Raw genomic sequence first — 71,752 nt, 5'->3', positions numbered from 1 at the left:
AATTACAGGAAGCGCACAAAAGCATTTCAGGTGGAAAAATCTCTATTGTTCATTTCCATTTATGTCACAGTTCTAACTGTTGGTTCCTTTAAAATCAGCATTGCATATGTAAAGATGTATGGTGAGTTTACAAAACAATTTTCTGCTTTTTATATAAATATAAGGATCGTGTGACAACTACTTAAAAATGAGGCTGTAGTAGTAGGAAAGTGCAGATTCATTTGCCAACTGTATTATAACATACAAGAAAGCATCCATCAACCCGTGATGAGAGGTGCATGGCTGTGACAATTTGGCTAAATACACTATTTCGCCAAAAGTATTCTCTAGTATACCATCACATACATACAGTGGGGAAAATAAGTATTTGATACACTGCTGATTTTGCAAGTTTTCCCACCTACAAAGAATGGAGAAATCTGTAATTTTTATTCTAGGTGCACTTCAACTGTGAGAGACAGAATCTAAAACAAACAAACAAACAAACAAAAATCCCCACATTGTATGATTTTTTTTTTTTTTTTCACATTGCAGGATTTTAATCCATGACAGAATAGTGTGTTACTAACGGTCATCTTTGAGACTGTGGTCCCAGCTCTCTTCAGGTCATTGATCAGGTACCCCCATGTAGTTCTGGGCTGATTCCTGACCTTAGAATCATCCTTACCCCACAAGGTGAGATCGTGCATGGTGCCCCAGACCGAGGAAGATTGACAGTCATCTTGTGTTTCTTCAATTTTCTAATAATTGTGCGAAAAGTTGTTGCCTTCTCACCAAGCTGCTTGCCTATTTTCCTGTAGTCCATCCCACCCTTGTGTAGATCTACAATTTTGTCCCTGGTGCCCTTCAAGAGCTCTTTGGTCTTGGGCATGGTGGAGAGGTTGTAGTGTGATTGATTGAGTGTGTGTGGACAGGTGTCTTTTATACAGGTAACAACAGGTGCAATTAATACAGGTAATTAGTTCAGAATAGGGGGGCTTCTTAAAGAAAAACAAACAGGTCTGTGAGAGCCAGAATTCTTGCTTGTTGGTAGGTGATCAAATACTTATTTCATGCAATAAAATGCAAATTGATTATTTAAAAATTATACAAGTGATTTCCTTTTTTTCTTTTAGATTTTGTCTCTTACACTTGAAATGTACCTACGATAAAAATTACAGACCTCTCCATTCTCTGTAAGTGGGAAAATTTGCAAAATCGGCAGTTTATCAAATACTTATTTTCCTGACTTTATGAACTTGAGTGACATCCCATTCTTAATCCATAGGGCAGGGATCCTCAAATCCAGGCCTCGAGGGCCGGTGTCCTGCAGGTTTTAGATGTGTGTTTTAGATGTTTTAGATGTGTGACTGCATACTGAGGAGGTAATTGAGCCATTTGAATCAGGTGTGTTGAATCAGGGACACATCTAAAAGTTGCAGGACACCGGCCCTCGAGGCCTGGATTCGAGGATCCCTGCCATAGGGTTTAATATGATGTCGGTCCATCCTTTGCAGCTATAACAGCTTCACCTCTTCTGGGAAGGCTTTCCACAAGGTTTAGGAGTGTTTATGGGAATTTTTGACCATTCTTCCAGAAGCTCATTTCTGAGGTCAGACACTGATGTTGAATGAGAAGACCTGGCTCACAGTCTCCACTCTAATTCCTCCCAAAGGTCTTCTGTTGGGTTGAGGTCAGGACTCTGCAGGCCAGTCAAGTTCTTCCACATCAAATTCACTCATCCATGTCTTTATGGACTTGCTTTGTGCACTGGTGTGTAGTCATGTTGGAACAGGAAGGGGCCATCCCCAAACTGTTCCCACAAAAGTTGGAAGCATGAAATTGCCCAAAATGTCTTGGTATGCTGAAACATTAAGAGTTCCTCTCAGTGGAACTAAGGGGCTAAGCCCAACTCCCGAAAAACAACCCTACATAATCCCCCCTCCACCAAACTTTACACTTGGCACAATATGGCCAGACAAGTACCGTTCTCCTGGCAACTGCCAAACCCAAACTTGTCCATTGAATTGCCAGATGGAGAAGCACGATTCACTCCAGAGAACATGTCTCCACTGCTCCAGAGTCCAGTGGTGGGGTGCTTTACACCACTGCATCTGACGCTTTGCATCACACTTGGTGATGTAAGGCTTCGATGCAGCTGCTGTGCCATGAAAACCCATTCCATGAAACTCTCTACACACTGTTCTTGAGCTAATTTACAGTCCACACGAGGTTTGGAGGTCTGCATCAAGTTGGTGACTGCTGCGCAGTATAAGGTGGGTAACTATTGCCAAGTAAATGGATAAATAATACAGGCCACAACAAAAAAGTCTGTTTCATTTTGTGAACTATCCCTTTAAGTGGTAGATATCTGCTAAGGAGTCACCTTGTTGTCTAAAATTACACAGATGTTTGGTGTGTCTGTTATCTACTCAGTAGTGTTGTGTTATATAGGCCTGATTGTGACTCATCACCTCGGTTGCATCATATCTCTTCTTCTGTTTTGCACACAATATTTCCTGCTTTACTGCATTCCTATATGATGTCTAATAAACAGGAGCGGTCACAGAGATCATCAGAATTATTGAGTATTAGTAATGTGTTGTTTAAGGCTTAGGTCAAGGCCTTATTTTGTCTGCTGCTTGAAATCCTCAGATACTGAATCTTTGTTTTGCTATTGGTAGTAAGTTAAACGTGTTTGATTAATCTAACCAGTTGTAACTATGCCACTGTTTCATCACACTCATAAGGGAATGCATTATCATTTATCTGGGGAGGCCGAGTGTTTCTCAGATAAGAGTTTCATGTTTTAGAAATGAGTGAGAAAGAGTGAAACCAAAAAGATTAGATGTAAGAATCATCTACACCCATTTTTCTGTGTCTGTCAGTGTGAAGTCAAAAGGTTAAATTGTTTAAACACACACATCCTGTTACGGCTCTATTCATCACAGGCTGGGAATTCTTTGGAAAAATATGATAGGTGAAATTCCCACGCTTTGGGCATCCTCTCCTTTTTGGCACGTTAAAGCTGTGGGCAGCTTTCCAGTGTGTTCCTGCTGGGCCACTGCAGTCCAGGTCTAAAGAGCTGAAGTCTCTGCGACTTCCAGTCATGACCCTTCGCACTTTGTTCGTACTATTGTTACGGGCAGGAAATTGCAAGGGGCCCTGCTCAGGTTTGGCATGGAACTTCAGAGCAGAATGTGCTAGTTCTTTAAAACAGTGAGTAACAGCAGCACCACCCTGAATGAAAGGAACCTTCCTTTTAAGCAAACTAATGAATAATGCTTTTAAAATTATATGCATTTTTAAATGACGTTTTACTGAATGATGTGAATGTGGGTCATAGTTGTGTACTGACCTGAGCACCCTTAGTTTGTCTTCTGATATGTGTTAACCTCCCTAAGGGCATTTTTCTGTACAACTGCAATTTATATGAACTGCTGGTGCTGTCTACTTTTTCCTCCGATTAGGAATTTTCTGCCTGGATTATACACTGCTGGCCATGTTAGTTAAAACTTGCTAGTACTGGGTTGAATCCCCTTTTCCTTCAGAACTACTTTATTTCTTCGTGGCAGATTCAACAAGGTGCTGGAAAGATTCCTTGGAGATTTTGGTGCATATTTACATGATAGCATCACACAACTGCTGCAGATTTCTCAGCTGCACATCAATGATAAGAATCTTCCATTCCACCACATCCCAAAAGTGCTCTGTTAGATTTAGATCTGTGACTGCGGAGGCCGTGAACTCATTTTCATGTTCAATAAAGTTTAATCTAATCTAATCTAAGAAACCTGTTTGATATGAAATGAACTTTGTGACATGGTGCATTATCCTACTGGAAGCAGCCATTAAGAAGATGGATACACTGTGGTTATAATGGGATGGACATGGTCAGCAGCAATAGTCAGATAGGCTGTGGCATTTTAATAATGCTCAGTTGGTACTAAGGAGCCCAACGTGTGCCAAGAAGATATCCCCCACACCATTACACCTCCAGCAGCCTGAACCACAGATACAAGGCAGGGATCCAAACTTAAGCCAAATTCAGATCCTACATCTAAATCTGAATGTCACAGGAGAATTCAAGACTCAGACCACACAACATTTTCACAAACTTCTGTTGTCCAATTTTGATGAGCCTCTCTGAATAGAATAGAATGCCTTTATTGTCATTATACAGGATGTACAATGAGATCGGAGGGGCACTCCTGTTCAGTGCCATGCAATAGAAAGTCAAACTTTCTAAAATAAAAATATAATAATCTAATATAATCTAAAAATATACAGAAATAAAACGGTATGTATAAAATATACAGAAAATAAACTGTAGCCTCAGTTTTCTGTTCTTACTTGACAGGAGTAGCACTCAGTATGGGCTTCTGCTGCTGTAGCCCATCTGCTTCAGTGTTTAATATGTTGCGCATTTAGAGATGCTCTTCTGTATACCCTGGTTGTGATGAGTGTTTATTTGAGTTACTGTTGCCTTCATATCAGCTTTAAGCAGTCTGACCACTCTTCTCTGACCTCTGACATTAACAAGGCATTTTCAATCAGAGAACTGCTGCTCACTGCATATTTTCTGTTTTTCAGATCATTCTCTGTAAGCCCTAGAGATGGCTCTGTGGGGAAAATCTCAGTAGATCAGCAGTTTCTGAAATACCCAGACCAGCCCATTTGGCACCAACAACCATGCCCCATTCAAAATCACTTAAATCACCCTTCTTCCTTATTCTGATGCTCAGTTTGAACTTCAGTGGGTTATCTTGACCTTGTCTGCATGCCTGAATGCACCGAGTTGCTGGCATGTGATTGCTGATTAGATATTTGCATTAACAAGCTGTTGAACAGGTGTACCTAGCAAAGTGGCTGGTGAGTGTAAACACACAGTAAATGGTGCTGGTGCTGTTTGTTGACATAAAATTTACCTCATGATAGTAGTGTGCAAACATATATAAACAAACTAAAGAGAGTCTTTTCTCGTGTTAAATTTAAAGTTGAGGCTCTACTTTTCACCACATATGAACTAATATAGACAGAAAAGAGTTCACTTTTTGACTGAAACATAATCCTTCACTCTTTACTGTGTTTTCCCCACAGTAAAAACCTTCTGATTTATGACTGCATAAAGCAGAAGATTTTAATAAAAGGTTAAATATGTATTAAAATGCACATGCACAACAGCTCAGTAGCTATAGGACTAGCTCTCAAGAGATGTGACAGTAATGGAGGGCGAAGTCCATTACATTTGTACTTGTGGTCAGGGGATGTTCAGTTTCTCTATTCATTATGTGGCACTCATTTGCAAAATAGCTGGGCTTTCGTGAGTGTGGATAATAATTTTTAGATGGTTGAACTTTGTCTAAAAGTGTTGCTGCACTTTATTTCAGCAAACGAATGAAACTGATAACACAAAGTACAGTAACAGAATCTGTATTTTTTACTTTTCTACAGACTCCACTTTCAAAATGTGGCACTTAACCACAAAGAAACAATGGCTGTTCACTGGTGGTTTCATTGGCCTCATGTTCAATTAGCCTGGTTCTGCAGGATGTTCTTTCTCCCTACTGTCACCAAACACTTCCTCACAGGGAATTGTTGGATCAGTGGGTTTCATTATATTAAATGTCTTGTGGCAATTGTTTCAGTACATATCATAAATACAGATTGTGACCACAGCCCTCTGTTACTGGTGTCCTGTGGTTGACTTGCTTTTGTTCCCATTCGGTTCTACTTTGTTATAATACCACTAAGACTTGACTGTGGAATATTCAGTAGCGAGGAAATTTCACCACTGGACTTATTGCACAGGTGGCATTCTGTCATGGTATCACACTGAAATGAAGCAGTCTGCATGCCTAATAATAATTCAATCATCTGGATGGGTGAGTGGATACTTTTGGCAATACAGTCTATAAGTTTTCTGTTACTTCAGTTGTTGTGTTAGATCTGGTGAGATTCCAACATTCCTGTGTTGCATAAGAGCGGTCCAAAGTCAAAAGTCTTATTTGTGTTCTGATTTTCACTGAGGTAGATCAGAACACACACACACACACACACAGCTGTGTCACATGCTTCTCCCAGTCTGCCAAGATACATTTGCCTTCTTCTCCCTCCTGACATGAAGTTTCCACTCTTAGTTAAATGTCATGGTCACTTTTCCTTCCTGCTTTGAGTGATGCTCGAGCTGTAATTCAATAGTGGTTTTAAGTCAGAAACAATGATCACTTTGCCCTTTTTTCTTCAGTGAAACAATATCATTTTTTTTTTAGCATACACTAAACAGCTAACATGCTGACCAACCGCACAACACAGCAGGATTAAAACTGACATGCTCCTCAGCGTCCAGCTGTTTTTCTCATTGTCTCGCTAATTTGAAGTGGTTTGCAGCAATTTATTAAAACTCGTGAAGCCAGTGTGTGTGGTTGAATCTTGTCTCTGTCTTTCTTGTTCTGTTTAGAGTAGTATGGTCAGCTCTGAAAACATCTAAACCCCTGGTTAGGTTGAAGAAAACTCCTCTAACTGTTGCTTTTCCTCTGCGTGTCCCCTAAGGAGGCCAGATAATGATACGCTGGGAGGGCAGATTGCAGGGTTTCCATCGGTCTGGAACTGTAAACACAGCAGAGAAGGCTCGTTAGGACATTCCAGAAAAGTCCTCAACTGGGGATTCTTGGAAGAGCGCTTCGGCTGTTTGCATTCTTGCTTTGGGACAGCAGTGCTAACAGAGTCTCCTGTGATCACAGCCTCCTCCTGAGTGAGAATTATATGGGGGAGAAAGAAGGGTAACAGATGCTGGGCATTCCTCTGCAAACTGTGAGCTGGCCATTGGTGACACGTGCTGCATCCAGTGAAAAATGCGGCACAGTTAATGTTTGTTCTTATTTGTTTGTCTAACTGTATACTGGATGGCATTTCATAAAAATAATATTTGTTCAACTCACTTAAAAATATACTGCTCATAAAAAATTAAAGGAACACTTTGAAAACACATCAGCTCTCAATGGGGAAAAAAATCATGCTAGCTATCTATGCTGATATGGACTGAATAATGTCTTAGGAATGAAAGGATACCACAACACAAAGCAATGTTTTCAGCCTTTTTTTTTCTTACCATCCAGTTTAATATCTATGTGGACAATGGATGCAACTTAATAATAAGTGGATAATTTTACCAATACAAAAGATGAATGGAGTCACTCATTGGTTAGTGAAGTCCCATTGGGAAGTCTCAAGCTGAGCATTTTTGCCATCTCAGTGTTTTGAATCTGAACATGACAAGTGAGGGATGTTATAGTTTCTGCGTCTCGGGGTACACTGGTGTCTGATTGGGTCTGAGTGTTGTGAATTTCATAATCACTGGACAGGTCCACGGATACACAATGTTGCAGTGCACTAATTCCTCTTTGGACCTACTTTAAGCAGAAAGCATAACAGGAGTGACTATTTGTGTTTAGTGCATACAGCGTCGTCCATGCTTTAGAAACTGAGGGCTGTCTACCAATTGGAAGGTCAGTAGTTCAAACCCTGACTCCTCCAGTTTAAGTCCTCAGTCCTGAGTTGCCCTCAATGTGTTCATCTGACCGTGTGTGTGTGTGAATGCTAAACAACGTGCTTAGGCATAGAACAAAAGAATTGTATGAATGTGTGTGTGACTCAGTTAATGAGATTTGTAGTAAAAAAAAAAAAAAATGCTTTGAGTGCTCAGAGTAGAAAAGCATTGTATAGAAACCAGTCTATTTTAGCAACTTGTCAATCACAAGGCAGGCTGGCCAGAAAGCATACACAGCTTATCATCCATTTTGACTCTAATGGGACCATAATGTATAATATTATGATGCATTCAGTATAATCTGAAATTAACAAGTGAAACCATGAACTCATTGGGAATTTATACAGTTTTACGCTTTTCTAAGATCAAGGGAATCAAAGAGTTGTTTTCTTATAGACTTCTATACAATCTGACTTTATTTTGAAACCAGAGTTGCCCCCTACTGGCCATTTAGAAAGGTTTTAGGCAAGTCTACATTAGCTTAACTTTTCTGACCTGGAAGCAACGTCTGTCTTTTATATACAGTCTGTAGGTTGACACTCCAAGTGATAACTTCAGGCTGCAGATCTGCAGTCCACAAACCAGTGGATGATGTCACAGTGTCTCCATCCATCTGCTATGCAGTCTCTGTCCACTTGATGAATGTATGTTAAATAATCAATCAGCACTTGAATGGGGATGTCTGGTGTTGAAGCTGTCTTCACCAAATAGTTTCTAATTGTAGCTTTTGGGAGTTTTAAAGCATTTCACATTATTTTATTTCACTTTCATATTTACTGATTGGGGATATGTTATTGAAAGCAAACAGGACTACAGTATGTAACATCTACAGAACTGTGACCATAAACGACATGAATTATACACTAAACGCTAAATCTCTATGCAACATTTAGCTAACATGTTAACCAATCAAGGCTGATGCAAAAGAGGAGAACAGTCAAAAAAGAGACTCGCAGGTGTCAGTTCAGCTCAAAGGTTAAGCAGTCGACTGTATGCAGTGACCTGGGTTTGACTGACCTGTGGCCCTTTGCTGAGTGTCTCTCCCTTTTCCTGTGCCCTCTTCACTGTACTACTTAAGAAAGGCAAAATTAAAAAAGAAAAGAAACTCCTGCAACTTGACCACTAACTACAAAATTAACATCAGTGAGCATGAGCTAATACTCATAGCAGGCTAAGTGTACAACTGTAGCAGCAACACTCATGAACAAAAGTGCAGAGACATAATAAGAAAAAGTGCTCCTCCTAAGTTCCTGCACAGGACTTTGATAACTCTGGAACAGTTAATGGCATGCTATTGCACTGATGCATGTGCCCAGTTAAAGTTCGAGACAGTCTGAACTGGATAGTGGCAGACATATCATCTTCTTTCGGCTGCTCCCTTTAGAGGTGGCCACAGCGAATCACCTGTCTCCATCTTACCCATGTTTCACCTTTCTCAATCACACCAACCTGCTGTATGTCCTTCTTCATCACATCCATATAGTACCTCCTCTGAGGTCTTCCTCTTTGCCTCCTGCCTGGCAGCTCCATAGCCAACATCCTTTGTTCAGTATATCCCAGTATATCCCTCCTTATGTCCACCTTGCCTCTCTAACTTTTGTTGGCCAACAGCATTGGAGGTAATGATTGTTCATCTGAGCCCCAACTGATTCAGTATGGAAATCTCATTCTTAATCATTTGTTTGATTTGGCAGAGATTTTATGCTGGATGCCCTTCCTGATGCAACCTTGGGTACTGGTGAGTACACTGGAGTACACAGCCAAGGGGGCCCACATGCCACCTTGACTGGATTAGTAGCTCAGTGGCAGGCATATCTACACAAAGCACACTCTCAACAAAAACACAACTTTAGTGTCATATGGTGCATTTGGAAAAATGGCAGGAGAAGTTAAAGGATTTGTTCCAAACGATTTCAAGCAAGTGCAACAGGATGGAGCAGCTGAGGATGTGTCACTATGTACATTATGTGGAGCATTTCAAGAAGCAGATATCTTTGAAGCTCATTCTCGAGTGTCATTCACAATTAGCTGTTATATAGTGCTAGTGATTCTTCCAGCTGAGTGATCACCAGGTTTAGTAACAAAAATCTGAAACAAGGGAACAACATTTCCTCCAGCAGAACAAGGCGTATGTACGCTGGGTTAAGATTAAAAAGTATATTTTTGTTCAAATGATTAAGAAAAATCTGTGCAGATCAGTGACAGAAATATGTTACTGATTCTGCCTGTTTTTCGAAGAATCTAAACTACACAGCACAAGCACAGCTGATGCTGACAGCTTTATCTATCTGGGTCAATGCACAGTATGACTTTTCATGAACTTAAAATAGATTCAAAATGTTTCCATTGCATATTTCTGACCATTTAAATTCATCACAGGGGGAGATATTTCCCCCTTCGCTTCTTCTTTCAGTCTTAAAAATAGACTTTCTGTGTGAAATAAGACAATGACCTTCTTTTAGTTAACACAATGCAGTCTCTGTGTGTCAGCAGACGCGTCCAGGCCTTGCGTTTCTACCATTAACATATCTGACAGCTGAATCATCGTCACTTACTGGTAGTAACTCTAAAGCTGAAAGTCATCTGGAAGATAATGGATGATGCTGTTAGGAATTCTTTGATTTGCAAACGGGCTTACAGGCAGCCAGGCAGAAAAACAAGCTGGGTGTTAACTGTTTGAAAAAAAATCTTTGCAATCTGTCTTAGGAGTGAAGTTGTGATAACTGTTTTCTTATCTCTTCAATAGAAGCTGAACATTCCTATCAGTTCCTAAAATCTTTAACTACTATGCCAAACAGTCTGTTTTACTGTCATCTAATTTTGGTTTTATGTGTTTATTTAAATAAACCAAATAAGATCCTATCCTGCTTCTCAAACAAACAAACCAAAAAAGAATAAACTGAAAAAGTGTTGTTTCTTTTTTTGTGTTTTTAAATATTATTTGAAAAACCTTTAAAAAAAACCCCTAAAGATCTCTTGTGCTCGAATACATGTTAGAATATATGCAATTCATATAGCCTCTATCAAAAAAAAGTTACTCTATGGTTTATTTTAGCAGCTACATAAAACTGTAAAAAACCTCAAAAATGTAATAATAAGTATAATAATCATGTAATACACTGAAAAAGGAAACTATTAAAAACACACTATGTCATGTTTTTAAATTAAAAACTAAAAAAGTATGCTAAAGGTATCCAGTGAGTGTACAAAGCTGGTAGTGTAATGTCTAATATTACCCAATACCCAATGCAGTGTTGCACAATATTGAATAAACTTCACATTTATTGCACAACATAGTTGTACCAGTTATGGGAATGTTAAGATAGTCATAATATAGAACCATGTCTACAGGTCATGATACACCTACAGACTGAAAAGAAAAACATTCAACTTCTGACACACCTGCCATGTCAATGTATACAGCATGTTATCCCGTTAAACCATACTCCATACATACCTCCATTTTACATCTACTCTCTTAATGGATTTTCCAATTCAGGATTGCAGGGGGGAGCTGTTATAGGGCGAGAGGTGAGGTACAACCTGGTTGTTAGTTGAGTACAGGGCTGGAAGACAGACAAGCATTGATGCTCACATTCACACCTAAGGCCAATTTAAAATCACCAGTTAATCTAACAAGCATGGACTCTGGGATGAAGCTGGAGTACCAGGAGAAAACACACACAGGGACATTGAGAACATGCAAACTCCGCACAGGAAGGCCCCAGCCAGATGGTGGATTCAAACTCATGATCGCTCTTGCTGGGATGCAACAGAATGAATCACTGCACCATCGTGCCACCACGTATAAATACTTGCTCAATAAAGCTTCAATCAATTCCTGTCTCTCCATCACACCCAATGCTTTTCAAGTCTATCATCTACCTGCTCACCCTCTTTTCACCCCTCACTGAACCCTCATACAGAGATGCCTCCATCACCCCCCACCCTCCCTCAGCATCCCAGCCTGCATTCCCCTCATTGCTCCTGGACCATGGAAAGCCCCTGGTACATTTTCAGAGCTGCTGAGCTCATATGCAGACACAGAGCCCTCTCTCTCTCTCTCGTTCTCTTTCCACAGTGCTGCTGGCCAAAGCCAGCCATCAGATCACATGTTATGTGCAGCCTCAGCAGCAGAGGAGCGCAGCTATTTGCTGGGGGCACACATGCTGAGGCTCGAAATGAATGACTGGCATTCTGGTGACCTCCCAGGATGGCAGTGGCCTGCTGGGGTGGAAGACTGTTTTAGGATGGGGTGTCATGGCTTGTTGCAGCGTCATTCGTCTGTGGTAGGCATGCTGTCTCCAGGGCAGAAGGCTGCAAAACATTTTCACATCTTAAAAGGGCAGCTTGGGCTCAGAGAATAACAATAATCAGTTTGATTCACTTTCACCCTGAAGATGGTGATGACTGAGCCTAAATGAATCTATTCTGAGGTCCCAGAGCACCTTTTTTTTTTTTTTTTTTTTTTTAGTTTGAGGCTAAAACCTGTAATAAAACTGAAACATCAGTCACTACAAACAACAAAACAAACTATGGCAGACTCTGTTGCACAACTATATGACCTGTTTTACATCTAAACACTTGACTTGTCAGGATTCAGTCAAATACCGAAAAATACAGTTAACGTAAGAGAAGCTGAAGCTTTGAGCTTTCAGTTGGCTCAAAGAGAAGTGAAAGAGTCAGGAGAAATAAGGGGATGGGAAATATGATTACAGCGAGTATGAGTAATGCGCCTGAGAGCAGAGGCCAAATATTCGGAGCTGTGAGACAAAAAAGAAAAGAAAGAAAAATAAACAGAAAAGTTGCCATGGTGCTGACAACATGTAAAGCCTGTGTGTTAAAGGTGCTACAATTAAATGATTTCCATCAAATCGAGGGCTGTTTTGAATACCTCAACTTTTGGTTCACCACACTGGGAAATATTTGTTCTTTGTTTTGGATCAAAATGTCATACTTGACAACTATTTGAAGAAGAAAACAAGTCCCAAGTGGCAATTTGCCTGTAGGAAAGCAGAACACAAGGCCGTATGTGGTATTAATGCATTCTGCAGCATCCGATGTCATTGGCTGGCATTTCTGATCAGCTTTCTTGCACCTGTGTGTTGTGCAACTGACTAGAAATTTCTGACCAGACCACAGCACTCTGCGTGTGTTCCTGTAGTGCTTGTGCTTCAAATTATTTGGACATGCAGTTGATCTTCTTATAATAGTGCTCCTTCATCTTTTGAATGCTAGCACTGGCATTCACATAACAAAGTGCAATTCACAAGAAGACCTCTCAGATATCAGTTGAAAAATGTGGATTTTCCAGTTTTGCGGACAGAGCTTGGGAAGTTAGGTGCATGTGCTGTTTTTGAAAAGGCATTCAAACATGGTTGGCAGTTGGGATCGGTTACAGCATTTAAAAAATACAGAGTCACTCTGGAGAAGAAAATAATGTAGTTTGCCAAGAAGGTGAAGGTAAGTAGATATAAAGGTAGCTCAAGTGAAACAGAATCAGCTTACCAGCATCACTAATCACTCCCCAGTTAGATGTTATATCTTGCTTGTATAGGATTTCTGCTCTGTAAACTGTTTGGAAAAATACAGGTACTTAAAATAATACTTGGCAGGTGATAGGATATGTGTGTATATCAGTATCACTAGACTACACACCGCTGAAAAGTCAAATTCTTTCCAAAGTCAATTAGAAGAGGGAAAACTTTACCACTGCAGAAAGCCTTCAGTGCCCTTCTTTGCTCTTCTGTTAATGAGCAAATACTCTCCAGTTTTGATCCAATGTCTATAAACAGATAGTTTTCTATATTTGTAGTCCACTAGTAAATTGAGTTCTATTAACCAGTCATGACTAAGCAGGTCTTGGTTGTATGCAGGTAAACAGTCCATGTGGAGACAAATGATAAATTTTATTTGCTGAGATGCAATCTAAAGCAATTGGCTATTGTCTGACAGCAATTTAAGTATTTATTAGGCTTTTATAACTTTACTGGACTGAAACAATGAACAACGGACAAGTCTTAGCCCAGATATCCGCTGGCTACACCAGAAGCCTCAAAACACAGGCCATTGTCTCCAGAGATTAAATCGGGATACTAGCTGATGGGGTAGATAGATATCAGAGTGTTATCTATCTTCTTCCTGGATTTTTCCTAAATTTGGAACTATTTATTTATGATTTCAACCCATCTAACTGATTACTTTTAGCAAACATTGTTCCAGCTATGGCGGCACTACACATCTGTTTTGATATCTTTTCATACTCCATCTCCTGTGACTCATGTCTGTAGTCTGTTTGCTATAAATGCCTGGAAATTCCCTTCAGTTCTATGCAACTTGCAGCAACATGCTGAGCTTCTTGACTCGTCCCTTTCAACAGATAAGCAGCCAGTTTTTATTATCTCTACTGTTAATCTAAACAAGTGCCAAAGAAAAATTGCATTAGATGTCGCTTGCCTGCTCACTTTGACATAATTTCATCAGTAAACTAAATTCCTAACACTGGAATTCAAGGCGTTGCGACACACAAATACTGGGAAATTTATCATCAGCACTTTCCTGGGAACAGGATGCCACTTGAATGCAGCGCACCTTGTTTTTGTCTATTGTGTAATGTGTGAAGGAGGAAGCCATGCAGTGGTGTGAGGGGCAAGGAAAGGAATCCATCCCACTCCTTCCAAAGCTATCACTTACATTCCCCACCAATCCTGACATATCAGGTGACCTTGTCAACTATTCCGCCTCATTCTTTCCCACCAGTCTAACAGTGCAGTTCCTGTCTTATCCAGTCTTTCAAACTCTCTGTCTGAAGACACAGCCATCAAAGACTTATATGATCTGAGTCTGAAGATATGAATATGCTTGATGGAACAAAAAGAAAGTGATAATGACAGAGAGACAGACAAAGAGTGAAGCATCTTGTTGCACAAGCTTCAAATAAACTTCCACACCAATCTCTCGGTCTCTCTTTATATGACCACTTTTCTAAACTATGACAACAGCAAATTCTTCAGCTCATATAATGTATTTTAAAATATGACCTCCAACTGCAGCTAAGAGTAAAGCACATAAAAAATAGGCTTTAATTACAGTGTGATGAAGACCATTACACACCTGTTAGCTGCAGCCATTTGGAGCATTACTTTGTCTACTTAGTATCTCAATGTGCTTAAAGAGTTGTGTAGGACTGCGGCCAGTGGTGATTTCCATTTTCAGTTAAGCAGCAGATTATATCTCGATTACATGATCAGCTCAGTATATGAATTGTCAAAGAAAAAAATAGTGCCACCGTTTGAGATCTCCTGTTGTTGAGACACTGGAGAAAGTGGAGTTTTCATTTGGAGGTGAGAACTGAAATGAGTCACAACAAATGAGAAGTTTTAATCCTTTAAATATATTTTGAAATGCAGAATATAGTTGACAGGTCTCAGAACAATCCCATCAATTATCGCACAAATTGTTGAGTAGGTGGATTTTTTTTATTCTTCCAGACAGTTTGAACCATTTGCTACAACTCAAATTACCTACTTCCATATTTACACTTTCTATTTTGAGGGCATGCTATAAATGTGTTCAGACTGACAAGTGCAGCTACTTATAGTGTACTACAAGTATCCCTGTAGTGTAGTCACAACAAGCAAGCAATTGTGTGCGAAACACGGTACACTTCTCACCCTCATCTTGGCTAAATAGAAACAAGCTAGCGCAAGGAGTTATGATGCTATTATCTGCCGCTATTAGCAATGCTTAGCTGGCTAATAGTGGCAGATTTTAGGTGTTGATATTATTTTCACGTTTTTAAGTTCCTGAAAAACTGAATTTACCATTTTAGTGCATATGAAATTAAAAAATAAAAATCCAAATCACCGTAATTCATAGAATGGAATGTATCTTATATTTGGGATTTAGTATATATTTATCCTGTCACTTATAAATACTACTCCTGTGCAAAAATCTTGAGCCACACCTTGTTCCCATTTCCTTAGTTGGATTTATGAAAAATACCAAAGATAAGAGTTTGATAGGCATAAAATAGGATTTTTGCGCTAACAAGGTGATTCCCAAAGAGCAATTAGCCAAAAACCTGGCATATCTCAGTATGGTGTGCAGGATATCCTTTAAAATTTTTGAGGAAACTGGACAAGTGCAGGACAAATGAAGAAGTGGCAGGCCTAAATCTAAAGCAGATGAACAGCATCTGAAAGTCCCATCCTTAATAAATCTGAAAAACATCCAGCAAAGGCTTGATGCAGGATCTGACCCTTCAGTTCCAGTCAGCAAAGTGAAACATGTTTGCATTTCCCCTTCAAATTCATCAACTGTTTGCTGAAGCCTCATCAAAAATGGTTTCAATGGAAGGATAGCTGTCAAAAAAAAAAAAAAATCTTAAGAAAGGGAAACTGGGAGAAAAGGCAGAGGTATGCCAAATTCTACAAAAACTGGACTGAAAATCAGTGGCAACAGGACTTCATTCATCCAAATTTCAAATTTTTGGTTCAAATCATCATTGATATGCACAGAGGAGGCGGTCAGGAGAAAGGTGCAGCAGTGAGCGTCTAAAGCCATCTGTAAAACATGGTGGAGGCTCTGTTACGGTTAGGGGCTGCATTTCAGCCAGTGGTGTTGCAGATCTTCTCAAAATTGATGAAATTAAGAATGCAAAAAAGTACCATCAGATTTTGATCCACCATGCAGTACCATCTAGAAATGGCTTCATTTTTCAGCATGATCCCAAACACACAAAAAAAACCATAAAATGGAACACTATATATATATATATATATATATATATATATATATATATATATATATATATATATATATATATATATATATATATATATTTGTGCTTGCGTGTGTATAAACCTTGCTGTTGTTTTTTTAATCATTTTGTAATTTCAAAGTACAGTTAGCTTCTCAAAAGACTGTCAGTTTCGAAGCTGTGTTGTATGTAATGAATTTGTCACTCATGTAGACTTGCATAACCTGCTTTTTCTGTTTCCTCTTTCTTATCAGGCATGTCCGTAACTTCCTAAACAGCAGTAAGCACATCCTGCTCTGATGTGCAACCCAGAAACAGATTTTAAAATAGCTTAATTAAGATTGTTTATTGCTTTATATACAGTGTTGTGCAAAAGTCTTGAACTCCCCTAATTTTTTTTATGTGTTGCCAAGAAAATGGGAAATAGGTGCAGCAGTTCATTGAAACATGCACAAACATAAATGGAAATACAGGATATATAGCAAAAACAGAGTTTGTAAAAAAGGTCAACTAGATTAACTAGATTATCATGCAAAAATAGAGGTCTGTACCTTTAAGGACTCCCCCACAGAGGTTTGCCTTCCTGCTGCTCTCCTTTGCACAAAGACATTTTTATACTAACTTTAACACATGGCTAAAATGAGTAAATTTAGACTCAGACTTTTTCAGTTGTGCAACTGGTAGTTTGACTACTCTTACTGTTGCCTCATTTGTGCTCATGTTTCCACAAAAACCACAAGAGAAATATGAGTTGACTGTATATAGCAACAACACAATTGTGTTTTATTTTACTGGGTGTTCTCGGATAGTCCTCAGTGCCACTCTTCTTTTCACAAACAAGGAGCAACTCATGAAATATAAGTTTTGTCTGGTTCGGGGTTTCAGCGCCTACAGACAGACAGACACTGAGGAATTTTTGTGGCAGGCCACTTTAGATGTTCATCTTCTGTAATGAGTTTTTGAAAACATCCATAATTGTCAAAGGGTCAGCCTCACATTCCTCTGCAAGTTCACAGGAAGTGTGCTACAATAGGAGACAAAATGACCAGAGGCGTTGTCCACCAACACAGACACACACATGCTGACACCCACGGAGGGAGCAGAGGAAGTAGTGAGGTGGTGTTAAATGACCTGAGCAGGCTTTTTAAAAAGGTGGAGACTGTGCTGCTTCACAGTGTGGATCTGAAGGGGGAAATGCTAACATGTTCCACTTTGCTGACCAGTTGCCTCCATGTGAGTGCCGCCCACAGAGACACAATGTCTGCATGTTCTTTTTCTTCTTTTTTTTTTTTTTTTTAGAAAGAGTCTTTAACAATATGTGGCATCCAGAGCATGAGGGAATGTATGTGTTTAATTAAAGAGGTAGGATAGAGAGCATCAATATAAACTCATCCAGCCAATAGATTTTTAGGTCTAATGAGATAATTAGCCTGAGGTCAATGCACACATACTGGTCAAAAATCAATGACTGATGTCTGTTGCACTATGACTGCACCATTTTTTAAAATTTATTTTATCAATTCACTTGCTGGTTGCGACTGTTTTTTGTTTGTTTGTTTTTTTTTTGTTTGTTTGTTTCTGGTGGGGATTTCTGTTGGGAAAATATGGAGACGCCGGATAGCATCTGTTACCCTTTGTGTCTGCTGCTCGGAGATATAAATCGTGTGTTATGACTAAAACCTCTGCTATTTAAAGGCCCCATAATAAAAGTCAGAGCCATGTCTAAAGTCCTCAATATAGCAGCCGTTAGGCCCTGGCAGGTAATAAATAGTAGCTCGGGGTTGTCTTTTGGCTCTGACAGAAATAAAACCTTCCATAAAGATTTGCTTTCTCCCTAGAGGCAGAAAGCGTATCTCTTTAAGGAAACAAACATGGATGCTCCAGTCCTGTGACAGACACATTTGTGGTCGGGTTTATCCCGACTTTCTCTCCATCCTTTCTTCTTATCTCAGTAGTAAGATGTTCAGATCTGGACTGTAAATCAGTATGAGGAGTGCCACTGCATGGCATCCTCCGGGCTCTTGCTTGTACGATGTTGGGCACAAAGAGTCCTTATGTTTGTAGTAATGGGGTTACAAAGACCTCAAATTCCAGGGGACAGCTGCCCAACACATGTACCAGAAAGGCACACGCACACAGTTAAGGCATGTAACAGCTTCAAAACATGTGCACCAGCAGAGCTTTTAATCAGCCCGTGGTGACCTATGCGAGAAGCCTAGACTCCTGCAGCCCAGGGGAGAAAAATATGCTACCAATTTTAAAGAGACTTGAATGTATTTCACAGCACAATATTTTAGACCTCACTTCACTATTTCATTTTTACACCACTATTTCACAAATAGCTGTAGTTACTTTTCATGTCAAGCTTTTATGAAACAGCTGAAATAAGTTCCACTTTTGTCTGCTTTATTTTGTCAGGAGGCCTTTTATAAATTTCCAACAAATTTTCTGGAAATAAATATAAAATTCTCTGCTAATTATTGGTAAAATCCCAAAAGGGCAGTGTTTACTCAGCAAACCCCCAAATTACGTTTAGATGAGCATTTTTATTTAGAGTTATATGAGACAAATGTAGTTTTTTTTTCCCCTGCTAAATATTTTTTCAGTTGAGAAGCTCTGCAAAACTCAAATAAATACATATTTAATTGAATATGGGAAACTCAAAAAAAAAATTCTAATGTTAAAACCCATTCATTTTCCTCTGCTTATCCAATTCAGCATCACGGTTGGGACCTATACTAGTTGTCATGGGGAGAGAAGTGGTGTACATCCTGGACAGGTCACCAATCAGTCACAGCGGTAACACATAAAGATAGACAACCATTCACGCTCACACCTACAATCACTAATTAACCTAACCCCATGTCTTTGGACTGTGGGAGGAAGCCGGAGCCCAAGCTGGATTTAAACCCAGGATCTTGGTGCTGTAAGGCAACAGTGCTAACCACTGCACCACTGTGCTTCCCTGAACAATTTTATGTTCTTGGTTATTTTGTTTTTCATTTGCTTGTTTTTTAATATGCACTTTTGAATGGAAACATTAGAGCAATTCAGCAACACTTTCAAAAATCATTGTCTGTGAACACAGTTCATTGCTGCATGCATAAAACCAAGTTTAAATTTTACTAATGAAAAGAAAAAAAAACATTTATAAAATCAAATATGGACTTCACCTTTCATTAGATCACATCCAACAGGCTTGCTGGTATGGTTGTGCATTCACTCACATGGGATGCTTAACTTGCAAGTCTGTGAAGGCACCTAATGCTAAAGGATACGTATGAGTTGTTCAGCTGCTCTTAATGCAAATATCTAATCACACAGCAGCAACCCTGTGCATTTAGGCATGCAGCCTAGGTCAAGACAACCTGCTGGAGTTCGAGCATCAGAATGGGGAAGAAAGGTGATGTAGCTATGAACATGGTGTGGTTGTTGGTGCTAGGTAGCGCCTGTATAATGGCTGCATGACCACAGACACCTGTCTCTCCTGTCTGTTGTTTGTCTTCTCTTGGATGGGTGTTCTGGAACGCAATTTTCGTTATATACTAATCGTTATATACTAATCTAATCTAATCTGATCTGAGTATTTCAGGAACTGCTGATCTACTGGGATTTTTCCACACAACCATCTCTAGGGTTTACAGGAAATGGTCCAAAAAGGAAAAAACATCCAAAAAAATCCAGTGAGCGGTCTCTGGATGAAAATGCCTTGTTGAAGTCAGAGGTCAGAGGGGAATGGTCAGACTGCTTTGAGCTGACAGGAAGGCAAGAGTACCTCAAATAACAACTGGCTACAACCAAAGCATGCAGTAGAGCATCTCTGAATGCACAACATAGCAAATCATGAAGCAGATGGACTACAGCACCAGAAGACTACACCAGGTGCCACTCCTGTCAGCTAAGAACAGGAAACTGAGGCTACAATTTGCATAGGTTCACCAAAATTGGACAACAAAACACTGGAAAACGTTGCCTGGTCTGATGAGTCTTGTTTTCTGCTGTGACATTCAGATGGTAGGGTCAGAATTTGGCATAAACAACATGAAAGCATGGCTCCATCCTGCCTTATATCAACAGTTCAGGCTGTTGGTGGTGGTGTGATGGTGTTAAGGATATCTTCTTGGTACATGTTTGGCCCCTTAGCACCAACTGAGTGTTTAAATGCCACAGCCTGCCTGATTATTGTTCCTGACCATGACCACAGTGTATCCATCTTCTGATGGCTGCTTCCAGCTGTATAATGCACCATGTCACAAAACTCAAATCATATCAAACCAGTTTCTTGAACATGAGTTTAATGTACTCATTGTCAGTCACCAGAACTCAGTCATTTGGGATGCAGTGGAACAGGAGATTAACATCAAATCTGCCATAACTGTGTCAAGCAACAATTAGGATGTCTTCCATCCATAATAAAAGAGCCCAGGTGTGTCACCCACTGAAAACATCTGGCATATTATGAAGTGAAAAATATGAAGATGGAAGGAATAAAACTGTTGAGCACTTGAAATCAAGTAAGAGCAGAAAGCATTTCACTTTCAGAACTAGAGCAGCTAGTCTCCACAGTTCCCAAATACTTATAATGTGTTGTTGTGATGCAATACGGTGGTAAACATACCCGTACAAACATTTTTTGGCATCAAATTCAAAATGAGTATATATTTAGCACCCCCCCCCCAACACACACACAAACACACATGATATCGTTATACTATTTTAAATACTCACTTTAAATTTGTTTTCATGATTACAGCATGCATACAGCATCCCAACTTTTTCAGAAGCAGAGTTGCACATGCATCACTAATGATGATCAAAAAAAATATATAAAATTATGCAGTAAAATTATAATGCAGTAAATACTGTGTTTTTTTTGTTTTGTTTTGTTTTTTTAACTCAAGTGAATAATTCGCATACTTTTGCACCACTGGAGTTTATCAGAAAAAAAAAAGGTGCAATCACAGATGTTACTATTCATGAAGTAACTCACAGTTTAGTAAAACAAAACCCTTTCCTATACCTCTTTCTTCCCTCGTTGGTAATAATAAAGCGCACTGCAGCTTCCCTCCTCCCTCCTCCCGTGTGGTTTTTACGCTTTTGATCCCCGAGGGACCTCGCGTTTTACATTCCTGGCATTCCGACCTCAGTCCCTCCTCGGTTACTTATTATCGCCGCCTGCTCTCTCCACAATCATTTCACAGCAAGAGAGGATCGCGGCAACACGTCCACGAGGGGGGAGGAAAATGAGACACGTTTGAATTAAAAAAAAAGCTGATGCCAAAAGTGGAACTAGTTTTACTTCGAAATCGAGGATAACGCTTCGTTATCATGAGAGTGTGAGCTGGTAAGAGGAGCGTCTTTTTTTCCCTCTCCCCTTTCTCTTTTCTCTAAAGTCGCTACAGTGTAACTTCTGGTTGATTCTTTCGAAAATGTAGCTCGGTTAAAAGTTACTTACGTTTAAAAAGACGAAAATAGTGTTGTAAAGTAGTGTTGTAAAGTGTTTTACATGGTGGTTTTGTGCGCTTTTGCTCCACCGTCAGAGTGGAATTTTTGGCGCATGTACTTTTTGCCTGCAGTGATAAATATGTCCACATCTCCGCGTTGTCGCTGTTGGTCATATAGACTGATGGCTGCGCTGTTTTCTAATTAATCCAAGGAAAGGGATTTTTTTTAATAACTTTAAAGTTTGTGTTGATAGTGTTGCTGTCTCAACTTTATTCTCAGCTATCTGTCACCTCTGACTGATTATACTTTATTTTCTCACCCCTTTGTTCCAGGTTCACAGCTGATTTATTTGATTGTTTCCACTGAGGAAAAAGGTCAGCTGATTAATAGAGATAATAACAAAGTTCACAAATCAGTATGTCGTCCACTGAGGAGCCGTCCGGCACCGTCCTGCATCGACTCATCCAGGAGCAGCTCCGCTACGGAAACCCCACAGACACCCGCACCTTATTAGCCATCCAGCAGCAGGCCCTGCGGGGAGGCAGCGGAAGCAACAGTGGCCCCAGCAGCGGGGGCGACATGAGCAGTAGCCCACAATCATCTTTAGAGAGTCTCACCCAGGAAGACCCTCTGTACCCTCAGCTCTCCACGAGGCAGGAGCCCCAGGGCCAGGAGCACCAGGGAGATTACCATCATTCAGAAAGTGGCTACCAGCTGCATGGGGAGAAGCTGCCAACCTATGAGCAGGCTAAGGCGCAGTCTCAGTACCTGGCCTCTCACTGGGGCCCTACAGGCTCCATCAGGCAGCTCCATGGGGGGGTTTTCCACGAAGAGGCTGATCTGATGGAGCTAAAGTGCAACCATGTGCGGTCTCTCAGCGAGCATCGCATGCAGATATCGCTGGAGAGGAATGATGCAGCAGCTAAAGCAGAGGCCATAAAGATCACCTCTCACAGCTACCCCGAGCTTCCTTACTATACTCAATGCTACCAGGGCCCAGGGCCAAACATGGACAAATGCAACCCACCCCCAGAGTACTCAGCCCCCCTCCAGGGCCAAGGATTTATCCCTCACCAGGTCCAAGAGCCAGTGCAGCCTCAGCAGCACAGGTACCAGAAGGAGTGTGACTGTGTGTGTGTGTGTGTGTTTAAGAAACTTTAACATTACATCATGCAATACAGTGTAATTTTTTCTCACAAGAGCCCGCCCAGTGGTGCCACTATTTCACATGCGTAAACACATACTTTTCAGTGTGAGTCACACCGTAGTCTGCATACTGATTCATATTTCCTCTTTGAAATCTGTACCAGAAAACAAGTCCAGCCCTGTAGGTGTTTGTAATGTTTGGCATACTGCAACAGGAGAGTTTCACATGCTTGCGTTGCCTAGGATGTTTTGAGTATGTTCCTCATACAGGCTATTACATTCTTCACTGCTTCTGGAGTCGACTGGTCTGCATGCTGATAAATAGCTATAGAGTGATAATTCAGATGTCATGCTCAAAAATAAAAGTTCTTTTTCATACCTGTCTCCTGCTAAAAGTGTGATTCAGCTAGAGTGACCTCTAATGTCTACATGTGTCTCGTAGGTATGTCCAGTCTGGTCAGCCAGCAGAAGCCCCTTGCTACAACACATTCAACAGCCTGCCACCTGCTGGTTTGGAGGAGCCCAACCAGGTGGAGCTGCTGCTGATGGAGAATGAGAGACTGAGACAAGAGCTGGAGGCTCACAGGGAGAAAACCGGCCGTATTCAGAAGGTAAGAGGAACAAATCCATATGTGAAAACCTTCATCTGTCACTGGTCAACAATTGAGATGGACTAGCATATATTACACATACTTTTTAGAAGTTTCTCTGATTTTAAATACATTCAACATAAATGAACAGATTGCCCCAACATTAAATCATGAAATTCCCAAAGGAATTTTTGTGAGCATCCAGACAACACCCCCGATCTGAGACACCTGTTTATGAAACACAAGCCCAGTTAACAGTTGCTTCCCTGATATTCAACTCCAGGCACACTCCCTCATCAGGGCAGACAGATGAGATCAGCAGCTGCTTCCTTCCACACCACAGAGGCACAAACAGAGGTCACAGCCTGCTACTGTGTTTACACACTCCTTTCATTGTGTAGCTAACCTAGTGGAGGTCAAAAAGTGTGTGTGTGTGTGTGTGTGCGTGGAGGCCATAGATTTTCAGTCTAATCTGGGGCTTGTCAGACAGCAGCCAGTTGGGTTTTGACCCCCACACAGTTAATGAGTGTTTGGGTGGGGGTCTACAGCAGGCAGGTGGTAGGCTGCTGTGTAAAAAAAAAAAAAGTGAAAGATCCTTTTTGTTTTCCCACCCAGCAACACTTTTTCCATGTTCTCACTTTAAACGGCACTGCTTTTCCAGCCATGCTGCTTTCTGTAATTGAGTGTCTCACCAAACTGGCCCCTAAAATAAGATAGTTACTTGTTCAACATGGTGAAAACAGCTTTGGTGACATTTGATACCTCAGCCAATCTTTGTTTTAAAAAAAAAAAATTCAATTTTCCTCTCTGCTGGAGTTATGTCACATGGCCCTTGCCTTGTCTCAACCTTAAAGAATGATAATTGCCAGGGTTGGAAAGTTTTCTCCGTCAGGCCGCAGCCCTGAGTAAACATGCCTGTGTGACTGCCGTAATGGTGGGTGTCTCTTTGCCGTTTTCCACAAGCCAGGCACAGGCATGCACACCTTCCCTCCACTGGCAGCCTTCCCAAACCTGTGTGTGCGTATGTGTGTGAGAGAGAGAGAGAGAGCCTTTGTGTGTGTACGTGCATGCTCCTGTGTGCTCACACACCTGGAACTGAAGCTATCAGCCCTCAGGAATGTAGATATAAATCAGTTGCAAAGGGAGTGGTGCGGGCTTAAATTCCTTCTCAGAATTACACCACACACATGTTCACACACACACACACATACTCTGAGTATGCTGTATTCACATACATTCATGTGAACTCATATGCATATTTATGCACTATAATAACATAAATCAACATTCCAGCTCCTTTTTGGCATGTGAAGTGGGTTAACCAAAAATTCCTCCCATGTTCCCTTCTCTATTTTTTCCCCCCTCATTTTTCCTCTCCTTGCAGTTGGAGCAGGAGATCCAGCGTATTTCAGAGGCCTATGAGACACTGATCCAGGGCAGCAGTAAGAGAGAAAACTTGGAGCAGACACTGAGGAGGAGGTTGGTGGCTGAAATCAGGAGGCTGCAGGATTTCAACAGAGACCTTAGAGGTACTGACACAAAACAGCAGTATTCAATGATACCGTCTCCAGTGGGTTCAAGGTTTTCAAAGTAGTCTAATTTTAAAACTTTGCTGCATTACAGAAAACCTGGAAAATGCCAGGACGCATGTTGCAAAAGAAGTAGAGGCGGCCGACCATAACCAGCACATCATGGCGAAGCTCCTTGAACAAAGTAAGTATGTCATTTTGTTGGGCTACTTTCCTCTCCCCTCCTCCTCCTCCCCCTCCTCTGGAATGAGCTTGCTTGATTGGACTGGATTGTAGCATTGCATGGGGCCCTTTCTGTTGCTAAGGGCATATTTTCATGCAGGAATTTCACTTACATAACTTCAGCTTATTTGGTAAGAAGGCTTAATAATAGGGAATTCAATCCACACACCTCCTTGCAAAAGGAAATGAACCCCTTCTAAATCCCAGAGCAGCACTGCAAGTGGTAGAAATGAGGCACACACACACACACACCACCACCACCACCTGTGTGAGTGTGATTTTCAAGCGGAGTGGTGGTGTTTGTATGGCCTTGATGAGGAATGCTCTGTGCTATGTGGGTCAAAGGGATAGGGCAGCTTTCTCCCCCTTCCTCCTCTCAGCATTCCAGAAGTGCTTCACTAAATGAAGAACACTGGCCACCATGTAAAAACTCGGGTACTTTTTTCTGGGGTCAGTTTTAGAGCGGATAATTGTGGATTAACTTTCTGTATTTTTGAGAAAAGATTTAAGGAAAGTTTGAACATTTTTCATATCACAGCTGAAAGCACTTCCATTCTGTCCAATACACTTTGACTCTAATCCTCTAATACTCTTCATCTGACCATGTTTACTTTCCTTTTGATTCAGATGAGGAGCAGAATACTGAGCGGGAGCGTATGGAAAGGGAGCTGCAGCGGCTGCGAGCCGCAGCTGAGGAGCAGAACCTCAGGGCTAAGCGACTTGAGGAGGCCCTGGAGGCGGCTCGAGGACGAGGTCGCCAGCTTGAGGAGGAGCTGAGGAGGAAGAGGGCTTATGTAGAGAAGGTGGAGAGGCTTCAGAGTGCACTGGCTCAGCTGCAGTCCACCTGTGAGAAGAGGGAGAGCCTGGAGATGAAGCTGAGGACACGACTAGAGCAGGAGCTGAGGAGTCTGAGGGCACAACAGGTAAAGCCTTTGTCCTTGGGGAGGTACAAAACCTGTCATATATGACGGCATTTAAGGTATTTTTTTATGATCTGTTTCAAATAGTCTGTTTGCTTTAATCGCAGAGGCAGTCACAGCCCCCTGGAATGACCATGAACTCACTCCAAGAGCGCCTGCGGGAGCGTGAAGAGCGCATCCTGGCCCTCGAAGCCGACGTGGTGCGCTGGGAGCAGAAGTACCTGGAGGAGAGCACCATGAGGCAGTTTGCCATGGAGGTGGCTGCCACTGCTGCTGCCCAGAGGTAAAGACAGCTGTAGCTTGGCGGCTCCTTCTGTTTCTGATGAATACTGGGAGTTCATGTGTACAAATGCTGTTCAGCTAATTTAAGCTTGAATTAAGCCCAGGAAATTTTCTTTTTCTGCTACAGAGACACCACCATCATTAACCACTCACCCTGCCACTCCTCCAACAACAGCTTCAACGAGGACCTGCCAGTCGCCGACCACAGGAATCAGGAGATGGAGAACAGGTGCATACCTACTATTAATTGACTCCCTTTTTGTTTTCAGTGACAAACCTTCATGTCACTATTTGGTTATCAGCTTTATGACGTGTTTTGTTATACTTCTGCTCTGTATCAGGATTCGTGCCCTCTATGCTCAGATCTTGGAAAAAGATGCCGTGATCAAGATCCTCAATCAGCGACTGCACCAGGACCAAGGTCGAAGGGATGAGCAAAATCCATCTGCTAACCTCCTGAATACAGTGGGGGCAACCCTCCGACCAGCCTCCTCCACTCCCTCCATCAGCCCGACCAAGAGCAACACTAAGACTAGAGGTGAGGAGCACAAAGTTTGCTTTTTTTTTTTTTTATACAAAGACAGTGTTGCCTAGTATAGGTTTTACACCACATATGTGCTGCTAAAAACGGGGCTGAGCAAAAGGATTTCGGTGAATGAAATCTTTGAGCAGCCGAGGGGAAAGTGCCGCTGACAAATGCTGACGTCTTCTGTGATGCTTTCTCGTAGGTAAGAGTCTTTCAGATGATCAGACTTTGCCCATCCGTCAGTTCTCTGCTCAGTCTGAGCCTGGGACACTAGAACGGCAGGTGGAGGGAACCAAAACCAAAGAGGCAGCCAGCACATCTAAGCTCAACAGCGGTAAGCACCTTATCATGCATGCATGAGGGGTCAATAAACCAATAGCTGCATAAAGCTGTGAAATGTTTTGCACATGTGCTCATGGAAAGAAAGAAAAAATCCTGCACAAATTTATACTCCAGCTGCACACATTAAGAGGCATTTTTGGCCTCAAGTTCATGGATGTGCATATTGATTAACCATGCTGTGGAATAACTAGCCAATCAGATAACATCTGTGTAGGTCATGGTTCATAATGTGGGCCCTGTGGAATGTGCATAGTTAGGGAATAATGTAGGCCTGTTGACTGAGCACATTCAGTTGAGTGGTCTGTTTGACTGTGGAAAATGTGTGTTAACCTTTAGCCATGGCTAACTGAGCTGTATCTTGGACTTTTCTTTCTACTGTTTTAGCCTTAAAACACTTATTATCCTAATTATCCATTTCTTCTTTTCATTTTTTTTTTTTTCTCTCCCCCAGACAAGGCAGCACCTAAGAAGTTGCTATTGAACCCCTTCAAAGGCTTGGATGAGCTGGATGCGGAGGCAGTGGAAATCTTCATTTAAAGAACTGAGAGGGGTATCCTGAAAGGGAGGGGGAGGGGGGCAAAAAAAGCTAATTCTAAATATCTGTGAAGAGTGCAAGACTGGAACTAAATACTGGAGACAAGAATGTTACGGAAAGAGGAAGGAGGGGGAAAAAAAAAGGACTGTTCACATTTTAGAGACAGAGCTGTGCTCCGACTTACTTTCTCTCACTCGGCTGGACAGCTGCAGGCAGTCTGCCTGGCGGAGTGAGAAAAGATGAATCTTCTGAGGTACTTGGACAGTATTTTGGATTGTAATAGGGCAACATGTTCTCAGAAGGTGTATGCCAAAATATTTATAAATAAATATATATATAAGTATATATGAATGCTGCTTTCCCCCTTGTATAGTACCTATAATTTCTTTTCCCAATCCAATGAATTAAGAAGCTACGTATTAATCTTATCTGGTTTCCACATTCCCCAAATATTAACTTAAGCCTCAAGCTCTTCTAGATAAACATTCAGTAAGAGGTTATCTTTGTGACCTGCATGCTTTTTCTCTCCAAAAACAAAAAAAACCCCATGGATTTAATCAGAGCAATCTGCCTTCCCATCAGATAGATATTATCTCTTTGGAAGACTCCCCTTCGTTGATTAATTTAAGATGATAACACTGCTGATTTTAGCGCTCCTGCTCTTCATATGTCTTAAGCCCCAAGTAGCTGGATCTACAGAGGTTTAGAGGTGCGTCAAGAGGGAGCTGTATAATATATAAATGCATATACTGACACAGACCTGGTGCTGCAAGCTTGTAATTTTGGGAGGGTGTAGCATCGTGGTGTTTCATTGTCTTTGTTTCTCATGCCCTTTTTCTCATAGTATGTTTGCATGTGTGATTACAGTTTGAGAGTGTGTGTCCCGATGTGGTGATCCAGCTGGGTTGGCCACCATTTAGGGGCAAAAGCTGAAAATGCCGTGGTGGTGTTTTTTTGGTTGTTGTTTTTTTTTTTTTTTGTTTACTGTGAGCTTTGAACTAACAGGTTAATTATTATTATTATTATTATTATTATTGTTATTATATATTTTATACAGATGTTTGTTATTTTAGATACAATAGCGCTTTGAGCAGGATGCCAAAGAGTTTATGTATGTATGTTTGTTGTAAGTTATGTGCCGACAATCACGGTCTTGTCAAGCTGTACACAACTAACCAAGTGTTGACTTCAAACAGACATTTCTGTGAACTCGAAAAAATATGAAGGTTTTTACAGTTGAATTCATGCAACATTTCATAAAGCAATAAAATATTCTAATATAATTTACAAACTCTGACTTGTGAATTATTTCATTTATATGCTGGACGATAAATACCCAGGTAATTCCAGCACACTTGTGTTTTTCTGGTGAATCTCCATTGTTACACCATCTCCTCATTCCTGCCCCCTCGTTCCATCACAGAGAAGAGTGCTCTTCATTAATGAATACCAGAGCTGCATTCTTTTCGGTTCAACTTTCTCGGGTGGCTTGCTCTCTTGTTCTCCTCTTGCCATGGAGAGCATGCTTGGCATAGATTACATTCTCATAAGGACACGTAACCCTATACGTGACAAAGGCAGGTTTCTCCCAGATTAGCAGCTAATGCCATTTGAAAATTCTTGTGCACCTTTGCTAATGTGCATCAAAGACCTGCATGCTTTCAATGCCTCGCATATACCTCATGCACAGAGGTGCCTATGAGCTGTTTCAGGACAGGCCAATGGATATGATGATGAGAGAATGGAGAGCTCTGTTATATGGTGTCTATTTCCAAATAGGTCACACACATATGTGAGCACACACAGACCCGTGCAACTGAGCCACAAATATCGACTTATACCAGTTTGGGGCGGCTGGAGCTCAGACACTGGGTTTTCACAATGTGGCAGAACAATGAGAATGACAGCAGCAAGGACAATGAATGTTATGGTGTCATCAGTGTCCTTTCATATGTTTCAGCAGTCGTCCTTGCACGGTTTGGTTTGTTAAAACTAAAACACATCACCACAGTTCCAGTAGATGCCTGCTTTAGTCACCTGGCATTTCTGAATGATTTATATTCAGCTTTCAAATATGCACTATTGTTCAAAAGTGTCAAGCACATTAGATCTTAAGGTTCTGGTACATAATTCATTATCAGGAAATACAATCAAAGAGGCATCTCTTTGGTCCTGAATTCATTCACATGCAGCCAAAGTCATAAAGTGTTATCTTCAGTGACAAGAAGCGCAAGGAATCCTGTAACAGATGGCACGACCCACACAGAGCCCTGATCTCAACATCACTGAGTCAGTGTGGGATTACAATAAGAAACAGGAGACAGCCTTAAAGGACTGTTTCAAGTTTTCCGAGAGGCTTGGAGCAACCTCGCTGCCAACTTTGAAAAACAAATCCACAAGTGTGCCCATCTAAAGTCAAAGGATAGTAATAACAGAATTCTTAAATAACCAACTAAAACCAATTAAATTCAACAAGATATCAGCATACAGCCATGGCTGACTTCCAACCCTCAGGCAGCATAAAGCTGGTAGTGGATCTAATCATCATCATTACCTTAAATATAAACTGATGTCTGCTAACAGTGACCATGAACACCACAGCCTGCTCTGCACCAGTCCAGCATAGTGGATCACTGTAAACCTCACTACAGTACTGCAAACCAATTAATTTAGCCTTCATTAAACTGTATCATGCAACCTTTGAATAATCCATGAAAAATGAACTTATTCTACAGTATTATGCATTAACCTGCCAGTCAAATGTAATTGTTTAATTTTCTTTGGATCATCCTGGCCCACCTTAACCTTGCTGTCAGAGTTGGCTGTATGCAGCAGGCAGGGTTGGACCCCAGATGTAACTGAAGTATACATAGTTAAGTTGTTGACCCAACTTAACTAAGTATACTAAAGGAGAACACATGAAACAATATAAACAAACAAACCAAGAATGAACTAGGAAGAAACTAATGCCCTAATGAATACATGAAACAAAAAAACACAAAAGGAACCCGTGATCACAGAGGCAAATAAACGAAACTACAAAAGTCCATTAAAGTTGAAAACACTAGGTCGTAGACCCAGGACCATGACTCTTGCTTGTAGTCTCTCAAGTTTCCAAAAGTAGAATGGACAGCAGAGCCATCAGCTATCAGGCTCTTTTCCTGTGGAACCAGCTCTCAGTTTAGATTCAGGAGACAGACACTGTCTCTACTGTCACTGGCTCTAGTTATACTCTTATAGGTTCAGGCAACTGGGGGACTTCCCATGATGTATTGAGCACTTCTTTTCCACTCACCTCTCTTCTACCTCCACATGTTGAAGAGAGGTGCATGGCATTAAAATGTCTCCTCTCTCTCCCACACTCTGGATATTGCTCTTGTCTTTCTATGCTCCTCTTTCCTCATTCCCTTCATCCCCTATTCAGCTACAGCAGATGGCTGCCCGTACCTGAGCCTGAATCTGCCAGGCAGTACTTCCTGTTAAAAGTCAGTTCTTCCTTCGTACTATCAAGTGCTGCTCTTAGTGGATCATCTGATTGATGGGTTTTCTTTCTAACAATATAGGGTTTTTACTGTACAATATAAAACGCCTTGACACAACTCTGCTGTGAATTGACGCTGTATAAAATAAAATACTACATAAAAAATACAAATTATTTTTAAAGGGTCCTTTCTTTACTTTTTGAGGGTAAAGCCTTTGTACAGTATTGCATTTATAAAATAAAGCAGTGTCATTGTGTGTTAAGGAAGCCTTTATAAAGGCCATATAGCATTGGCTTTGGGTTAAACAAAGCCATGAGACATTATAAGAACATGTTTTTAGTTTGCAGTCAAAGTCCTTTGAGAAATTATTTTTAGAAATGAATGCCTTCAGGCATCAGCATAAAAAAAAAGAATCAAAGTACAATAGCAAAGCTATGTTCTAACACGAGATGTTGCTTCCTTTTAGACAAACAGGCCTGAGTTGGTTTAGAAAACTGCCACTGTATCCTTAAAGGAGGCCTTGACAATGTTCAGTTCACTTTTCAAGAAGGCTCAGCCTATGAAAACTGTAACGTAACAGTTTAAAAGATTATGAAAGAAAAAATAACCAGGTACTATCTCAATTTAGCACCTGAAGAGTTTCAACAGAAAGACTTTTTTTTTAAGGCCTACCAACTATGAGGAAATGTAAGACTTAATCTTTGGAGTGCATGCCAGATATGTGTAGCTAAAATACAATCTTATAGAATTATCTCTTAACCTATACCCCAAAATAAACTACTATTAAACTCTAACACAACTGAGCAGCTGAAGTGAGAGCATATCATGCAGCAGTGGGTTTAATGAGTGGCTGAGGAACATGTTAAAACACCTAAGCACGCCTGGACTTGGACAGAGAGGATATGAGCTGGTGAGATAGCGCAGATGCTTTTGACAGAGAAGCTTGTATGGGAAAACACAGAGCAGGAACTGGTGGTATGCGGTGCCATCAATCTTATTTATGAACTGAGAGCTCTTATCTGGCACACTGACTGACAAAATTATGAAGAGCGGCCAACATTCCTCCGTAAATGTGAAAGGCAGCTGACATGTTTCGACTGTGACTTGCTCTCTTTTTCCCAGAACTGGTATGATGGAGGAGGACAGAATGCAAATGCGATTCAAGGGTGAACGTTTTTTGTGTTCGATCACCCAAGAAAATTACATTTTCTACACTTTTTGGATCAGTTTTCCTTCTTTTCTTTGGCACAGTCACATGGGAACTTCACATTGAACCTCAATAGCCATGAAAAAAACTGGGTCTGTTATTTTTTTAAACTGTGGAAATGATCTTCTCACACTGTGTATGTGTGTGTGTAGGTTTATTGCCCTGTCCTGATGTTTACAGTTTAATGGCACATTCCTAGCGAGCACTGGCTTTTGAAGTTTCAGCACATTCAGCAAATATCCTGCTGCTGAAAATGGATATGAAAATGGGTCAGGAAAGAGGAGGAAACCAGACTGCCCTTGATTCATATGGCTCGAATCTAACACATTAATACACACAACGCGAAAACAACATCTGCTATATACACATCAAATGCATGTGCAAACATATCAACAAACACAAATTACTGTTGAGGCAGCCTGATGAGAGATTGATTGACTGGCCTCCTCGGGGCAGAGATATGCTGTACTCATTAGCTGACACATGAATTCATTTTTCAATTACCCAGGAAGCTGAGGGCCTTACACGCAGCGGGAGAGTAAACCCACCAATCCCCATCTTGTTTTTTTTTCCCCCTGTCTTGCCATAAAAGCCTTAATATGTTTTTGGACATTGGGAATACATGTCCAGGGGGAGGCAGGAGAGCAACCACCTGCTGCACAAGGCTGCAGTTGTGGGTGTCATTCCTGTTTGCTCAGGGGTCACTGAAGTGACCCCTGTGCCCATATTTCAGCCACACGTCCATGTGGTGGACTAATCACCATTAGCAGATGTAATTCAGCCTTTCAGCTGGTTAGAAAGTCAACTTATTTAGTAAGTAAAGCCAGTGTCTGCATGAAAAAGTACCTCAGCATCTAATGTAGGCCACTACTATGTCATTTTATGCCTGTGAATAGGTTAATTATACATAAACAAATAGTGCTATGGTCAATTAAATGGTTAGATTTCAGAGACTGCTGAGGATTATTTACATCCCAAGACACAGTGCACAGGTTTATTCCATCTACTGTAAAACGTGTTCTTTGACTTGGAGAACAAGTCATGCGTGCAGTTGTACAGGGCTGTCATTTCACTTCCTCTGACCATCTAAGAGGTCATCTTTCAGGAAGATAGGAACTGTTCATCATCAGGAGTGTTTGTTGTGCATTTTCAAATTTGTGGCAACTGTGAGAAAATATAAAAACTGCTTCTACTGTTCAAAGAGTGGATTAACAAACAATGCAGCCAAAAAAATTTTATTTAGAAAATGCAAATTTCTCAAGCAGAATTCAGGTGTTCCAATCGCTTCCACGGCCACAGGTGTGAGCACCTAGCATGCACCTAGGGATGCAGACTGCTTCTACAAACATTTGTGAAAGAATGGGTCGCTCTCAGGAGCTCAGTGAATTCCAGCCTGGTACTGTGATAGGATGCCACCTGTGCAACAAGTCCAGTTGTGACATTTCCTCACTACTAAATATTCCACAGTCAGCTGTTAGTGGTATTATAACAAAATGGAGGCAACTGGGAACAACACCAACTCAGCCACGAAGTGGTAGGCCACGTAAAATGACAGACTGAGGTCAGTGGATGTTGAGGCGCATAGAGCGCAGAGGTTGCCAACTTTCTGCAGGGTCAGTCACTACAGACCTCCAAATTTCATGTGGCCTTCAGATTAGCTCAAGAACAGTGCCTGGAGAGCTTCATGGAATGGGTTTCCAACCATTAAATCACCAAGCACAATGCAAAGTATCAGATACAGCGGTGTAAAGCACACTGCCATTGGACTCTAAAGCACTGGAGAAGTGGTTTGCTGTGTGCTGAAGTAAGGACAGTTGAAGCTGAACAGTGCCATCTAATGGCATGTCATAAATCTGCATATTTGCTCTTAAAATACTTTTATTTTCAAAGTACTGCACTAACTTTACAGGGTCAAATAAATAAATAAAATTTCCAAGCAAAATTAGAGCCATTCTGTGTGCTCTGCACTCTGTATGTGTGTTTTTCTTTAATCACAAATAACAAGCACATTTTATTCTGTCACAGAACCTATATTTATTTTCCTTCCATCCATCCATCCACCCACCCATCCTATTCTGCTTATACTGTTCAGGGTCGCGGGGGTGGGGGGTGTTGGAGCCTATCCCAGCTGTCATAGGGTGAGAGGCGGGGTACACCCTGTACAGGTTGCCATACTGTCGCAGGGCTAACACAGAGAGATAACCTTTTAAGATAATATCATTAATTATAGTAGTAATACCTGCTTCATGGCATGGTTGTTGGGGGCAAATAGGTTGCTCTGAGTATTTCAGAAACTGCTGATCTACTGGAATTTTCCTGCGCAACCATGTCTAGAGTGTACAGAGAATGAGCTGAAAAAGAAAATATCCTATGAGAGGCAGTTCTCTGAGTGAAAGTGCCTCGTTAATGTCAGAGGTCAGAGGGTCAGACTGCTTTAAGCTGAAAGGTAGGCAAGATAACTACTCATTACAATAAAGGTAAGCAGTAGAGCATCTCTGAACACACAACACACCAAACCTTGAAGCAGATGGGCCACAGCAGCAGAAGACCACGCCATGGTGCCACTTGGTGTCAACCAAAAACAGAAAACTGAAGCTGCAGTTCACACAGGCTCACCAAAATTGGACAACAGAAGATTGGATTGATGTAACATTTCGATTATAGTCAGAATTTGGTGTGAACAATATGAAAATATGGATCCATCCTGCCCTGTATCAACAGTTCAGGCTGGTGGTGGATATTTTCCTGGCACACTTTGGGCTTCTTAGTACCAACTTAGCATTGTTTAAACACCATATACGTGAGTGTTGTTCCTGACTATCTTCAACCCTGTATGACCACAGTATGCCCATCTTCTGGCGGCTGTTTCCAGCAGCATAACCTGCTATGTTGCAAAGCTCAGATAATCTCAAACCGGTTTCTTGAACATAACAGTGAGTTCACTGCACTCAAATGACCTCCTCAGTCATCAGATCCCAATCCAACAGTGCTTCTTTGGGATGTGGTGGAGCTGGAGACTCACATCGTGGATGTGCAGCTGACAAATCTGCAGCAGCTGTGTGACGCTATCATGTTAATATGAACGTAAATCTCTGAGGAATGTTTCCAGCACCCTGTTAAATCTGTGCAATGAAGAAATGTTGCCGGTGTACGCCTGTTAACAAATCATTCGAACTCTCCATAAAAACCCCGCCCACAAGCTCTGGCTGCTACGGCAACAGGAACGGTAGCTAGTTAGATTAGCTTATCACTGCCGAGGTGTAAAAACTACAAATCCCGTCGGCATACTGGTGTTTTTTGTTTTTTTTTTTCCTTTTTCTTTTTCTTTTTCTTTTTTACCAAAAGGGTCCGAGAAGTTTAAGAGCTGGAGGAGTAAAATTGAAAATGCGCTTTGTGATCGGTTGTGAGTTCTGGCATTGCAGTGCGCAACGGTTTAAGGGGACCCAGAGCCATACCATACCTGTCAAGTTTTAAAATAAAAACTATGTTGTTCCGGGTTTGTTCCCGCTGTCGGCACTAACAGAATGTCGGCTAGTGACAGAATTCAGTTTGGAGAGGCACAGAAATGCCTTTTTATTTTAATTATTATATTATAATACGGGAAATATACGGAAAAATACTAATACGGGAGGACGGTGGGACAGAGGGGTAAAATACGGTAGTTTCCCGGCCAAAACGGGAGACTTGCCAGGTATGCCCAGAGGATAGACTGGAGTGGATCCAGTTTCTGGTTACAGTCAATAAGCAGCTCTTTAAAGAATCCCACTGGACTGAGCACTTTACGGATAACTGTTTACTGAAGAGTTTGAATGGCACGGTCGAGCTAAAGCACCGGTTATCCCTTCGCTGTCCATTAAGTTAGAGCCAGAACAACCTGAGACACATCTGGAGAGTACTAATGTGAAGGGAGTGTTCATATGCAGACCTACGCGCGCGCGCGCGCGCACACACACACACACACACACACACACACACACACACACACACACACACACACACACACACACACACACACACACACACATCACCATGCTATATTCTTTGCGTGCCACTATGCAGGAATACAGGTTGATTTATTTTTATACCAAAACACAACTAAGTTCATTCACAGTTTGAGTAAAACAAACCAAGAAAGTTGCTTTGAATTCCTACCACTATTCATACTGTTCATACTACAGGTAAAGTGCACAAACTGTCTGGTCCAGATCTTCTGTTCTCACATGTTGCTTCTACTTGCAGTGCATTACAGAAAGGATGCTTCTAGTGCTGGAGCCATAGGCAATATATGACATAGATGCAGCCTTCAGCTCTGCAAAGTGAAGCCAATACTCAAGAGCCTGAAATCTGGACACCAGGGGGTGGCTGCAAGAAGCCTTCTGGACCGTCTATGCAAAACCAGCTCTCTGACTCGCCCCTCTGCAAGCACCTTTCCCCTCGGTTTATGGGCTCAGTCATTTGTTTTGGGTTAGATTGAATTAAAACAAACACCAACGTGAAGGTGAACGCTTCTCAAGTTTCATTCTGAAGCCTCGTCCTTTATGAAAGTGTTTACAGGGGTCAGGGCAGAAAGCTGTTTTCCCGTGACGTCATGGGCACATCGCTCAAGAGTCATCTGCCATATTGGGCATAAAGCAGCCACTGGTTGCTAAGAAAAATTGTGCATGTGTATTCCCGGGAGTTTGCTGACTGCCGCTGGTTGATAGCAGTTGCAAAGACAGTGGTGCACCAGAAACTTCCTAGTGACTGCTTTAGATGCCAGCAGATTGCCACAGTTGCCTGTAGTTTTTCACGTTTATATGCAAATACTCACCCAGGAGTAGTAAAGTTAATAAAAGTGTGATGTAAACTGGATACAGAGAAGGTTCACCTTAAAAGTAAAAGTTTTGCCACAGCTCTGCAGCCTACCAGTCTGTAGGCCCGTATGATCACGTAGGATCACGTCTTATTCACGTGATCCTACATTCTCACCATTATTGTCACATGTCCAAAATAGCGGACAAGTTAAGGTTGCGTGGTTAGTAGTCACGTGTCTGCAAAATCTCAATAGGACCGGAAGTCTTTTTGCAGCTACAGCAATCGCATTTATTGGTCTTCAGATAGATAAAGCAGAATGATCTATTTTCACATGTATGCTTATGTATGATTTACTGTAATTCCCCACATAGCTTCCCACTCCCAAGACTCATGTCCACCTCATCCACCTGCATTTATATTAGGAAAGAACCAGATGCAGGAAGTTCTCTTAATAAATTTAGATTTTTTACGATATCACTTGCTTTTGCCTCTTTGTGCACCAGGTTGCTTTATTAATATTTAATTCAACTGATTGATTTTTAGAGCTGAGCATTTAAAGATGAGAGAGAAGTTCATTGTGAAAAAACAAACAAACAAACAAAAAACGCCTCCAGCTGTTCAGCTGCAAATGCCCATCATGTGGATGTAAATTTAGGATGAACAAGGTCACTCATGGGGTGCTTGTCATCTTGAAGCAGCGAAGCGACTAAACAAACCAGCGGAAAAGTCAGGCCGACAGAGCGCATCTAGTTGATGTTAAGCTTGATTAATCTCTGATTTCTCAGTCAAGTCCCGTGTTGCCGGCTCAAATTTTGGTGTAAAAACTTCTTGACAGATTTCTGAAATATTTGCGCTTTGTTGTTTGTACAGCAGTTGTCCTAATAAATTTGTTAAGCACTGTAGTTTGGAGAGACAGTTGCAGACAGTAAAGTTAAGATAACAAACATTGGGAATATTGGAAGGTGCGGTTGTTCTTGGCTGTTTTTGTGCACAGGTTAACTGTAATAACCCTGTTTGCTGGCTTGAACCTCACGTTTGCCTTTCTTCCTGTGCCTGCACAGGCTTCATCCAGCCTCCTGCAATCCAAAGACAGCTTTGCTATGTCATCTCATTATTCTAAACTGGCTGTAGATATGACAGGCTCAAGCTCCCCTGTGACTCTAAGTCAGATAAGCAGTTTACTTTCAGCTGCTCCCTCATTTACAATGGGCCACCACCACCACTGTCCCAACCAAACGATGCCTCCAATGTGTGGAATGGACACTGACAGAACTAAAGGGGGCAGTAATACACCATGGAGGATGCCAACTTCCATAAAACCACAGAAAAAGAGTTTGCGAGGCCCGCCCTCTTTCAACACTCAGCAGCACCGCTTTAACCACGGCTGGTAGCTCAACACTGCAGGAAAATGTATGTCGCCCTTGCACACAGTGAGTGACACACGAGGGGGAATTTGTAGCTCAGCATGTGCTCCGTCGTCGGTTGTGATTCGTGGCGACACAATGTGCAGCGGTTCAGTTTACCAGAGGACCCAGAGAGGAGACAGGAGTGGGTCCAGTTTCTTTTCGAAGTCAACGGGCAGCGACTTAAGGAATCGTCCTGGACTGATATCACCATTTGCAGTAAGCACTTCACAGATGATTGCTTTGTGACCGGCACGTTCCAGCTGACGCCCGGTGCTGTCCCCTCACTGTGCATCAAAACAGAGCCAGAAGAACCCGAGCAGAGCCCGCAGCATGTGGTGAGTCTGCAGCTGACCCTAAACCAGCAAACACAGGTCACATTTAGGAGACAACAGGTGGCATATCTGAAACGTGCAGAACATAGGGTGACCAGGTTTTCCTCTCAATGTGGGACTGTACAGCATATTTTTTTTTAATCCCCCCCCCTTTAGATCTTGAGACAATTTCCCACATTTTGACTGGTTCTGCAGTGCACTTTTCTTTTCAGTTGCAAACACATGCACAAGGATAACAAAAAACATTGGTCAAAAAAACCCAAACAAACCAAAAAACAATAGATACAAGACACAGTAAGGAGTGTGTGTGTGTGTGTGTGTGTGTGTGTGTGTGTGTGTGTGTGTGTGTGTGTGTGTGTGTGTGTTTGCTCCCTTCCTGATTTTTGTGTATGTTTCTCACACTTAAATTTTAATATGAGACAAAGACAACCTGAGTAAATACAAAAAGTATTTTTTAAATGATAATTTTGTGCCCAGTGGAAATGAGTCAGTTATTGCAGTCAGTGTGGACCAAGCTCTCATAGCGGTTGTACAGGGACTGAACAACTCGTAACAGTGGGCCAGACACCTCATACTCCCGCAGCATCCCCCTGCCTTCTCTGTCAGCTATGACAGTCCTATAACATCCAGAGCCTTCAGGAACTCAGGGCGGCTCTCATCCACCCCAGGGGCCCTGCCACCAAGGAGTTGTTGTACTACCTCAGTGACCTCACCTCCAGTAATGGATGAGTCGTCCCCAGACTCAGTGGCATTAAGAAGGTCCTTCACCCAACTATAGCCTCAGTTGATGTCGGCAGCACCCCACCCCACTATACACCATGTGAGTTAGGGCTGGGTAATATGGACCAAAAAGAATATCTCGATATTTTTTAGCTGAATGGCGATATATAATATATATCTCGATATTATTTTTTCTCAAAAGGTATAAACAAAAAGGCACTTCTGAGTCAAAGCTACATGTCCCAAATGTCACACAGGCACTTTAATTAACATTCAGCTGTAGATGTACATGAGAAATTAAAAATCAACTATTGGCATATTTAAATAATAATGCTCCTCAGAAAAATTAATGCTTTTTTTCATCCATAACAAAAGACTCACATCTGTGCTATTAAAATGTAAACAGAAAACAAAAGGCTGACTTATTCTTTAAAAAGCCAGTCTCCAGTGAAGTAGACGTCACCAAAGTGCTTCCTCCTGTGTGTACTCCTGTAAAATAGTACTCTGGGAAATAACAAAACATGTAAACAAACTGAATGAACAAAATTCCATCCTTCAGTCAGCAGGATTATAAATCCATAGACATATGCACTGACATATGCACAGCAGACCCGCTCAATGCAGCGTCTACGTATCCGCCGGCTGCGTCACAAGCACACGAAAGACCCCCGGACGATGTCAAAGTGTACGAATGGGCACAGTACAGAGGCTCTATGTGCGCAAAACATGGCGACAGTGGAGGATTTCAGGTTTCCAGAACTCTCCAAAAGTCGCCAACGTCACCGGAAAAAAGTTGCTAAATTTGTCCTTAGTCACTTTTTGGGTGGGGTTGCTAGGGTGGGTCTGAAAAGACGCTAAATCTAGCGACAAAGTCGCTAAGTTGGCAGCACTGCCATGCTGTCACTTCCTGCATGATTTATGGGTGAAACAGTGAGGGAGAGAGGCGGGGCAGTGTGAAGTTGTGCAGAGACAAACTGGGAGAAGAGAAAGGTGGACTGGTGGATCTACAATTATGATTGTAACGTGACATAGATTATGTATATATCTATCTGTATATATCTAATATATTGAAATATCAATATATTTTCATACGCGATATTTCTTAAAACTCGATATATCGCCCAACTCTAGTGTGAGTAGACCACTGCCTTCCTCTCCTGAGTTGCCTGACTGTTTGCTACAATCATTTCAAGGCAGACCAAAAGCCTTTTTTTCCTTGGCCTCACTGAATTCAGGGGGGGTCTGAGCTGTGTTTTGTTTGGCCTGCCGGTATCCTTCAGCTGCCTCCAGAGTCCCACAGGCTAACCAAGCCCAATAGGACTCCTCCTCCACCTCGATGGCTCCCTTCACCTCTGGTGTCCCCCATCTGGTTCGGGGATTACCACCCCAACAGGCACCAACCACCTTGCAGCCAGAGCTCTGTGTGATAGCCTCAACAATGGAGGTGTGGAACACGGTCCATTCAGACTCAGTGTCCTCAGTCTCCCTTGGAATGCCATCGAAGTTGTGCCAGAGGTGGGAGAACTTTGGGCACACAAGAACTTTAATAAGTGAGAATTAGAGTAGGGAGTGAGAGTAGATATGGCCTAAAAAGTTGTAATAACTGGTGCCAAATTATTAAAATATAACCTTATTATGCTGCTGATGCTGTGCAATGAGTAACTCAAGCAACCTGTTGTGTTATCCCATTGTGCAGGTTTACACTCATTTATTTAATAAGTCCTTCTCAGTGTAAATATGAAAGTCCCCCCCCCCCCCCCCCCCCCCCACACACACACACACACACACACACATTCACATGCTTGCTAGAAATGTATACTGAAGTTAAATGGATTTACAATAAGTCATGTGATAATGTAAGGTATTTCTAAATGAAACAACTTTCTGGATTATTATCTGTGTAGGAGCCTACAGAAACCACACAGATATTTCCCCAGTGTGATCAGCTAGAAGCATATCAAAGTCCAGTATCCTGTGTGGAAGCATCTCTCCCTTCAGTTGGTAAGAAATTTGATGTCTTTCAGGATCTCTACATGAAGTCAGTATTTACTCTTTTTTTAATTAATTAATTTTTTTTAATGTTCAAGTGAATAATAAGCTTACATTTCCAGATGCCCCAGGAACCCAAGCGCCAAGTGATGTTTCTGATTCTCTCATGTCTCATTGTGGTGAGATGATACAAAACATTGAGAACATTGAGATGATCCGGGAAAAGTAAGTTATTAAACTAACAGTTGTGTTTGATTATACAAGATTAGTGCTTAATATTTGTCTCAAAATATTTCTTTTTTAAATCTCTGTTTTTTAGGGCTGCACTTCTTCGGGTGAAAGGGAAGTACATTGTGAATGAACATCGGCTCCTCCAGTTGTTCAGCTCCAAGTGCCCCTTCTGCACTTCTGCAGTAAAGATGGAGAAGGTCACCCATGGGGTGCTCATCATCTTGAACCAGCAGTGCATTCAGTGCGACTACAGAAAGCAGTGGAAAAATCTAGCCAATGCCAGTGTCCCCAAAGCTGCGGGAGACACAGAAGTAACTTCAGAGGTGAGTGTCCTGTGCACTACCCACAATTTAACAGCCTGTAGAACCAACTTTAGTTGTAGTAATTTTCTGTTTGACTATCAGTCCCTCACATCGTTGTGGCCCACTCTTCTTTATAGTCATTCTCCTGTAGATTTGCTGCTGTGCTTGGGATCGAGGCCTGTTGAATGACCCAGTTTTATCCAAGCTTTAGCTGTCATATAGATGACCTGACATTTGACTCTAGAATCCTTTGGTATACAGAAGAGTTCGTGGTTGATTCAGTCACTGCAAGGTGCCCAGGTCATGCGGTTGTCTTTCCTTGTCATTGTGTTAACACACCTGAATGCTCCAGACCAACAAATTGTACTGTATTTATGTAATTTTAGCTGCTAAGGAGGATTGTTTTTCTTATTATGTCTTGATATGTAAAAACATTGGAACTGAAATGTGTTGCTGCCATTAAATTTGATATATTGCTTGTGTCTATATACTTCTATTAATTGCAGTTTAAATTATGTGTAACTTCTTGCTTTCTGATTTTAATTTATACTTTATTTAGCTTCTGTGCTGACACCTCTGACTCCAAGGTTATGACAATAGCTCAACTTTTTACTTGAAACAGTCGAGCTATTGTCATAACCTTGATACTGGAGGCATCATCAGTGTCACGCAAACTTTAACGTTGTCCATAACATGAGAACAATGTGACCTAGATGTTCAAATTCACACCATAGATGCATACTCTTCAAGCTAGACCCATCAAATTTCACACACTTGTTCACTGAATTTACTATACCAGCACTTCATTCCCCGCCTTTCCCCTGCTACAAATCAAAAACAGCCGAGCGTTGGCACCTGCTCAGCAGTGCTCTCATTCAAAATGGTATATTATGGAAACTCAATTTCAAAAAAGAGATGGTTGCATTTTTTTTTTTAAATTTTATTTAAACAACTCTTTTGTTCGCTCTATTTTTCTCAGATGGCATCAACATATGACAGTCACAGCAGTTTGATAACTACCTCTGGGATTGTCAGGGCTACAGATGAGGAGGGCAGTAATCCCATGGATGAAACTGAGGAATCTGATGATAACCACATGGACTCAGATGAGGACTGGATTCCATCAGAGGAGTCTGGTGAGCTGTATAATAAGTCTGATGAGGAAAGTGCATCTGAACATGATGATTATCCTTCCCTATCCCTCAAACCCAGTCACCTCTGCACAGACTGTGGAAGGTTTTTCCATCGACGAAAGCCTCACACATGTGAACACAAAATTAAGCCCTATTCCTGCAATGTTTGTGGCAAGAGGTGTGTTAGTGAGACTGCTCTAAGTTCTCATAACAGGATTCACGATGAAAACTATGAGCATCGGTTCAAGTACTGTCGTGCTGCGTTCAAAAAAAAGGTGGAGAAACTCGCTCATGAGCAGGCGCACCAAACTCAAGAAAAGCCTTACAAATGTCCAGACTGTTCACAGACATTTACCACATATAAGAAGCGTAAAGTCCACTTGAAAGTTCACAGAGGCCCTAAGCTGTTAAAATGCCATGTCTGTGGGATGGACTTTAACCGACGTCAAGCTCTCCACAGACATTCATCGGTGCACACAGGAGCAAAGCCCCATAATTGTTCAGTGTGCCAGCGGAGCTTCAGCCAAGCGAACCACCTGAAATCCCACATGCGCCTGCACACAGGGGAGAGACCCTACAAGTGTCAGCTCTGTGATAAATGCTTCAATCACAACGTGAGCCTGAAGAATCACGTCCAGCATTGCCACACAGCAAGCTCTGGACAAAAGAAAGGTGACACTGGTTCTGCTAGGGGTGAGATGGGTGCGGACTCGGGGCTTGACATCATAGAGGAAGAGCAGGATCAAAATGACGTGGCGCAGAAGGAGAAAATGCGTATTCCAGAAAATAAGAGGAGGAGCACAGGTAGGCCCATGGGAAGGCCCAAAAGAAGTGCAGCAGTGGGAATGAAGGAGCAGGCTCCTAAATTTTAGACTGTCACACTAAAAGCCCGGACATTTAAAAATTTTTATATAATATTGGAAATATCCTTTTTTTTTTTCCTTTTTCCTAACATCCATATTACAGATGCTGTATAAGAATTTGAGGTGTTGACTTGCAATAAACACCATGCAGATCACTTAAACTACATCCATTCTTATAGTTTTGTTTTTTCTAATTGTTTTATTCATTTCAGTGTTTCTTTTGTAATTAGGCAAGATTTAGGAAAGGTTCAGGTATTACAATAAAAACCGAACCTTTTGAAAGCAGCTGACTCAGAGATCCAGTCTCAGACATATCCATCAGCGCCTCATCAGGGAAGTTGTAATAGAGTTTTTACCAAATGAAATATTAAGGATATTTGCTCTACACAGTGGGAATAGAGTTTTCCACATTCACCTCTAGTTTTAGGTTTTAGGTAACTGTAATAACATTGATCCACACAGCTTGTTATCCTTTGGAGAGCTGAATTGTGTTTTAATACCTTTAAGGTAGCAGTCAGTTTTTGATTGCCTTTGCTTTTGATCAATCCTATACGATGAAACAAAAAGCAGGAAATGATGTTGCTGATTGGATAAATGAGGCATCTATGATATCAATGTGGGAAAAATCATATTGGTGTTCCTGTAGCCTTGAACTACTCCTTTAATTACTGGTTTTCATCTGTTTTGTTTTCGTAATATGGGTTCTGATTCAATTGCAAATTATGCATATGCAACATACATACAGGTCATGCTGATGTTTGCTCCAGTTTTTAGACCTCTGCCTGAAATGTGATGTCATGAGAGAAAGGAATTTTATGTATTTTTTTTTTTAATTTATTTATTTTTTTTAATTAACTCATGAGAAACTGGAGACTGGCGTGGCGTGGCCGGCTGCCCATTGCCTCTGTTGGCTCTTGGTTCTTGGCTCCATCTCTGTGGATGCATGTAATGTGTTTTCAATGTCACTGTAAGAGAATATCTAGTATCTAGAGTATCTAGTGACAGTAAAAGCATCTTATCTCATACTTGTGAAAAGAACTCTTCATGCATGCTTTAGTTAAAGAATACACACAAACTCTGAGGTCCTGCTATAAGAATACTTCTTTTCGGAAGTAATTTCTAGCAGACACTGATTAATGTTAATATTAGAAACTTTTTTCTTAAAAAATAACAGCACTAATATGCCGTTTAACCACACTTAACAGAGTTGTGGAGGTAATTTGAGAACTCTAAATATTCTAAAGTCACAGATGCGGACATGTAAAAAATAAGGTTAATAGTTTTATTGAATGAAATGAAATGAAAGTACAATACCAATCAAAGTGAGTACCAGTCAAAAGTCACTCACCCATTCATATGAATGGGTATTGTGGCTCTTTTAATGGGTGTCCAAACTTTTGACTGGTACTATAGGGGGAAATTAAAAAAAAAAAGAAGAAAAAAAAAAGGGTTTGAAGGGAAAGAAAAGAGAAAAAGAGAGGAAGGAGAGTAGGGATGGTAGGAATGATAGAGGGGGTATAGTAGGGAGAGGGTGTGGAAAGAAGAGGGAGGGAGAGGAGGCTAGTCCTCAGCCGGAGCTGAACAGCAGCACCATCACCAGAAGTAACTTGTCCATCTCCGACTCCGCTCCTGCTTTTTCACTTTCTTTGCCTCATTTTCCTGTATTTTCAGCAGCTTTTTTGCTTCTTTCTCTTGAATTTTCTGCAGTTTCCTTTCTTCCTCTTCTTGTTTTTTTAGCTGCTTCTTTGCTTCCTTCTCTTTGGCTTTCACCAGTTTCTTTTCTATTTCTTCTTTCTGCTTCAGCAGCTTCTTTACTTTATTACAGTCATTTTCTATGTCTGACTGTGCAACCTGCAAATTTTGTGTTTCCAGCAGATTCTTGTTGGTCTCTTCCAGTTTCTTTAACTGTTCTGCTGTTTCACTCTTTGCCTTCTGTATTTCATTTTTCTCATCTTCAAGTTGTTTCTTCACTTCTGCCAGTTCTTTCTTTACCTGTTCATTTTCTTTCTTTGCATCCTCTGTAGCTTTCCTGTGCTCATCCACTGCAATCAGCACTTTGTTAAATTCATCCTTTATCTCTTTAGTTTCTTTTTTAGCTTCAGCTATTTCTGTTTTCTTCTCCTCCAGTTCTTTCTGCACTTCTGTCAGTGTGTTCTTTGTCTGACATACCTTTTCAGTTTCCTGACGCTGTCTGTGCAGACTAGTCTTTCCCTCCTCCTGTTTTTCTTCTTTGAGTAATTTCTTTTCCTCTTTAAATTTTTCTTTGCTTCCTGAAACTTTATGATGGCCGCTTGAACCTTTTCTTTTGTTTCAGAGACCATCGTCTGCTCCTCCAGGAGCTTTTTATTTTCCTCTTCAAGAGCTTGCTTCTCCTGCTCCAGTTTCTCTCTGCGTACTGCCTCATTCCACAGAGTCTCTGCCAGAGTGGCCTGGTCTTTTTGAAGGCCTGCAAGTTTGGTGGACAGACTGGCTTTCTCCGGTTTCAGGTTGAGGATTTCGCTGTCCCTCTGCTGAAGCTGCTCTTTTAGGCTCTTCAATTCCAGTTCAAAGTCACTGGGTTTCTCTCGAGCCTCTGAAGAAACCTGATCATCTTGCTTGTTCTTTGCTGATTCCAGCATTGAGGTCAGCTTGATGATTTCCTCTTTATATGAAGCTGTTTCACCATTTAGCTTTTCAACTTGAAGCGCGTATTGGTCCAGCTTTGTTTTCATGGTGGACTTACTGATCATCAGCTCTTTGATGTGCTGTCTCGCTGTGTCGGCTCCCTCTTTTAAGATTACATTTTCAGACAAAGTGTCTCGGAGGGTTTTCTGAATCTCGGCGAGATCATCAAGGGCAATTTGTGGCAAAGTGTACACAGATTGTGTTTTTTCTTGCTGATTGCTCATTTTTAATCGATTGCTTGTAAACAAACCTAGTGTGATGGAGTTAACCAGATAATCTCTGGGTTAGCAGTCGTCTGTGGCAGGACAAAATGCGTCGTGAATCGCTCTCAACCGGTGGTACGTATGGAGTGTTCGTGTCTAGTTTGCAGTATGAATTTTCAGAATGTCTGGGTCCTTTGTTACTTTTGAATTCTGGAATTGCCCCTGTCCACAATAACATTCTCTGTCCCACCCATTAACAGGCTCCACCCACAAAGAACAGACTCACACAGCTTTACAATTAATTTCATACATTAATACTGTGAATGTTTTCAAGCATTCACATTAACATTTTTAAAAATTGTTTTCTCAGTTATTTGAATAGGGAGAGTGTTCAAATTGCTTTCAACCTCCTCCTCTTTTGACTCTAACTACTTCAACATAATTTCAGCTACATTCAAACTTTAGAACGATGCCAAGACATTGAACTATTCAGCTTGTCTTTATCTTTTCAATATCTTTTATAGTTTTTCTTCTGTTCCAGTTTAAGTTTCATGCATGTTTTTCACCCCTTTCAGAGTTTATAATGGATGTGTACTGGATGGAATCTTGGTGGTTAGAGTGAGAGCTCCAACTGTCAGAGACTTCAGATTTTTCAACTGAAAAATTTATTTTTAAATTGCTACTGTGTGTGAAAGGAATTAAACTCACAAGAAACTGGCATGGAGTGGCCAGCTGCCCATTGCCTCTGTTGGCTCTTTGTTCTTGGCTCCATCTCTATGGATGCGTGTAATGTTTTCAATGTTGTACATACACAGGCACTCACATTCTTGCCCACACATTCACACAACACAGCAAGACTATATCTTTGTGTATCTGCTTATTTTTTTTTTTTCCAGGTGCTGTTTATTTTTTGTGTTGTTACAAATGCAGCATCTGACGATCCAGTGTGTTTTACTTGTGCTCAGTACTCTACTTTTAACTGTTTTCCCCATTTTTTTCCCCTCTCTTTGTATCTTTTTCTCCTCCTCTTTCTCTTTCCTAACCTGCCCCTTGCTCCAGCATTGTTTAACTGCACAGATACTGATGTGAATACTAAAATAAATACAACAACAAAAAAAAAAACTACCAAGAATAGGCTATATTGTCTGTTGAGCCTCTCTTTGTGAAGCAAATGTGTTTGGGCTGTTGGTGCACATGTCAAAAGTAACTTGCACGTCTGTGAAGGCACCATCATTGCTGACGGGTCTATCCATGTATTGGAAGAACAGAAAAGGGCCTTGCCTATTTGTGCAAGATTTCAGATCACATTCTTCATACATTACATTAACATGTCTCCATAATAAACAAGTCAAGGTATGAAATGGGCTTCTATGCTGTCCAGACCCGTAAGCCATTGCAAACCGAGTGTTATGAAACAAAGAAATAGGACAGGAAGCAACTGAAGTCCTAGAGCGGGGAGACCACATTGGGCATGAGGAAGCCCCATGGTAGACCTAGGACATGCTGGAGGGATTAGATCTCACGGCTGGTTTGGGAGCATCTCTGAAAGGCGTAACTGGGGAGATGGAGGTCTCAGCATCTCTGCTTCAGTTTGGTGTTCCCGCTGGATCCAGATGTGGAAAACCAGCAAAAAAAATGGACAGAAATCCTACATCAAGCAACAGTGGAGAAAAGGCTTTCAAAAACTACAGCAGACTGTTGTCAAAATAAAGTTGATGCAGCACAGTGGTAAGCCTACCCCTGTTGCAATCATTTTGAAACTTATTTTTGACCTCAAATATAAATTGAGCCCCTACATTTTTTTTTCAAATATATAGTTTTAGCATTTGATATCCTGTCTTTGTGCTGTTTTTATTTAAAGGTAAGCTTTAGATGGCTGGTAAATCACTGAGTCAGAAAGGCTCTTTTTTTTTTTAACTCCATGGCATTATGTGACGCTTAAACTACTACTGCTATTATTAACAGTAGTAATACTAACAGTAATGAGTGTGGTGTTTAAAAATCGTGGCCATCTTCCTTATGAACCTGTCTCGTAAAGTTTTCTATGTAAGTGATGACAAAATGCCAGTATCATATACTTCATTCAGAGCCGGGATACGCAGGACGACAAACCAAGCGAACCCAGCCAGCAAGCCACGCCAGTTCTGTTAGCACAACATCCAAATGCTGCAGCTGTTAGCCTGCCATCGCTGTTTATGTTACGATGCAGTGGTTCCAGCAGGGGAGCGTTTAAATTTAACGCTGTCTAACCACCTCCTAGAAGGGAGTGCCACATTTGCAGCCCAGCATGTGCTCCGTAGTCGGTTGTAATTCGTGGCGACACAATGTGCAGCGGTTCAGGTTACCAGAGGACCCAGAGAGGAGACTGGAGTGGGTCCAGTTTCTTTTTGAAGTCAACCGGCAGCGACTTAAAGAATCGTCCTGGACCGATATCACTATTTGCAGGGAACATTTCACAGACGACTGCTTTGTAAGCTTGACTCTGACGGACACGGTCCAGCTGAAGCCCGGTGCTGTCCCTTCACTGTGCGTCAACACGGAACCAGAAGAACCTGCGGTGAACCCGCTGAATGTGGTGAGTCTGTGTCAGTCGAGGGAACATCTGTAGCTGTCCCCTCAGCATTTCGCCGGATCGTGTTGTCAATCTAGCCCCCGTGTTGTTTTGCGTTACCCGTATATAATGTGTATTACGGTAAGGGAAACTAAAGATCTGATTTCAAAATAAAAGCGATCTTCAAGGGAATTATGATTTCAGTATTAACCTACATATTTAGTCAGTCAGTGATATATTTGTATATAAAACATCCATAAATAAAAATTTAAAAGTATTTAAATAAAAAATACACAAGCAGTATTTAAAATATAGATTTTAAATTCACGTAAATAGTAAAATGTGAAAAAATTTACCAATTACCACATTTAAAGATGAAGTTTTCAAAGGTCGTACACAGTCATTACACGTAAACTTGCCATTTCCACAGACTAATTTGACTTTATATCAACAGTATACACCCTCATTGTGTTACCCATTCAATATCATGTCAGTCAGATCTTTGGATTTCAAAATAATAGCCCTTTGAAATCGGTTATTTATGCTATATTTTCATCCTGGTTAAGAATCCTATTATATGGAAACTTCATGTTTCCATAGACTAGTTTCACTCTAGATCAGCATACATACACCCTTACAGTGGTACTTGGTCAAGCCAGTTTAACTTCATATTTCATAGTAAAAGCCCTTTGGAGGCCTGGGGGGGGAGCTCTGGACTGCATTGTCTACATTGTCTGGAATGCTGTCCTGAGCTCCCTCCCCAGGCGCCTCAACCCACATTCACACTTTTCCTCAGGTGACCTCAAGAGCTCACTTGATAGAATTGGGCGAAGTCTCAAATTGGTTTCACTTAAAACCGCTGATTTTAATGACCTTTGCCTTCTTTCAAATCTTGGTGCATGTGATTATGCACATGAACCATAGTGGGTCAGAAGACAATCCCCACTTGGTTTAAAATTCCTGGGTCTCTCCACCTTTTGGTTTAAGAACTGAAGAAGCCTTTTGGATGAGAGGTGAAAGGTCTTCAAGAACTACTATGACCTGGATGACTGAGAACCTATACAGACATTAGATAGTGCTGGTTTTTTTTACTTAATAAAAACTGAGCCAAAATGCAAAAGTAGTATGTGAAAAACTAAGGAAATAAACATGTGCATAACAAGAGATGTGCAATTGCAATAATTTTCGGGGAGAAGTAGTTCATTTTCTGGAAAAATTTCAGGGGTGCCAACATTTTTGGCACCGGTCTGAAGTAAACTAAAGCGGACGTTGTTACCTCAGTGAAGAAACTTTAGCCTGATGTTCCTAATAAACTGGAAGCATGTATTAATGTTTCTTTAGGGATAACCAAAACAAACATAGTATTTATTAAATAACTGCAATAATATAATTATCTTGATCACTTTTCATACATGACTATGCACCCTGTCACATATCCAGTTACATAACGACACCTAATTTTAGGTGAGGATCAATCTGCACACAGGGACGAGGTCCACAAATTGACCATATGGCGCTCTGCAAACAACCGCACACTAAACACAAAGGAACCAAAATAAGTTGTCCTGGATGTCAGGAATTGCAGACCTGACCACTCTCCCATTTTTATTAATGGAGACTATGGAAATTGTCCCAAACTTTACATTTCCAGGTTACCACATAGCTGACAGTCTTTCCTAGTTGTTCCACAGCACTGCTGCTGTAAAAAAGGCACAGCAGCATCTAAACTTCCTATGCTCACCCCAGTCATCACCTTTTATACCTTCTGCCCACAGGAAGGAGATGTATAGTACCAGTTCAAACTTTTGACTGGTACTGTAGGTCAATTAAAATACAAACAAAACTCTGGAACATTTCTTCCCCAAAGCCATCCTGTAACATACGTTACAACTTCACATTCCTATGTGAGCAATATTCTTTTTACCATACGTGCAATAATTTTAATCACGGTGATCGGGAACTTATTTGACCCTCCTTGTTGTGCTTTTTCTTTCTATCTTGTATGGTTTCATAAATGGCTTAAAATGACTTAAAATGACTGGGTGCCTCTATGGATGCTTGTAATGTGTTTTCAAAGTCACTGTAAGAGAATCTAAGAGAGTATCTAGTGACAGTAAAAGCATCTTATCTCATACTTGTGAAAAGAACTCTTCGTGCATGCATTAGTTAAAGAATACACACAAACTCTGAGGTCCTGCTATAAGAATACTTCTTTTCAGACACTAATAAAGGAAGTAATTTCTTTTTTTCATTTTTTGGCCACAGTGGCTTTTTATCATAGTGGAGAGAGACAGGAAATGGGGGAAAGTACAGGGGAAGACACGCAGGCAAATTGGCGACGGGTTGGGATGCGAACCCGCGCCGCCCGCACCGCAACGCGGCACATGTATGTGCTCGCTGGCTTCACCACCAAGCCACCCAGGCGCCAGGAAGTAATTTCTAATGTAGCAGACACTGATTAACGCTAATATTAGAAACTTTTTTCTTAAAAAATAACAGCACTAATATGTCGTTTAACCACACTTAAGAGTTGTGGAGGTAATTTGAGAACTCTTAAATATTCTAAAATCACAGATGCAGACATGTAAAAATTAAGGCTAATATTTTTATTGAATGAAATGAAATGAAAGTACAATATCAATCAAAGTGAGTACCAGTCAGCCACTCACCCATTCATATGAATGGGTGAGTGGCTCTTTTAATCGGTGTTCAAAATTTTGACTGGTACTATAGTGGGAAATAAAAAAAAAAAAAAGGGGGGGGGGGCAACAATCTGAAAGATCCCCTATGAGGAAGCACTAGGCGACAGTGGGGAGGAAAAACTCCCTTCTAAAAGGAAGAAACCTCCGGCAGAACCAGGCTCCGGGAGGGGTGGCCATCTGCCGAGACCGGTTGGGGGTGAAGGGAAAGAAAAGAGAAAAAGAGAGGAAGGAGAGTAGGGATGGTAGGAAAGATAGAGGGGGGTATAATAGGGAAGGTATGGAGAGGGTGGGGAAAGAAGAGGGAGGGAGAGGAGGCTAGTCCTCAGCCGGAGCTGAACAGCAGCACCATCACCAGAAGTAACTTGTCCATCTCCGACTCCGCTCCTGCTTTTTCACTTTCTTTGCCTCATTTTCCTGTATTTTCAGCAGCTTTTTTGCTTCTTTCTCTTGAATTTTCTGCAGTTTCCTTTCTTCCTCTTCTTGTTTTTTTAGCTGCTTCTTTGCTTCCTTCTCTTTGGCTTTCACCAGTTTCTTTTCTATTTCTTCTTTCTGCTTCAGCAGCTTCTTTACTTTATTACAGTCATTTTCTATGTCTGACTGTGCAACCTGCAAATTTTGTGTTTCCAGCAGATTCTTGTTGGTCTCTTCCAGTTTCTTTAACTGTTCTGCTGTTTCACTCTTTGCGTTGTGTATTTCATTTTTCTCATCTTCAAGTTGTTTCTTCACTTCTGCCAGTTCTTTCTTTACCTGTTCATTTTCTTTCTTTGCATCCTCTGTAGCTTTCCTGTGCTCATCCACTGCTATCAGCACTTTGTTAAATTCATCCTTTATCTCTTTAGTTTCTTTTTTAGCTTCAGCTATTTCTGTTTTCTTCTCCTCCAGTTCTTTCTGCACTTCTGTCAGTGTGTTCTTTGTCTGACATACCTTTTCAGTTTCCTGACGCTGTCTGTGCAGACTAGTCTTTCCCTCCTCCTGTTTTTCTTCTTTGAGTAATTTCTTTTCCTCTTTAAATTTTTTCTTTGCTTCCTGAAACTTTATGATGGCCGCTTGAACCTTTTCTTTTGTTTCAGAGACCATCGTCTGCTCCTCCAGGAGCTTTTTATTTTCCTCTTCAAGAGCTTGCTTCTCCTGCTCCAGTTTCTCTCTGCGTACTGCCTCATTCCACAGAGTCTCTGCCAGAGTGGCCTGGTCTTTTTGAAGGCCTGCAAGTTTGGTGGACAGACTGGCTTTCTCCTGTTTCAGGTTGAGGATTTCGCTGTCCCTCTGCTGAAGCTGCTCTTTTAGGCTCTTCAATTCCAGTTCAAAGTCACTGGGTTTCTCTCGAGCCTCTGAAGAAACCTGATCATCTTGCTTGTTCTTTGCTGATTCCAGCATTGAGGTCAGCTTGATGATTTCCTCTTTATATGAAGCTGTTTCACCATTTAGCTTTTCAACTTGAGGCGCGTATTGGTCCAGCTTTGTTTTCATGGTGGACTTACTGATCATCAGCTCTTTGATGTGCTGTCTCGCTGTGTCGGCTCCCTCTTTTAAGATTACATTTTCAGACAAAGTGTCTCGGAGGGTTTTCTGAATCTCAGCGAGATCATCAAGGGCAATTTGTGGCAAAGTGTACACAGATTGTGTTTTTTCTTGCTGATTGCTCATTTTTAATCGATTGCTTGTAAACAAACCTAGTGTGATGGAGTTAACCAGATAATCTCTGGGTTAGCAGTCGTCTGTGGCAGGACAAAATGCGTCGTGAATCGCTCTCAACCGGTGGTACGTATGGAGTGTTCGTGTCTAGTTTGCAGTATGAATTTTCAGAATGTCTGGGTCCTTTGTTACTTTTGAATTCTGGAATTGCCCCTGTCCACAATAACATTCTCTGTTCCACCCATTAACAGGCTCCACCCACAAAGAACAGACTCACACAGCTTTACAATTAATTTCATACATTAATACTGTGAATGTTTTCAAGCATTCACATTAACATTTTTAAAAATTGTTTTCTCATTTATTTGAATAGGGAGAGTGTTTTCAACTTTCAACCTCCTCCTCTTTTGACTGTAACTACTTCAACATAATTTCAGCTACATTCAGACTTTAGAACGATGCCAAGACATTGAACTATTCAGCTTGTCTTTATCTTTTCAATATCTTTTATAGTTTTTCTTCTGTTCCAGTTTAAGTTTCATGCATGTTTTTCACCCCTTTCAGAGTTTATAATTGTGTGTACTGGATGGAATCTTGGTGGTTAGAGTGAGAGCTCCAACTGTCAGAGACTTCAGATTTTTCAACTGAAAAATCTCTTCTTAAATTGCTGCCGTGTCCACAGCATTCACTCTACAGCCATCATTTTCCCCTCAAAACATAGAGCTGCTCCTCTTCTTTCAAAGAATGTGTGTCTGAACCCTAACAGATTTAAACTTTTTGAACAGTGTGGATCCAAGTAGAGGAAGTTCCTCCCCACTCCTCCATAGAGACCAATTGTAATTTTAGGGACTTTAGCCACTTTTTTAAACTGCTCCCATGACCACATTTTTGACCTCAGGACACTGGAACTGTGACACTCACATTTCAACAAGTATTTTGGTAGGAAACACGGTGTCTGATTTAGAAGCAGTTGTTTGACAGGTGCATCTGTCAGGGATTTGGCATAGAGTAGTTATGCTGTGCACCTGACTGATTTGGGCACTTGTTTTCAACTGGGCTGATATTAGCCTCTTAATACTGTTTTCAATATGTTTGGTGCTAAGGCACACCAGAGGGCAAACCAGGCCATTACCAGTGATTCCCAAAGTGTGGACTGCGGACCTCTGCTAAGCCATGAATGTACTGCAGGTGGACCGCAGCAACAACAGAAATTCAGTTTGAAATTACTCACAAGCATGCATTGTTATATGTTCATATATATTTATTTCTTTATTCAATATAAAAAGGGGGGTTGTCATGGGATTTTCTGGTTTTTAAGTGTGCCACAGCACTCTTGCCTTTGGGAATGATGTCTTTAGCTTTTGTTTGACTACAAGCTTTTGTTTTGTTTGATTTTGTATAGGAGCCTGTGGAAATGACAGATGCAGTCAGTCAGTGTGATGGCCTACAGTTATGTAATAGCTCAAATTCCTCCCCAGAAATAACAGAACATACCTTGAGAGGTAAGAAACTGTCCGGATCATGTCATTAAAAATGTAAAGTGTGTCTAAGTGTTGGATTCAGATGTCTTCCCGTGATATTTCAGATGCGCTCACTCCTGGATCTTCAAACACAGATTTAAACCAGGAACTGTAAGTCCCACTTTCTCAGCATGCTTGGAGATATTACATCATGAAGTGTCTGACTGTTTGTACTCTTACTTGTGTTTTAGGCCTGCACTTCAGAAAGGCAAATACATAGTGAATGAAAACTGCCTCCTCGAGTTGTTTGGCCACAAGTGTCCATCGTGTGGAGGCAGACTCCAGATGGTGAAAGTCACCTATGGGGAACTTATTATCTTGAACCAACGGTGCCTTAAGTGTGACTACAAAAACCAGTGGAAAAGTCAGGCCAGTGCCAGTGTCCCAACAGCTGCAGATGGGGGCCTGACAGGAGGCACCAAAACTCCAGAGACCCAGCTGGTAGGTTTAACCTGAGATACTTTGATACTGAAGAAGACCTGATCATTTGAGATGCTTGTAGTGTGTTTATTCTATGAATCCTAAAGATATTTAGCTCACAGAAGGTTAAATATGTGACACGTGTTCATTATATCACAGACTATAAACGAAAGACAGATCTAACCACTGTAATGTCACCCATTATCATGTGACCTAGGGCTTATGAGGTACCTTATTTGGTGCTAGGCTAGCAAAAGCAGTCCTTAAAACAGCGTGTTTACCACAGAAATCGAACAGCTGACAAGAGCATCATTTAGTACATCTCAACGCTGGATGAGACAAAACAGCACCAACCTGTCCTTCAAAGTGGGCACAAGCCTATCACAACTTTAAGCCTAATATAATTTAAACTTGCCGGTTGCCATGAAGGGAGAAACTAACTAGTCTAAATCTGTGCTTTCAGCAGCATTATGCACCATGTCACAAAGCTCAAATCATCTCAGTCTGGTTTCTTGAACATGACATTGAGTTCACTGCACTCAAACGGTCACCACAGTCACAGAGCACCTTTTGGATGTGGTGGAACAGGAAATTTGCATCAACGTTGTGCAGTTGAAATGTCTGCAGCAACTGTGTGATGCTATCATGCCAATATGGACCAACATCTCTGAAGAATGTTTCCAGCACCTTGTTGAATCTATATCATGAAGAATTAAGACAGCTCTGGAGGCAAAACTGGGTGCAATGCAGTATTAGCATTAGATGTACCTAATACCTGTTTTTTTTTTTTTTAACCTCAGAAGTTTCTGCTTTCTTAAACATTAAAAAAACCACCAGGTTAATACATATCGCAACATTATAAAGTCACAACAAAATTAAGCAAGCTTGTAAATGTACTTGGACTGCATTGGTACACAAATGTAACAAACTAAACTAAAATAGCACTCATAAAAACCAAAGTACAGACATCTTGGACTGTAACTATAAAGTAGGTGTTCTATTAGGAAAGCTCCAAAAGGCACACACAACACAAACACGTGGAGAGATCCAATTTAGTGACTCCAATTAGCGAGGCCCCGCAGATGCCAGCAGGCTACAGCTGCCTGTGTCAGCACACTCAGTCAAAGTGGCCATGCCCGTAACCCCTAGTATCCAGATGGATAAGAAAAAAAAGAATTCTCCCACTGTACAGTTGTAGTCAATGGGAAAACTATCCATAGAGACTAAAACAGTTTTTATTTTATTTTTTTAGTACCAAACTGTAAAATTATTTTTTATGTATGTGTCCTGTATGTGAACACAGGACACTATAGGGATTGACTCATTTTTGGAGCCAGCTTCATGTAGCAATGCTGCAGTTACTCGCATTTCCACCTTTATTTAATTACTCAGGCCTCAGAGGTTGTCCCTTGTGCCCGACACCACTTGTTTTGTTCTTTCCTCAGTATCTTTGCCCACGTCTGCACTTTTAAAAAAGAACTTTTTGAAATGATACATGTCCATTGCTTGCATCTTGTGCTTAGTCACTTTTCATGAATACTCAGTGCTGTACAGACTGAAAAATTTCACAAATGCTAGGTTGTCATTCTCATCATTGTATCTTTCACAGGCGGTGCTAACAGACGACAATGCCAACACTGCAGTTTTGTCTGAGATTGTTACTTTGAGTGAAGAAAAAAGCGATCCTTCAGATGACGAAGAGGAAAGCAAGACAGGCGGGATGAGTTCAGATGGGGACTGGAATCCAACGGAGGAATTCTTGGTGGCTGACGAGCTCACAAAGGAGTCTGAGGAGGAAACTGAGGATGAAGGCGCAGAGGAAGATTTCGATTCCCCGGGTGGCCTCGAAATTAATGAGCTCTGCACCGAGTGTGGACGCTTTTTCCTCATCTTGAAGCCTCACACGTGCGAGCACAAAATAAAGCCCTATTCCTGCAATATTTGTGGAAAAAGGTGTGTTTCTGAGATTTCTTTAAAAAATCATAGCAAAGTCCACAATGAAACCTACGAGCTTCCATGCAAATATTGCTATATCACTTTCAAAACCAGGGTGGACAAATTTAAACACGAGCAGACCCACCAAGATAAAAAAGATCCCTTTAAATGTCCCGACTGTCCAAAAACATTTGGCACCAGTAAAGAACGCAGGTCCCACCTGGCAAAGCACAGAGTCTCGAGGGAGTTCAAATGTGGAGTCTGTGGGATTGAATTTAAGGACATACATCATCTTAGGAGGCACTCTGTTGTGCACACCGGGCTGAAACCATACAAGTGTTCGGTGTGCCAGCGTGGCTTCAACCAGACGAGCCACCTGAAATCCCACATGCGCCTGCACACCGGGGAGCGGCCTTACAAGTGCCAGCTCTGTGACAAATGCTTCAACCACAACGTGAGCTTGAAGAGTCACGTCCAGCGTTGCCACATGTCGAGCTCTGGACCTCGACAGATAGATGAAAGGGCAAATGATGCTGAGGGCATGAAGAATAAGAGAGACGTGGACTCTGAGTTTGACAGCGGAGAAGAAAAACAAGAGGTTCAGAGGGAGAGATCAGTGAAGCCGAAAAATAAAAGAAGCACAGGTAGGCCCAGAGGAAGGCCGAGGAGAAATTCGGCAGGGGAAATTAAAGGCAAGCGTTCAAACGCAAAAACGCCAGAATCAAAGGCGCAGAAGTTAAAGAAAACAGGCTCCAGTGATGAGGAGAGTGAAGACAAGCAGTCAGGCAGTGATGGATCCTTTGACTCGGCAGAAGAGGAGGAGGAAGAAGAAGAAGAAGAGGAGGAGGAAGAAGAAGAAGAAGAAGAAGAGGAGGAGGAAGAAGAAGAAGAAGAAGAAGAGGAGGAGGAGGAGGAGGATGAGACAATGAGGAGGAGCATGGAGAGCACAAGAAGGAGACCAAACAATGACAGTGACTCTGATTTTGACCCAGAAGTAGAAGCAAAGAAAAAGCGGTACAGCAGCCAGAAGAGTGTTAAGAAACGGAGAGAACGATCAAAGAAGGGTCTAGTGGTCTGAAGTCTTTTTTTTTTTTTTTTAAAGCTTTAATAACAGAAGGATCCCACTACACAGCCACTATTGTTATAATTCAGTAAATACATGAAATCATTGCTTAATGTGAGAAACAAAGTATCCACACAAGACTGTTTGGAGTGTTGTTTGCTTTTCAGAAGCCTTTTTTTTTATCTTGTTAACAGTTGTCGAGATGAATTACAAACAGATGGAGGCTGAAGCTACATTGCGGCACTGCTTGCCTGAAGAAGAGCAAGTCAGTATTTGTTTAGATTCAAAATGAAGATAATGTAAGAACTGACTTCATAGCACTTTCTTTTATTGTTGTCGCTGTATACAGTCAGTTTAAAGTCTCAGATTAGCTCTGGCACAACGTGCAATTTCTATTTATTTTTTCTATTAAGATGCTTAATTATGTGACTTTGTGAAGAGAAAAAACGTCAGTTAATATTTCCTGTTTTATTTCATCTTTAAATATTACAGAAGCTTACACAACAATGTTCTTTTATTTAATTAAAATTTATATAAATATGCATGTTAGCTATTTTCATCATTTTGAGGTTAGATATTTATTTTTATAAGTGCACTCATATGAAAAAGAGATTTTCCCAGGACTTGTGCAATCCCATTAAAAACTAAGTACACTCTTACTGTTTCCACGGGTATTAAGAGGGTAAGTAGCAGCCAGGTGTTGTGCATAAACTTGATTATTTAATCATCATCAAGTGTGAGCGCCTCTATAAATGCAGAGGTTTAGGCAGTTTGCTGGTCTGGAGCATTTAGGTGTGTTAACACTGCCAAGAAAGACATCAGCAACAATCTTAGAGAATCAATGTAAGGTTATAAGGCCAATTTGAAGTCCATTATTTTGGAGTGAGATTATTCACAAGTAGAAAACATTCAAGACTTCAGCCAGTTTTCCCAGGCGTGGGCGTCCCAGCAAATTCAAGTCAAGGTCAGACCGTGCTCAGAGAAACTGCAAAAAAAGAAAAACCCTTCATTTCACACAGGCCCTAAGTTAGCAGGTTAAATGTTCACGTTCATGACAGCGCAATTAGAAAAAGACTGAACAAGTATGTTTTTGTTGTTGTCAGGAGAAAACCTGTTTTTTCTGAAAAAACATGGCAGCACAGTTTAGGTTTTCAAAGTTGCATCTGACCAAGCCACAAGGGCTCTGGAACAAACAAGACCAAAGAGGAGGTTGCCTGGTGTAATCCAAACACAGCATATCGATGCAAAGACCTCATAACAACTGTCAGCACCGTGGTGGGCTTGTTTTGCAGCCACAGAACCTGGGGGTCAAATGTGAAGCCTTCCTGAAGCCTGGCTCAAACTGGGTCATGCAGCAGGACAACGATCCCACAGCAGTGAAGTTCCCACAGATTGGCTGAAAAAGAATCAAAGTGTTGCAATGGCTCAGAGTCCAGCTTAAGAGAGCTCTGCATGTCTGCAAATTTCAACGAAGGGAAGCAAATGCTGTAAAGAATATTTTAAAGGACAGATCAGTGTGTTTTTTTTTTTTTTGTTTGTTTTTGTTTTTTTAATGACTATCAAAACTCAGACTTTGGCTTTGCAAAAGTAAATAAATCAATAAAGAAAAAGCTTTAGAGATTTCAGTTGCCCATCAAAAGTCTCAGCTTGTTTGTTGCAATACCACTGAGAAACTACAGCGTGGTTGCAAATAATGTTAACTAGGAGTCACTTTGTATTTAAAGTGCACAGTGGACTGTTTGGGCTAACTTACAATTCTTGAATTTAAATTGTCAGGGTGCGTCTGGGTTCAGCGTTCCCACTTTGATCAAAACCCCTCAATGAATCCCTCTGCTTACATGTTTATTCCCCCCCTCCCTCCCTGTGTGTGTGTGTGTGTGTGTGTGTGTGTGTGTGTGTGTGTGTGTGTATATGCCAGAGCTTAAGCTTGCTTCAAGGCCCATCAAGTTTTTTGAGTTAGTAAAACTCTTTCAGCTTGTCTCTCTGGGAAAGGCTGCCAAGGCTGCTTAGTGGATTAGACCTGCTGATGGCTGGCAGATCTAAACGTAGCCTCAATATTAGAAAAAAATGAACTAAAAGAAATTTCTTTACTGAGCCACAATACTTCATACTTCAGGGCTGCCCTGATGAGGCAATAGGTGAAGTTGCACTGTTTCAGAGTTGCTCTCCTTTAAGGGGTTGTCAGACAGACACCTGTTTGGAATTTGAGTGTGAATTGACTCTTAGCTCTTTTAATTTTCAGCAGTGATAATTTAAGCTTAATTTTTCATATACTTTTTCCAGTTTAGCTTCCTACATGTAATCAACAAAGATTTTTAGAATTTTAAACCACCACGTCTCATAAGCTTCAAGAAGCTACAATGAACACATTAGCTTTTTTTCTAGCATGTTGTAGAAAAAAATAACATAATTATCACATTAATCAGTATTTTGGTTGCGCCTTCAGTTTGTTTGACCCCTCAAGGTGACAGTACAACCAGGATAAATAAATGTGATTTTTCTATCAGTTTCAGAGATATCAGCTGTAGAGACTAAAAATATTGTAACTAGACTCACTGGCCACTTTATTAGGTATACCTTGATGATACTGGGTTGGACCACCTCTTAGCTTTGGAACTGCCTCAGTTTGGTGCAAAGATTGAACAAGCTGCTGGAAACATTTCTCAGTGATTTTTGATCCATATCTGCAGATTTATCTGCTGCACTGAGATGATATGATGTGAGCTTTGTGACATGGCATGTTATACTGCTGGAAGCAGATGGGTGCACTGTGGTCATAAAAGGATGGACATGGTTAACCACAATACTCAGGTAGGCTGTGACTTTTAAACAATGCTCAGTTGGTACTAAGAGGCCAAATGTGTGCCAAGAAAATATCCTGTCCACACAATTACACAATCACCACCTGCCTGAATTGCTGATACAAGCCAGGATGGATCCATGTCTACATGAAATTCTGACTCTACCATCCAAGAAAAATCAACTCATCAGAACAGGCAATGTGGCCGGTGAGTGTAAATGGTTCTTGCCAACCAAAAGACTACAGACAGTTCTTCAGTAAATATCTCTAAAACCAAGCAGCTCACACCAAAACAATCCTGAAGAAAAACACCTATATTTGCTTTTATGTCGCACTCTTCATTGAGCTTAGTATTAACTAGGGTGATAGTGTCCTCAGCCACAGAGAACCACTAGATGTCAGCGCTGTGCTACAAACACTGACTCATTTTCCACAGTGATGAAACCACAGTCACCCCAACCCCACCACCACAATTACTATGGTAACTGTTACTGATGCTGCAGTACCTGAGCTTGCCTGCTGCGTGAAACTGAGCATGCTTTTCTTACCTTCATCCCTGCTTTTTTTCCTCTGCTTCTTTACCACCCTCCTCATGTCTTTTTCCCAGGGAGCCACTGTATTCTCTGCAGGTTGCATCCCAGCCCCCCGTGATCGCTTGGTCTTGTAGATGTCTGAAAGCCACACCTCAAAGACCCTGGGAGTATTATACAAGAGCTAAGATGCCCTTGTCAGAGCAAGCTGCTGATGCTTGCGAAATTCATGCACCCTGTCATTTACTGTCACAAGGACATCGCTGCATAGAAATCATCTCCCATTTTTTTCCCCCCCCCTACTTTTTCATTAGGCCCCACTGTCTGTTTTCTCTTTTTATTCTGGTGCTCTTTAGATCTATTTCTCTGCCTTCCTCTCTGGGTGCGATGATTTGAAGCTGGTCTTTTTAGGATGTCAGTTAAACAGCTGCCCTCTGTTAATAGAAAACTAGACTGATGTTCTGAGGTAGGCTTGAGATCAGCCACAGAGAAAATATCTGTTTTTAGAACTCTGGCACTATCAGTGTAACGATATTGGTGCTACAAATTTGCTCAGTAAGAGACTTGTGCCTTTATTACTGTTCATTTCTTCCACAGTGCAAACCAGAGAGATGGGAGCATAAGGAGAAAAAAGTTTTAAAAAAAACTAAATAAATAAAACTAAGGACCATATCCACTCATTGCTGGAACTCCTATACGAGTGTTTTCCTTTTTGTGTCTTCAGTATTTGCTAAAGAAATCAGATTTGGAAATTGGTTTCTGCACAGAAGAACCCAAACGTCACAAGCCAGACAGATATGAATCCACCTGGGCCAAATGACATTTTCTCGCTTACCAACTCCCAGACAACATTACTCGGTTGTTTATTGAAATGCACTTGGCCTTTTGGACTGTGCTCCTTAGTGTGCTTAGCTCAACTGGAAACAGGATGAAACCACTAACTGCCCAACTGACACCACCTCAGTAATTGTGTAGTTTTGTTTAAAATAAAAAAAAAAAAACCTTGAAAAATGACAGTCTGACATTTCACAGCAAATTTGTGTTTAATATGCAGTTTTATTTTTTTTTATTTCCTTTACAGAAATTGAGGCTTATATTTGCAGAGTATCTATTCAGGCTGACAGCAGAGCATTAATTTTTGATCTCAGGCTGCCTCTGCTCAAGAGTGAAAACGTTCATTCGCTATATCTTATCAAGAGTTGTCTCTTCAATATGAGGTGTGATCGAAGGGTTCTGGAAAGCAACCAGTAAAAATAAAAAATATTTAATTTAAAATTTAATAATATTTAATTTGGCAAATCTCCCATTAAAGATCAATTTCTCATGCACCTACAAACCTTTGCAGGTGCAGCTGCTGTTATCCAGTCAATGTACCTGACCATTTTCAGAGGAACATTATCTTTTGTTTGTTCAGCTACTCAACACTGACCTATTGATCAAGCATAAAAAAGGCACAACTCAAGGGATGAACCAGTATTGTGCCTGAACATAACAGACAACTCAGCAAAGACCCAATTTTAAATTGCATCTTAGGCTCTTACTAGCAGCCCGTTCCAAAAACACATACTTATTCCCATTTCTTTAGTTGAATCCATGATAAATACAGTTTGGCAGAAATAAAATGGCATTTTTGCACCAACAAGATGATTCCCAAAGAGCTATTAGCTGAAAACTTGGCATATCTCAGCATGCTGTGCAGTCTGCCCTTAATAACTTTGAGGAAACCGGACAAAGAAAAGACAAAAGAAGAAGAGGCAGGCCGAAAAATCTTTCTACAGCAGATGAGCAGAAACAGAAAGTCCTTAAGAAATAGGGAAAAATCCAGCAAAGACTAAACAGATACATCTGGCCCTTCAGCTGATCCATCTTCACTGAAGCCTCATCAGAAATGGTCTCAGTGGAAGGATTATTTATTTTTGGGGGGAAGGTGGTAAAGCAGTGAGTGTCTACCACCATCTGTTAAACACAGTGGAGACTCTGTCAAAGGTCTGGCGCTGCACTTCAGCCAGTGGTGTCAGGGCTCTTGTCAAAACTGATGGAATTATGAATGCAGAAAAGTATCAGATTCAGATTTTCCAATATCATCTGGAAAGTGTCTGGTTGGCAGAGGCTTCATTTTTCAGCATGCAAAAGATCCCAAACACACTGCCAATGCAGTAAAAATGTATCTAGATAGTGTTCCATTGCATGTTTTTCTGGACCTCAACATTACTGAAGCAGTGTGGGATCATCGCGACAGAAAATGGAACAAAAGGCAGCTGGCATAGCCTTCAAGAAGCTTGGAGAACTATTCCTGATGACTACTGCAAAGACATTACATGAAAGCTGCCTAAGAGAATTCAGGGTGTGATGAAGAATAAAGGTGGTCATACCAAATATTGACTTTCAAGCTTGTTAGAACTGTAAAAACTTACATATTGCCTTACATACTGTGTTTCCATTTGCAAGTTTCAGTGCACTGCTGCACCAGTTTATCATTTTCTTGGCAAAACGTTAAAAAATTAGGGGCGTTCAAGACTTTTGCACTGTAGTGTAGATCGCACTGTGGAAGTCCCATTTTGCTGCAATCCAAGGACTGTCCACCTCAAAATTTTAAAGATTCCAGGGAAAAACGTTTTGTTGTCTGTCTGCACAGGTTTTTGCAGACATGTTTCTCTGCATGGCCCATCCTGTGAAAAGTTTCACAGCAGCAGCTCTTGTTGTCATTTACTGATATAGAATGGCCTTCTTTCTGCAGACACAAAGGGCTGTCACAGAGTATTTGTCCATCACAAAGCATTTCTATTCTGTTATTTATCAGCACCTCTGCCCCTCCCTGTGCAAAATTACCTCCGTCAACAGCGCAATCAGTCGTCTTCTGCTATCCAGCCTGGCTGACTGGCACGTATTAGCTCGCTCGCTTGTTCTGTCACAGCGGTGCTGCATTGTCAGTCCAAAACAGCAGGGACTGAGTTGTATGTCAAGGATGTCGGAAAGTTTTCTCCCTGCATTGGGAGATGTGTTAGATCTTACTCGGAGATGAGCATAAATTTGAAGGGAGAGGGACCCAAATATCCACACTGTCAGTTTTGCATTTAAATCCATATGCAGTGTGACTGAAACATTTCCTAGCATCTGTGCGCGTGTCAAATTGTCAGCTGTGTTGTTTACAGAAGAGAAGCATGTACCTAAATATATACGCGTGCATCCGCTCGCTTGTGTTCAAATGAACAGGTATGAAAAGCAAATATTAAATGCAAGGAAGCACATTTTATTTTCAGTAAAGGCAGCAGCTGAACACTGAGCATCACAGAGAGAAGTATTGTAACAGTCAACTGCTGTCCGTTTATAAAGGATACATTTGTTTTATTAAATCTTTTCACGTCTGCATAGTTTTCTGTGACTGAAAGATTTAATCACAGAGCATTCTTTTAAGTTTTATGCTGGATTGTAAAGCAAGAAGCAGATCGTTGGAGGCTCACATGGATGGCTGCACTGCCGATTTTCTTTAGCGCCAAGTTTCCAGTGTAAAACTAATGATACCTGACAGATAATATCAACATACAGGCACTGCAGCATATTGCATTCATTCAGCATCCCTCCGCCTGTTGCTCTCCTCAGCAGGGATAAAACCCTGAGACACTAGCAGATAAGGAAATGCGCTGATAGAGAAAATACACTGCATTAGAGATACTGAAAGAATCATTTTTGTGACTTATTTATAATGTAACAACATGTGCCACTCAGTGGCATGCATACTAATGCAATCTGACACGTGCAAAGACACAGGGAAAAATAATTTAGTTATAACTCCTGCACAATGCTGAAGTGAAAAATGATGCCAAAACCACAGAGAGCTCTGTCACATAAAACGCATTTCCCCCCATCACTTTGATTCGGGAGCGCCGGTTTCTCAAAGGTATTGCTGTCACGTAAGTTCATTCATAGTTTGAAAGTTTCCTCCGTCAATTTACAACACAGCAAGTGTCCTCCCACTCTTTCCCACAGTGTTGCACTAGTAAGTGTTAGAGATGTGGAGCAAAATTATTCCACCCCAGTCTTCCTTTAAATTTTTTATTTTCTGGATGTAGGCTTCACTCTCCCATTACTGAGTTTATATTGCTGGGAATTTCTTGAAATTTTAATCAGCTTTAATTTCAGTCACTTTGTTGCAAGCGCACACGTGGCGCAGCAGTCTGTGAGAAAATGGGTTTGACAGAAAATCCCCAAGTGGCTGTGACACTGCCAGCCTGAGACTGGGACATTTATGTGTTCCTCCAAATCATAATAGGTGTGTTACAATTTGCCTGCCTCACAGGTCCCTCCAGGATCCACGCTGCACACAAGCAAACGCTCTCGTGTGCCTGTTTGCTTTGAGCTCAGGTGGAGATGCTTAATAGGCACGACTATCACACGAAAGACAGCTTAGTGTTGATTATGCATTTGTGTTTCTAGCCTCCTTAAAACTCAGCCTAGTCGAGGGAGCTCAAGTATTCACATAGGTGCGGGGAGAACATGCACACAGGGAAGGCCCAGAGGCCAAGAGATTCAAACTTTGATTTGCTTGCTGAATGGCAGTAATGCTAACCACTGCACCACCATGCTGCCCTAAGGTAGGACTCACACATTGGCCATAGTCAGCTATAGGCCAGATTTCTGCAAAAAAAAAAAAAAATTCCCAAAAACAGGACAGTAAATAATTGGCATGAATCAGTGTGTGACACTTTAGATGGCTTTTACTTTGAAAAGCTGCCCTACGGTGCTTCTGACTGAGTTTCGTATCGGAGTTAGAATGACTCAAGAGGAATGATGACTGGAGTGTTTAGGCACAAGTACTGAATCAGAGGCAAAGTAGGGCTGGAGCTTTTCCCACATTATTTTAATTTCAAATGAAGGACCGATTTTGTATTTTGTTATTGTTTTATTTCATTGTTGTATGTATACACAGTATAGATATTAATACGAGGGCCAGTATTTTTACAGAAATATAGAGGTTTATTTCTGTAAAATTACTGGACCTTGTATTAATATCTATACTCGAGTTACAGCCCTGCTCACACAGTGGTATGGTAGAGTTTACCAGGAATAGGAGAAGTGAGGAGAAAAAAACCCCTACCAAAGTTAAAAAAAAAAAAAACAGACAGTGGCTGCAGGAGGCACTTTACATTGTTTTTAGCACTCGATGCCAGTAAATTGCAGATTGTCAGTCAACTGAATTCTTACCTCTCCCAATAAAAATCATAATCTTAGCTATGGTGGCCGTTGTTCATCTGCAGTAAGCGTAGGCTCAGTCAACTGTTTCCTGTGCCATCAATATGTGTCCATGTCTATTTACTTTGGAAGAGGCTGTAAAACTTTGAGAAAGGATGCCGATATGAGTCCATGAGTCAGTGAAGCTCACTTCCGTCCTAGGACAGCAACACTGAAGCTTGTTTCTGCCACAAAAAAAAAAAAAGAGTTAAAGTTCTAGTTAATAACTCAAAATTTCAAGTTATGGATGGTGATTTTTTTTTTTTTTTTTTTAAGAGGTGGAAACAAGCGTCCATAGAGGTGAGTTGTTGAAGATATCCTGAACTTTTCTCAGTGAGTGCTGCTGTTAGCCAGCTTTAGTGAAACTTTCTTTGAAGTGCGTCTAACATTGTGGGACTGACACTTATAAACTCTCTTGGTGATAAAACATAGGTATGATCCTTCTGAAGGTGCAGACACTGATTAATATGTGCATTCACAGCACGTGAATGCCTACGAGTTCTCTTCTATGTACACTGCCTGGCCAAAAAAAATCGCACACTAATATTTCGTTGGACCGCCTTTAGCTTTGATTACAGCATGCATTCACTGTGGCATTGTTTTGATAAGCTTCTGCAATGTCACAAGATTTATTTCCATCCAGTCTTGCATTAATTTTTCACCAAGATCTTGCTGTGATGATGGCAGATTCTGACCACTGCGCAAAGCGTTCTCCAACACATCCCAAAGATTCTCAATGAGGTTGAGGTCTGGACTCTGTGGTGGCCAATCCATGTGTGAAAATGATGTCTCACGCTCCCAGAACCACTCTTTCACAATTCGAGCCCGATGAATCCTGGCATTGTCATCTTGGAATATGTCCGTGCCATTAGGGAAGAAAAAAATCCATTGATGGAATAACCTGGTCATTCAGTATATTCAGGTAGTCAGCTGACCTCATTCTTTGAGCACATAATGTTGCTGAACCTAGACCTGACCAACTGCAGCAACCCCAGATCGTAGCACTGCCCCCACAGGCTTGTAGAGTAGGCACTAGGCATGATGGGTGCATCACTTCACCTGCCTCTCTTCTTACCCTGATGCGCCCATCACTCTGGAACAGGGTAAATCTGGACTCAGACCACATGACCTTCTTCCATTGCTCCAGAGTCCAATCTTCATGCTACCTAGCAAAGTGAAGCCTTATTTTCCAGTTAGCCTCACGGATTAGTGATTTTCTTAAGGCTACACAGCTATTCAGTCCCAGTCCCTTGAGTTCCCTTCGCATTATGCGTGTGGAAATGCTCTTACTTTCACTATTAAACATAGCCCTGAGTGCTACTGTTATTTTTCCTTGGATTTGATTTCACCAAACGTTTAAGTGATCGCTGATCACGAGCATTCAAGATTTTTTTCCGGCCACATTTCTTCCTTGAAGACGATGGGTCCCCACTATCCTTCCAGTTTTTAATAATGCGTTGGACAGTTCTTAACCCAATTTTAGTCGTTTCTGCAATCTCCTTAGATATTTTTCTCTGCTTGATGCATGCCAATGATTTGACCCTTCTCAAATAGATTGACATCTTTTCCACGACCATGTGACATGGTTGTTTAAGAAATGAGAAGCAACTCATCGCACTAGTTGGGGTTAAATAACTTGTTGCCAGCTGAAAGATAATCGCCCATGCAGTAATTATCCAATAGGAGACTTATACCTATTTGCTTAGTTAAATACAGGTGGCGATTTTTTTTTTTTGGCCAGGCAGTGTATATAGCCAGTCTCTAGCCACATAAATAAAATGTAATTAGGCTAAATGGTGACTTTACACTTGCTTCTGTGATGCTGTAGATGTAACATAATAAATGTCATGGCCTTGTTATGCATTCTCACAAGGTTGTGGTCTGTTTGCCTTTTTCTTTGAGATCTGGTTGACTTTCATCCAGACTGAAACTTCTCAGCAGTTATTGGATGGATCGCCATAAAATTTTGTACCAACATTTATGGTCCCCGGTGGATGAAGCCCGCTGACTTTAACATCCTCTGAATTTTCATTTAGTGCCACCACATAATGGCATTTTGAGTGGTCAGTAAGACTAGAACAGCTCAATAAAAAATGCAGTCCACTTACCATTTTACCACGAGGATGACATTTTTGTTTCAGTACCACTAAGCAACTGGATTTATTTCCCAAAGGAATGTGGGGTGATTTGTCGTTTAAATCCCTGGCTATACTGTTTTTACAGATTAAATTATTTTTACAACAGCTCCTTGGTTCAGTTCAACTCTCCCCTTGTGTTCTGTTGAAGATAAAATACTGAGAGTACACTAGCTTTCTTGGCAAGCTCCATTGCTTTGCTGAGAGAACTGCATTTACTGCCCGGAACGCATATGATTTAAAACAGACAGCCAACATGATCAACAGACAGCAGGTCGTCTGTCAGCCGGGTTAATCATCATCCTTTTAAACCCAATTGTCTCTCTATTGAGTCTCCTTTCATTTGTTGAATTTTGATGGTGCTTTGATTAACATTATATCACTGAAACTGTACACACTGTCATCACTCCTCACTTTTGCTACTCCAGTCCTCTATCCCTCTGTTTTATTCTCACCAGCTCACATAATTTAACCTCATTTTACATCTATGTGTTCTCCCCTTGCTCCTTTTCCTCTTTTTTGACCAGCTTTTACATTCTCCCGCTTTCCCTTAACATATCCATTCCATTATTTTCCTCTGCTCTGGATATATTTCTGCCCTGTCTCACGCATCCTTGCCCTTTGTCCTTCCTCCCATACCTCTGCTTTGCCAGCCAAGAAAGAGGTAATTGGATTTGATTGAAAAAATAGACGTTTGTTGGCTCTGCCGCTCTAAGGCGGCACATTTTACTCTGATCAAGGATCTGTGTCTGCATGTGTCTGCAGATAAGTTAGAAATTTAGAGGTCATAAGAAGGCTACACCATGGCAATCATGAATATGTATAAATGATCAGTTGCTTTTAAAGAAGGGCTTGTCAGACTAAATACCACCACTGAGTGCAGATAACAGTGCAGAAAATGACACAGCTTTCTTTCTATTTCACTGCAGTTCCCCCAAACTGCATGCTGTGCCCACTAACTTATTATTAGTTTTTTTAGAAATTGTACTTGTTGTACTTTGGAATTATAACTAGATTTTTATTCACATCACAGAGGTCAACAGGGGAAGGGACTGCTCCCCCCCCCAAAATCAGTGTAACTTTCAGATGTTTGACTTATTTGGGGAGGTTAGAAAAGAGCCTCCCCCAGACAGTATCACTGTAAATAGCAATGCAGAAAACACAGATGGCAAAAACAACTCAATAAATGTTGGTAAAATTGCCCATTTACAGCAGCACATTTCCATTTGCCTGTAAATCGTGGTCTGAATGTTTGCAGAAGATGTGAGCGATAATGAAGAGCTTGAATATTATTTGCTCTCAAATCACACCCTTTAAAAGGTCCATGGGCCGTCTCTTTTCAATGAACCCCCAGTGAAGTCACGCCGATAACTTTAAGCGTAGAAACTGCTGTCCCGCTGTGTAGAGAACAAGAGGAAAAAAAATATGACACATCAGGCCCGTTACAATGTCTGTAGCTGGAATTCTATCAAACGACGGCGCCATTAAACCAAGGACAAATTGCACATCCTTCTCAGCGAAGTCCATTCACAGATCATATAAAAGAATATATGGTGTGTGTAATGGTTTTTGATAAGTACTCTAAAATGATTATCATTGAACCAGCCTGACCTTATTGGCATAGTTTTCAGCACACCTATCTGAGATAAACTTTTCATGCATTTTGGTTTGAAAAGTAAGAGTAAACTTGGAAAGTTTAGTTCAAATATTTTATGATGCACCAATGCCCAAGTGACAGCAGTTCAAATTTTATATTATGTTATACAAACTGTATGAATGGCATGACTTCTATATGACAGAATGTTCTCCAGCACTGCTGCAAATAATATTTTGCCTGATTGCGTAAACAGCACACAGCTCCCACCGCCATAAAGTACATTAAAAAACATTTGTTGTACTGAACAAATTTACAATAAATATAGAGACAGTTTTTTTTTTTTTTTAATGAAATAATCACCTGTCAAAGTTATTGATATGCTGTTTAAACTCATGGAACCTGAAAGACAGAGTTGTCTTGGAAGTAATTAGTGTTTTCCTTACATTTTATATTGATGTCACTGTACCGCCTGCCATTATAATACTG

General features: G+C 41.1%; 3 protein-coding genes across 3 annotated transcripts; all 3 read left to right on the top strand.

The window, feature by feature from the left end:
• The first annotated feature begins 21,470 nt into the window (after nucleotides 1–21,470).
• LOC115796167 (angiomotin-like 2a) lies at nucleotides 21,471–29,091 on the top strand. Its single transcript, XM_030752445.1, has 11 exons — nucleotides 21,471–21,633; nucleotides 22,067–22,843; nucleotides 23,323–23,491; nucleotides 24,855–24,999; nucleotides 25,094–25,183; nucleotides 25,849–26,144; nucleotides 26,249–26,424; nucleotides 26,551–26,652; nucleotides 26,765–26,961; nucleotides 27,152–27,283; nucleotides 27,743–29,091. The coding sequence occupies exons 2-11, from the start codon at nucleotides 22,152–22,154 to the stop codon at nucleotides 27,826–27,828; spliced, it is 2,085 nt and encodes a 694-aa protein (XP_030608305.1). The 5' UTR covers nucleotides 21,471–21,633; nucleotides 22,067–22,151; the 3' UTR covers nucleotides 27,829–29,091.
• Nucleotides 29,092–38,659: 9,568 nt separating this feature from the next.
• On the top strand, nucleotides 38,660–44,369 carry LOC115796319 (zinc finger protein 91-like). The gene is made up of 5 exons (XM_030752665.1): nucleotides 38,660–39,050; nucleotides 41,672–41,768; nucleotides 41,879–41,981; nucleotides 42,076–42,310; nucleotides 43,269–44,369. The coding sequence occupies exons 1-5, from the start codon at nucleotides 38,775–38,777 to the stop codon at nucleotides 44,292–44,294; spliced, it is 1,737 nt and encodes a 578-aa protein (XP_030608525.1). The 5' UTR covers nucleotides 38,660–38,774; the 3' UTR covers nucleotides 44,295–44,369.
• Nucleotides 44,370–49,304: 4,935 nt separating this feature from the next.
• Nucleotides 49,305–59,515, top strand: LOC115796203 (zinc finger protein 574-like). Its single transcript, XM_030752496.1, has 5 exons — nucleotides 49,305–49,727; nucleotides 55,440–55,539; nucleotides 55,623–55,668; nucleotides 55,749–55,998; nucleotides 57,587–59,515. Exons 1-5 carry the CDS (start codon nucleotides 49,440–49,442, stop codon nucleotides 58,988–58,990), a joined length of 2,088 nt encoding a protein of 695 aa, XP_030608356.1. The 5' UTR covers nucleotides 49,305–49,439; the 3' UTR covers nucleotides 58,991–59,515.
• The last annotated feature ends 12,237 nt before the right edge of the window (nucleotides 59,516–71,752 follow it).

The sequence above is a fragment of the Archocentrus centrarchus genome, chromosome 17, assembly GCF_007364275.1.
Source record: "Archocentrus centrarchus isolate MPI-CPG fArcCen1 chromosome 17, fArcCen1, whole genome shotgun sequence".
In the NCBI taxonomy this organism is placed as follows: Eukaryota; Metazoa; Chordata; class Actinopteri; order Cichliformes; family Cichlidae; genus Archocentrus; species Archocentrus centrarchus.
The sequence above is the reverse complement of the archived record's forward strand: the minus strand, read 5'-3'. Positions and strand labels throughout refer to the sequence as shown.

Bases quoted from the DNA above. Each gene is read 5' to 3' on its own strand.
- LOC115796167 (XM_030752445.1), top strand. From the start codon at position 22,152: ATGTCGTCCACTGAGGAGCCGTCCGGCACCGTCCTGCATCGACTCATC. The intron at 25,000-25,093 runs GTACTGACACAA...GCTGCATTACAG, and splicing joins TTTCAACAGAGACCTTAGAG to AAAACCTGGAAAATGCCAGG. The intron at 26,145-26,248 runs GTAAAGCCTTTG...CTTTAATCGCAG, and splicing joins GGAGTCTGAGGGCACAACAG to AGGCAGTCACAGCCCCCTGG.
- LOC115796203 (XM_030752496.1), top strand. From the start codon at position 49,440: ATGTGCTCCGTAGTCGGTTGTAATTCGTGGCGACACAATGTGCAGCGG. The intron at 55,540-55,622 runs GTAAGAAACTGT...GTGATATTTCAG, and splicing joins AACAGAACATACCTTGAGAG to ATGCGCTCACTCCTGGATCT. The intron at 55,669-55,748 runs GTAAGTCCCACT...CTTGTGTTTTAG, and splicing joins ACAGATTTAAACCAGGAACT to GCCTGCACTTCAGAAAGGCA.
- LOC115796319 (XM_030752665.1), top strand. From the start codon at position 38,775: ATGTGCTCCGTCGTCGGTTGTGATTCGTGGCGACACAATGTGCAGCGG. The intron at 39,051-41,671 runs GTGAGTCTGCAG...TTATCTGTGTAG, and splicing joins AGCAGAGCCCGCAGCATGTG to GAGCCTACAGAAACCACACA. The intron at 41,769-41,878 runs GTAAGAAATTTG...TTACATTTCCAG, and splicing joins AGCATCTCTCCCTTCAGTTG to ATGCCCCAGGAACCCAAGCG.